Source organism: Gymnogyps californianus, chromosome 1 (genome assembly GCF_018139145.2).
Source record: "Gymnogyps californianus isolate 813 chromosome 1, ASM1813914v2, whole genome shotgun sequence".
Lineage (NCBI taxonomy): Eukaryota > Metazoa > Chordata > Aves > Accipitriformes > Cathartidae > Gymnogyps > Gymnogyps californianus.
The window spans coordinates 46944192-47016280 of NC_059471.1; the positions used below are offsets into that span (position 1 = coordinate 46944192).

The 72089-nt window shown below is 39.8% G+C and overlaps 1 protein-coding gene across 1 annotated transcript; it reads right to left on the reverse strand.

The window, feature by feature from the left end:
• Positions 1-17650: 17650 nt before the first annotated feature.
• EDNRB (endothelin receptor type B) lies at positions 17651-32481 on the reverse strand. The gene is made up of 7 exons (XM_050896760.1): positions 31999-32481; positions 23180-23292; positions 22807-23011; positions 22307-22456; positions 20577-20710; positions 19883-19991; positions 17651-18341 (listed from the first exon to the last, which is right to left on the reverse strand). The coding sequence occupies exons 1-7, from the start codon at positions 32479-32481 to the stop codon at positions 18210-18212; spliced, it is 1326 nt and encodes a 441-aa protein (XP_050752717.1). The 3' UTR covers positions 17651-18209.
• Between the last annotated feature and the right edge of the window lie 39608 nt (positions 32482-72089).

Sequence of the window (72089 nt, forward strand, 5' to 3'; positions counted from 1 at the left end):
CCTTTCCTAATTTTGCTTTAAGTATTGCCAATTTGAGCTTGGGCTGAAGACATACATTCGCTGAGTTTCAGTGATCTGTTTCCCTCCAGCTGTTTTACCAACTTTATGCCATTTACTGCCCTATGTCCAGCCAGTAAAGCGATTTGTGAGTACTCCCTAAATAATTTCAGGAAAAATTACTTAGACTGATTTCTTTAGTTTAAGCAGTTTACCTGGTTTGCTTTGTCTGAAGTGGATTAGGAAACACTTATATAAACTGTTCTTCTAGCAGAATTGTAGAAATGCTAAAATCTTCAGCAGTGCCTTCCGTAGCAAGCCCTCACTCAAAGGCACAGGGCAGAGCAGTGATCTCCTGGGACAACTCCTCAAAGCACAAGAGGACCATCCGGATGTGCAGGAAACAGCAGGTGAGACAGGCAGCCAGCTTGGCTGAACAGGGAACTCCTGACTGAGCTCAAACACAAAATGGAAATACACAAAAAGTGGAAGCGGGGATGGACTAAGGAGGAGTATGGAAAGCATTGCTTGACCTTAAAGGGATGAAGTTAGGAAAGCCAAAGCCTGGCTGGAGTTTAAACTGATGAGTGATAGGAAAGGCAACAAGAACTTCTATAAGTACATTGGGAGTAAAAGGAAGACCAACGAAAACGCAGATCCACTGCTGCATGGGATGGATGACTTGATGATGAAGGGTGTGGAAAAGACAGATTGACTCAGTGTCCATTTTGCCTTGGTTCTTACTGGCAAGGTCTGCTTTCAGGCTTCTTGAATCTCTCTGGCAGAGTCTGGGGGAGAGAAATGTTACCCATGGCAGAGGGAGCTGGAATTAGAGACCACTTAAGCAAATTGGACATACACAAGGCCACGGGACTAGACAGAATGCATTGAAGATTGCTGAGGGAGCTAGTCTAGTTTATGTCATTGCGATGCTCCTCAGCATCATCTTTGAAAGGTGGTAGAGACTGTGGGAGGTTCCTGAAGACGTGAAAAAGACAAATGCCATGTACATCTTCAGAAAGTGCAAGAAAGAGGATCTGGGAGACTACAGGCCAGTCAGTCTCACCTCAGTCTGTGGGAAAGTTATGGAGCAAACCCTCCAGGAAACCATTTCCAGGCACATGGAGGACAAGAATGTGATTTACCAAGGGTAAATCATGCCTGACCAAGTCTGATTGCCTTCGATGATAAAATGACTGGCTGTGTGGACAAAGGGAGAGCAGAGGGTGTCCATGAGTCCTGAAAAAAGAGGAAGGGATTTCAGTAGGTACTGGCATGTAGTCAAGAGGCATATAAAAAGGCAAAAGAAATATATATCATATAACTTTTCCAAAACCTATTAATGCTTTTTTTAAATACATGGAATTATTTTATTAACAGATTTCATGTATCAGAAAAGATGAGGGGTTTTGGTTTGCTAAATTTATTATTTGGAGATGAGTAAGTGCTTATATTTCAGTTTATTCTCCATTTTTCTTATCAGCTAATTGCCAAATCATTCTAGTAGTTAGTAACAGTTATCACTATAGGTATTCTGTTCTAAGGATCTCAGAGTTTCTGTATATGCACATCCTTTTTTCAAAATAAAACATTCCAGGTTTAACAAAAGCTGTGGTTTTAGGACTTTAACTGCTGAAGCTGTAAATTCGAGGCATACCTCACTATAGCTGGAGGTGTGAGAAGGAAAATACAGATATGTTTCAGAAAATATTACAACATTTTAAAATTGTAGTGTAGAGTCTGATTTTAGTTTTGTCATTTCTGTATGATTTTAAACTTACACCCATGTAAAAAAAACCCAAAATATTTTGCCCCTATAAATAAGGCTATTGTATTTTGTGTTCCTCTTCAACGTCAAATTCAAGCTCCACACAAAAGCTTAGGTGCAGGGTTAGGTAAGATGTTGACACACCGGGGGAATGAGAGCTAAGGCTCGTAGCTCTGTTGATATTAAACAAATAATTCATCTACCTATAAAACAACTGTAACACTACATCAGTGATATTCCTTGAACCAAATATGAACATCTACATCTGAGCTGTTCCCCTTAAACTCTCTTCACTGCTAAAGTATAAACTCCATTGTTTGAGAATAGTAGGCCCCCTCTGCTGTTCTAATACAGATCCCCAAAACAGGTAAAATGGACCTCAATCTGAGGGTGCCTCTTTTCCTCCACTGACTGAAAAGCAAACTTAGTATGACTATCCAAAATGTAGGTATCTGTACTGCAGACATCTAAAGTTAGTGGAGACCAATTCCACCTGGTGCGTCTGGCCTCTGTCACCATGCTGGTCTGCCACGAAGCCAGTGCTGAGAAAACAATTTGGCATGAAAGGCTAACTGGAAGAACACCAGTGTCACACATTAAAAGGACAACTGGGATTTGTAACCCTTGAAATTATGTTTGCAGAGGTGGTACAGGAAATGTACGTGCTGGCAGCTTAGATATGTGGAGCCAAGAAAAAGAACGGAATGGTACTGAGCCCTTTCCTGGGATCAGACAGCAAGGTAAGTTGTAGCCTTCAGATATGTGTCCAAACATGCACACTAAAAACATCTTCTTACCACAATCAGCATAAAAACAAAACCAATACTGTATGAGAGATTTTTCTTTCTTTTTTGTTGCTTCCTCTCATTGCCTCAAAGCAGGCAATAAATCTAAATATCAAAGTTGCCATTTTTTCTTACAGAGGTGAAAACATGTTTTAAGCATGTACAAATAGTAAATTTTACTAAAAAGACTACCAAGGACTGCAACTACCTTTTAATGGAAATAAAAATCTTTTTCATGTCTGACACTGGTCTTATGTATGCTGTTATGAAGATGTAGCTTCATATGCCATGGATTTGTGAGTTTAATTCCTCAGTCTTAGCACAACATTCCTGTATGTCTTTGTCTGCTTACATGATGGTGGTACTACTGTGTGGTGATGGGGATGCTTTCACTGCTTTCCGTACAAAGCAATGGTAAGTAGATCCTTTTGAGTTTCTTTGCTCCCATTAAACCTGTGCTGGTCCATTGCCAGATGGTTGAAGTGGCAGGATGCCTGATTCATGAGAGTGACAGCCTTTGCCATTCAGTCTGCATCTCTTTTAGTTGTATGCACAGTACTGTATCTTATCATTCAATATGATACGGATATACAGTTAGAAGAAATAATACGAAAACAAATATGAATGATAACTAGGACCTGCTTAGAAATATTTTACTAGATGTTGAAAAAGCTACAGTTCTCCAAAGAAGACAGAGGGTTGTATCTAAGAAAAGAAGCAGTCTGGATGTAAGAGAAATCAGGGCAGAACAAATAGTATAAAAGTAGACATATTTATGAGTGATATCAGTGAACAGCATAGAAGCCAGCGCATAAAGAAAATTAATGAAAGAAGATTAAGGAATGGAAGAGGAAGCGTGTAACCATCTGGTTTAAAGATAAAGTATTTTCTGAGTAGATACAAACAAAACCAGTACTAACAATAATAAAGGCTAGATGACCCTAACAGAACTGCAATGGCTGACACAGAAAAGGCAGAAGCATTCCATAAGTGTGTCAGTTCTGTATTATGGACTGGGGAGAAAAATGAATGATGTCTTCCTGTTGGGTGATGATGATTTAGTATCCTTCAGTGGTACTAAGGATAGCTAGCAGGGGCAAGATGTCGCATGATTTTAAGTTAGCAGTTCCAATAATCTTGCAACCAAAACCTTGTCAAGATTGGTGTTGAGATTAGTATAAATAGCCTTTGGTGTTGATTTTCAAGAAGCCTTGGAATTTCCAGAGGACTGGAGAGAAGCTAACATTGTGCCATTATTTTAAAACAGAAAATGGGTAGAAAACCAGACCTGAATAATGCAGGCCTGGCAGCCAGACCACAGTATTAGGCCAAATAATGGATGAGTTTGCATACACTGGTTAATAAATATTAAGAAAGGTTAATATCATTAATTTAAATCAATGAAATCAAGAGAAATAGATCTTTGCAAAGTTACTGAATATTTTGAAGGAAGATCCAACATTGGTTGGAGAACTGAGAAACTTCTGGTAGAGCTTTGACTTGGCACTGCATGACATCTTAATTAAAACACTAAAGAAAAACAGGTCAACGTAGCACACATTACATATTGATGAAAGACTGTTTATCTCCATATGTAATTGTAAATAAGAGTGTATCTGTGTCTTGTTTGATTAACTATCTTTTCCATGAGATGCCAGAGGGACTATTTTTGGCTCTATGTCATTGAGCATTTTTACCAATGACTAGGGAAAGGGACATAACATTTTGTCTGACAAAATTTGGTGATGACACACAGGTAACAGGAGTGAAAAATTAAGAAAAGACGGATCAGCAATAAAGAGTGTCCAGGGACGCTGGGTAAGCAAGAATAGACAAATGACATTTCTCTACAGCCAAATAGAGGGTCTAACATGTAGGAACAAAAAGGTAAGCCATAAAAACAGGAGAGAGGACTTTCCTGTGAAGTAATGATTCTGAAGAGGGCATGTTATAACCCTTTATTGAAACCACATGGACAAAAAAAGGCAAATGCTATCCTTAGGTGTATCCACTGGACAGGAGTGGAAGGTTAAGTCATTGCTGCATTTGGCAGAGAAGCAATTGCTACTGGAATAGTGTGTCCAGTTCTAGTGCTCAGAATTCATGATGGATGTGAATAATTTGGAGAAGGGTCAAAGAAAAGCCATGGGAATATTAAAGACCTGGAAAGTCTCCAGGAGTTCAATCTACTTAGCTTATCAACGTGATTACTCAAGGATAACCGGTCACGGTACACAAAAGCAGGACAAATAGCAAAGAGCTGTTCAGTCCAGCAGTCAGAGGTCTGACAAGGTCCTCTGTCAAAAAGGTGAAGCTAAAAATTCAAACAAAAAATAAAGCACTTTTTTTTTCTTAACAATCCATGAAATGAGTGGCTAAATTCACTCACCGAAGAAGTGTGGCATCACTGGCAGTTTTTAAATCAAGACTGGACATTTCTCTAAAGACTTGAGAGACTTTTCAAGGGGACTACTTATCCTGAAGCAGAAATAACCCTGTGAAATTCTGTGGACTCTGTCACTGATGGGATCAGACTGGATAACGATATTTGAGCCCTTCTGCCCTTTATCTATGACTGTATGGATATGTCCATTCTTCACTGCGGTCTGAGAGAGCTGGTATCTGTATCTATATGGCATGACATAGGAATGATGCTACCTTAGATCTGATAAGCAGTACAGTAGTGTTGTTCTGGTCATGAGCTCAGGCTGATTAACCATGTCATGCACAAGGGCCAGTCAATCATCTGTGGTAACGTGACTATGCTGCTTCCCTTTGTGGAGCTGGCTCTATACAAACCAGGGTTGTGCAGCTGTTTGATGTATGTACAGTTCAATATAGACCCTAAGCATGTACGTTTTCATGTAGTAAAAAAATGGTTGCAATAAAGTGCTTCTCTCTTTAATGAAGGTAAAGTCATTACTGTAAGTTGCATTGTGGTATTAAACTGTTTTATGTATCCGGACACCAGTGATAGCTGAGACATTACAGGGTGTCTGGTTCTCTTAACATATTAGCCACACTATGACACACTATTCCTGGTTTCCTTAGCTGTTTTTTGGCTCTGATACGTGTGATGTTCCTACTTGTATCATTTAATGAGAAACGTCGAACAGAGGATTTATTGTGAAGTTATTTATACTGAGAAGAGGAAACTGATGACAAGAAAATGGATAACTCTTCTGTGAAAAACTGCGAAATAACAAAAATCTGATGGAGACCTTTTCACAGTTGTTTGTAATTATCATCTCAGTCAGTAGGTGAGTCATTGCACCCAAACCTCTCTCACTCTTTATTTACTCCCAATAAATATTTGCAACATGCAAGTAATTATTTGCGTTACTGGATCTTATCCCTGGAATTTTCCAGACACATTCTCTGATTCCATGATACCTCTGTGGGCTAGGGGTGTATATATGCTGCCTTCAACAAGGGTTTCCTAGATATTATAGTCACTTGGAACCTTACAACGTCTTTCTAAAAAGCTTTCCCCAAATAAACAACCCCAATACATAAATATGCAATGAAATTAAAATTACATCTCTCTCACTAAATGCAAGTGTAGAAACACCTTAATAATCTGAAAAATAAAAAGGAATTACACAAAAAGTAGAGAGGAGAGAAGTCTGAGGGTGGGTATAAAAACAGTGAAAGCATACGTGGGTTAAATCAAGGTAGGTTAAGGGAATAATCTGTATCTAAATTTTAGGTGCCTCATGAATCAGTCTTCCTAAAGTAAGTGCTTCTGCCTCTGTCTACAGCAATTTGGTTCAGAGCAGTAGCATGGGTTTTGAAATAAACCCCTCGATTTTCTTCACTTGCTGGGATTTGGTTTGGTTCTTAGAGCAATTTCAGTGGTTTCAAAGTAGATTAGTTTTGGAAGAAACTAAATCCATCTCCATTTGAAGTGTCCTCCAATGTCTGATGGGGATATTAGTGTGTGAACCTATGGAGTCCACACCATCACATAGTGCCCAATGCATATCTAACAGACATGTGGCAGTAGAATGCCACTGAGAAAGCCTGTGGCACCCCGAAGTGGGTTTTGTGCTATATTAAGGGCCATGTGCCATGACTGCAAGGGCTGCTGTGCCTTTTAAAACCTGAGGACCATGAGCTACAGAATATAATCTACATAGCAACTAGCTGCATCAGAAACTGTTCCCTCTGTCTTTTTTGTTCAAGAAAGTCTTTCTGTTGTAGTTTCAGCAACTGAGTGAGCTGCCCATGTGGCAGCCCTGAGAATAGATTTCCAAGATCTCTTCCCTTCCCTGAACACAGTTCCTCTGAATGCTGCTCAGCTCAGCACTGTGGATCCTGTCCCTCGCACACAAACAAGAAGCTATTTCTTCAGGCCCAGAACCTCCAGTCGACTGTGCTCAAAGCAGTAGCCATGACAAGGACACCAATTCTGCTTGTCTTCTGCTTCAGAGAAAGGGAGATCCCAGAGGACAGCTCTTTTAAAGAGGTGTCTTGCTGGGATAGCCACTGCAGCCATAGGATTAAGTTTCCATCCCTCTCCTATTGTGTCTCACAATCCACGTTGTCCAAACTCAGAGTGGGAAGATAGTTTTGGCAGAAGGCACCACAGTATCACTTGGAAACAGCATGAACAGGAACAGAAAGAAGGGTCTGTGCAAGAGACCTTGTATATGCAATAGTGGTTGGGGCAATGATGTATTTGATTTAAATGAGACAGAAATAAGGACTGACTAGCTTAGAGGTTAGAATTCGACTTTTCCAAGATTTTCGACCTTGTCTCACGCGATGTCCTCATGAACACCCTGAAGAAGATTTATCTAAAAAGTAATCACTATAAGGTTGTTCTAAACTCACATAGTTTTAAAACCATCCTTAAATAGGAGCTACCATCTCTGCCAGGTTGGTAGATCATTTCAAGTAAGACCTCGCAAGGATCATTTGCAGACATGGTTCTGTTCAGTACTTTTACAATTGACTTGGACTGATTATACATAGTGTACACTTAATGAATTGCATATGAAACAGAATATGGAAGCACACTGGAAGATGGTATTAGAATTCAAAACTGTCTTGATGAATTAGAGACCAGTAAGGTGGTCTGCAGTCAACAGTGTGAAACTTTGTAAAGGCTAGCATACACTGCTACAAGCAGGAAAGATCAGAGGGTGGTAATGGATCAATATGTAAAGATTATTGAATGTTTTTACCATTGTAAAAAGCAAAAAATCTCATTCTGGGACATATTGAAAGGATTGTCATATGTATGATAAATATTTTGTAGAGTTCCAGTGTGAGATAACTTTGATTTTAATATCTTTCAGATATTGTGTAGTAGGTTGTCAGTGTCTACTGTGTACCTGTAACAGCAAAATAAGTCACAATCTGAAGTACTTACCTTGCAGTTGCAGCTGCAGATCTATAATCCTGTATCACACAGAAGTCTGGTGTTGTTTTTAATGTGGTATATATTTTAAGGAATAATTTAAAAAGCATATTGGTATAAATGAGGTGAAGGAACTGGCATGCCTTGTCAGGTAGGGAGCCTTGAAGAGAAAATTCTTAATCCAAGTGGACAATGTGTTCCCTCCTCTTGTTTAATTACTATTAAGGAATGCATCTGCTTATCTTCATTAACTGTACTGACATCTGTATATATACGATGTGTGTTTCACAACTTCCTTCCTGCTTTTCAAGAAGCCCAGCAAAATCAAAGGTTTCTGAACAACAGAATTACTACTTCAAGGTCACTCTAAATGCATAAATTGTTAATGGGACAAAATGGAGGAAAGCGTATACATCATCACTAGTGTCACCTTACAAATAAGATATTCTTCTGCTTCTCACCCTCCAAAAGATGCACTAGGTTCATCTTATTTAATCAGGTTATAGAAAAAAATTATTCAGAAAAATAAGATCTTGAGAGAACATGACTTCATATTTTCATATTTACTACACAATGAGTTAATGCAATGAGAGACACAATCATAACTTAATCCCTGTTGAAAGATATAAAAGGGTAGACAAACCCCAGATATGCTAGAGTCTACAGAAAGAAAACATGCAGACTTTGAATATTTATTTTAAACTAAAAAGTAAACATACCTACCTAGTATTATTAGCACTATACCTGACACGCATTTGTCCACAATAAAATAAACTAAAATAAGTTAAACTAAACTAAACTAAACTAAAATAAATCACTCAGTGGAACTCAACTTGTTCGTCTCTCATAAAATCAACATGTCAACTACAGCATAGCTCTCCCATGGTACCCTTAAAAAAATTACAGCCCTGAAGGGCCTTTTCTAAGAAAGTCCTGTCAGTTCTCTTACACATCGACACATCTTTGCCTGGCAAACTTCCATTGACTTCAGCTGTCCAGCTATTCCACAAGGAAGTCAATTTTGGTGCATTGTAAGACAAGCTTTCCAAAATGTCCACTGACTCTTGTTGTCACAAGTACACCTATGCTTACTCAATGCTACATATCAAAACATCAGTTCTTCATCTATAATCTCCCAGTACCTTTTTAGTCAAAGAGAAGTGACTAACGAAAAGACTTGACCAGCACTGAAATAGGAACAGGTAAGGGCAAAAATGGGATCTTCACTTTTTTCTAATGCAGTAACCTGTCTGTCTGATCATATGCCTGTTCTCTGACAGTGGCAGCTTTTCTAGGTTCACATAGGAATTACATACTTGATAGAATAGATTATATTTGAATCACAGAATTGTTGAAGTTGGCAGAGACCTTTAGAGATCATCTACTCCAATGCCCCACTCCAAGCAGGGTCACCTACAGAGTAGGGTGCTCAGGGCTGTGCCCCATCAGGTTTTAGGTATCTCCAAGGATGGAGGCTCCACAGCCTCTCTGGGCAACCTGCTCCAGTTTTCCACTAAAGAATGTTTTTCTTATAAATGTCATTTCCCATGTTTCAATTTGTGCCCACTGCCTCTTGTCTGTTCATCAGGCACCACTGAGAGGCGTCTGGCTCTGTTTTCTTTACTCCTCCCCATCAGGTATTTGTACACGTAGATGAAATCCTCCCTGAGCCTTCTCTTCTGCAGGCTAAGCTGTCCCAGCTCTCTCAACCTCTCCTTATCTGTCAGATGCTCCAAAAGTGCATTTAAGTAATGAAATACCTTAAAACCAATATTGCCAGTTCTTTGCTGATTCTTTCAAACAAATACAATCAAATCCAGTTCATTTCCAAGCCATCTTTTACTTCACAAACATCACTGGTTGGAAAATGCTGTTTTCCATTGGGAATTCTGAAATTCCTGAATATAAGCAAACAACAAGCCTTTTTTTTTTTTTAATAAAGCAAATAAATGGTGATAATCTTGTCGTACAGTCTAATGGTTCAAACACTTAGTCTTGCCTTAGTAAGTAGTTACACATCACTTAGGATCCACCTGCATGGATGGAAACAGACTGACACTAGCTTACTCTACCCAAGATTTGAGTTGAACAGAAGTCAGCCTGGTCTGCTCTGGAAGCAATGCAACCACCTTAGCCTGAGCTTGGTGCACATTGAGCTCTGCAGCTCCTGGCTTTCTACACTCAACCTTGTAGACATGCCTAATGCCTATTCAAAGTACTTGAGTACTATTTAATGGATTCCAGATCATAATAAATCTTTCTAACTATACAAATAAAAGATACACAAAGATTTAAAAGCCTTTTAAAACATTTGTTTATAAAACTCCTTTACAGAGTCAGTAAAAAAAGGAGTGATTGAGATCCACTTAACATTGAGTTGACATATACTGAAAGAAACTCTGAGTGTTAAGATACGGATTTTACATTTAAATTCTGCTTTTCATTCTGAAACACTCCCAAATACTCTACAAACTGACAAAGGATTTGGAAGGCTCCCATTTTCTAGCATTGAAATGCAGTCACCTCCAGCATGAGACAGAGCAGATGTCTCCACGCAAAGAGTGAAACTGCAGAACAGGGCAGTATGCTCTTCTAAGCCATGCTGCAGTTGATGGGGAGAGGAACAGAGGAAGCAGATTGTAATTATTTAAATTGGAATTTGGCCAAGAGCCCATGGTTGGCAATCCTGCTCTTTTGTAAGAGTGCCATGAAACGTGATTGTACTCCGGGTTTTACAACTCATTGGAAAGACTGGAGTAATCATGGTCAGACCTTGAATAGTTGGAAAACTTGGTTATTTCTATGAAAGCTGTAAGCTCTTGAGTAGGCAAAAGCACAGTGGAAGTCTCAGCAAATCATATATGCTAGAAATTTCTGGTATTTTTACTCCTAACTGTACCTTCTCTAGTTTTTTCTGCTTCTTTTACTATGAACAACATTTTGGCTTATGTAATATATGTATATTTGTGTATGTATGTACACACACAGGTAAAAACACATATATGTATAGATGTTTATAAATAGAGTATTTAAAATGCATTTGACTTGTATATTAAATATTACAATATCAATTTATTCTTTTTCAGTCAACTAAAAAATAATTTATGTTGAATTCTCTTGCATAAATTACATACATATGTAAACAAATATCAAATGACCTCACCTATTTGTGACACATTGTTTTTCCTATGAAGACATTTGTAAGTGAAATACCTCAGCTTAAGTATGAACACTTTTATAACGATCAAATGCTTCCAAGATACTAAATAATGAGTTGCAAATATTAAGGAGTTTGCCACATTCTTTGTCTGTTTGTTCTTTAACATGAAATTTGGGTAAACAAATTTAACGAGAGAATTTTAGTAGTTAGTCCTACAGGAAGTATCTTCATAACCTATAGAGGTGGTTGAAACAGAGTATCAATTTCATGGTTCATTTCACATTTCACTGTCTGTTTCCATCTCCTATCAAAATATAAAGTTCTAAAATTTTTTGGGGAAAAAAAGCTTTTCTATTATCATAAAATGGTCATAAAAGTTACAAAATTCAAAGTTATGAAATATTTAAATTACCAATTATTAAACTTATGAAGTTATAAAATTATTTCATAACCATTTCTCTTTGGAACTTCAGGTTTATGAATACCACATAATAAATGCTTACACATATTTTCATTGCATTTCATAATTTTGTCATTCTGTGTGAGTAGTGCATGATTTGTCAGTATTTCAAACTTTTATTATTACGAACTCATATCCAAGTCAGAAAACAACAAAAATGTTTCTGTCAGTGCTCAGTGGCTTTTATTGTTACTGCTTATTACAAAATTTAAAAATGCAATAGACTAATCCAATAGTTAAGCAGGCATTCATAGTTTACATGTGTGACATACATAGTTTACACTACTCATATTATGACATGAACTAATGTAAAATTGTTTCAAAATTTATTAAAAAACCCTTAAAATTCAAAATGTGAGACCAAAGTGATAGAACACATTAAAAGTGCGGTTTTTTAAAAGACAACAGTGGGCTAGGTTTTGTTCAGATCAATATGGTTTTGTAAAAATGTTTGATTTTATTGAAACAACTTTTTCAGACAAAACTAATGAAAAATATTCTGTATATCACACAATATTACATAACGTAATATATTTTATTTGTATATCTAGAGGTATAAATATATAAATACATATGTATACATATCTATGTATACATATAAATATGCATTGAAAGTGTACGTGTCTGGCTACTGCAGGTGTCAGGTATTCAAATACAGCAGAAGTGAACCTTTCACACTACACCTATGCTAGCAAGTTAAGAAGACCAATGGGGCCAAATCTGTAGGATGTGCTACCTGCTGTAGGTGCATTTCAGGGAAAAGCTTCCTATACCTTCGGCAAGCTCCAGTCTGGTCCTGTGAACACCCATTAGCAATTATGATGCTTTTTCCAGTTTAGTTTCATCAAAAAAAAAAAAAAAAAAAAATCCAGTTTGCATAAATTCCACCACCTCCCTTGCAGCTCCAACTAAAACTTACCAAATTCATCAGTTTTGTTTTTATTAGCTCAGCATGTTTCTCTCCCGCCCCTGCAAAGGCAGGGCATGTGTTGAACCCGTCCTTCTTGTGAAAATGGGAGCATCCTGGGGATTTGTCATTATTCTTTTTCCTGGTACCTTCAAATGAGAGCCATTGTCTGACTCCCTCAGTTTCACCATTGATCTGTTTCTTCAGGGTAACCAGACCTGTGAGCCACTAATGCAAACTTTGGGAAATGAAGGTCATGAAAAGGTAAAAGGGCAACAAACGCTTCCCTCCTCCCCCAAGAGCGAAAGAAGTAGAAGCGAGTTTTGGAGAATGTGGTTTGTGAAGAAGGTATGGTTACTCTAATTCCTTACCAGTGTTTCCTTTCAGGTTTTACTGGGTTTCAGGTTTTGACTCCCACTTTTTTCCAGGGAACTCTTCTAAGGTGGCTGCAGAGGATGGGAAGTTTCATGGCAACACTGAAGTTATAATTGTAGATATCCACTGATGGGCATCATCTAGATATTAATGTGGTATTTTCCACATTACTGTTCTGAAAATTTTGATGCGGCCTCACATCCCATAACATACATAGTCCCCTGCTGAGCTGTATGATCTAACTAGTTGCCACATCACTACAGTAAAATTCCTTCCAGATACTACCTCCCACAATCAGGACATCTTTGGCTTGTCATGGAGATTTCATGGAGGTTTAGGATACTGATTACTAAGGTAAAATAACAATTTCTGAAGGTTTTACTTTTAATTATAATAGAATTTTCTTTCTAAGTGATAGTTTTCTTTTTCAAGAGAAGAGGACTGAGGGGGGTGTGCCTTTTCACTGGTGAGGGTGAGCTTTGGGACGTCCTTCACAGCTAAATGAGAGTACTTAGAAAGACTGACAAGACCAAACAGATGCCAGGGTTTTATTTAATGATAGCACTTTTAAGTTAGCAATTGCAAGCCAATAAACCATGTGACTACTGTTGCTAAGTAATACAGTAATCCTACCACTGCTAACTGAAAAGAAAGATGACCAGCAGAACATAGAAGACTAATTTTAAGTCCTTTTGTCTCCCTTGATCTGCTGATGTGGACACTCGTTCAGCAACTTGGATTAGAAATTTGAACAGAAGTGCACAGCATGTACATGGAGAACTCTTGGGCCTTCTTGAGCAGACTACAAGAACACAATGGTCTGAGCAGCAGGCTGCAGGAAGGTGCAGTAAAAAGTGAACCACTCTACGGGCCAGATCCAGCCACAGGTTGCCAGTTGGACCATCCTCCTCCACCAACACCGGAGTGCCAAATCGACCCTTCTCAAGAGTGGTTAGAGTGAGTCAGTGTTTGAAGAACGTAAGCTACATGTATATTCACGTTGCTATGTAAGTTCTAGTGTGTTTAGAAAACTGACAACAAACTGCAGTTAATCCCCTAAATGAAAGAGCCAAGACTGCAGCAGATAAAACTGTGGATGAGACCAATAATTAGAAAAGTGAATTGTGGCAAGGGAGTAAGTTAGCTGGGCTGTGAAGACTATGGCCTACCTGTAGAAAGCTGTAGATCTCAATCTCAAAAGAAATAAGCAAAAAATGCTTCTTTGTAATGAGTGGTTGGTGAAAACTTCAGACCATAGCATTACTGAGGACCAAAAATGAAGGGGAAGGAAGTGAAGAGGCCATGAGAGATACTGAGTAGCATATTTACTTAAAAGGGATCTCATCTCTACAGGTGCTTCTGTTCCAGGCATAGGAAACTTGAAACTATGTGCTAAAGGTCCTGGGACCATGAAAAAAGACAAATCTATATGGATGCAGCAGGCCACCAACTAAGCAGAGGAAACCTAACTACTTGGAATAAAACAGCAGCAGCAGCAAACACATTTTGGGATGTGCAGATACTGCAAGCATATAAAGTTATATATTTGACCAGCTACAGCACATTTAGCCTGATACTGTTTTCCACTGCTTTAAAAAAAGATAAATTGAAATATATACACTGTCAGCATACAAACGGATGATGGTTTTCCTGAGGCATATTCCAGCATCCAGTGCATGCACTTCTAAATTAATGAACTAAAAGTTTCATGCCTTTTATTTGTGATGTCCCTAACACAGGAGGATTTGTGACTATATATGGGTATGTAGAGAAGAGATTGCAACTGACATTTTGAGCAAAAACAAACAGAGCAAAGATAGGCATGACTGATTGTTCCAACAAACATCGGACAATTTTGCAACGCGTATGCAAGTCTGAACTCTCTCCAGTATTAAGCTATATAAAACTATCCCACTCAAAAGTTTTGATTTTTAGTTCTGAATTGCTTATTTCTTTTTTACATCACTGTCACTGTTTAACAACTAAATGGGACCCCCCAAAAGAAAAAAGGTCAGACATCTTTTTGTAATGAATCAAAATTACAGATTTTTTATTGGTAATTTAGTATGTTTACACTGTCTGAACCACAGAAGTTGCTATTTTAAGTGACCACAGAAAATGAAATATAGAATTATTTTACACAGCTATACAGAACAATTAAAAAAATCCTTTTAACATTATTTCAGTACATACAACATTCTCTTGCTAAGCCAACCGTGTGTTGATTAAGAGCTGTTTTGGACAGTGAAATGCCACAGCTCACAGCAAATGCTCCATAACCATCAAATTTTGCATTTGATATTATCTGAGGTGTAGTACCAGTGTATCAGTTCAGTCCACCCAGTCTGAAATGCCCTCTCTTAACTCCAGGAGAGCTGTGTGCAGGCAGAATTCAGAGCAGCTAGGGAAGTAAAATCTAGCTACTACCTGAACGTCAAAACACAGAGATGTGATGTAGTTTCTTACAAGTTTATTTTTTTCATCTCAAGCCATTCTGTGTCAACTCTTCAGGCCCCTGGGACAGATGACTCTTACTCTGTCACACCACTCTGGGCAAGCACATTGAACTCCAATAAAGATGCATGTGCCTCTCTGCAGTTGTTCTGCTGCCTGTGACCTCCTGTTTGAGGCTTAGAGAGCCTTAGACTGGCTGTTTTACCCCACAAGCAGATTTCACCTTCTTTTCCTAACTTTTCTAAACAACTCCTTTGTCAAAAAAAAAAAAAAAAAAAAAAGAGCTTTTAGCTTTTTTTATTCAAGGCATCAAATGTCAGCTAGGTTTTTTAAAGAGCTATTGCTGTGCCCTAATTCTGCTCCAACTGAATTGAATGGTTAAACAGTCATTGAGTTCAGTGGATGGAGGAATAGACCTGTACTGAGGACTTCAGAAAATGCCTGTCTTCAGTATTAAGAGATTTAGTCTTAGCTAGAACACAGATGCACTGGAGCTCTCCTGTGTATTCTTTTAACTGTAAGTAAGTGAGCAGAAGTTTTGAAAATTTTTAATACAGGAAATGAGAGCTTCAGTAAAAATACTGCTTTGAAAAATACTGCAAAAAAGACAAGTGTACTAATATGTATATATTAAGTCCAAAAAGTGGGCAGTGTATATGGTCTTTATTTGCAAAACCTAAACGCCTGACTTAGCAGGACTCGTCTTAACAAAGAATTAGTCCAGGAAAAAAATGAAAAATATGTTACACATTTGCCAATACAACAGCTATATTTTAAATAAAAATAACAATAATATACATGTACAATATTGTAACGATATAACTTGATGAAAGTAACACTGATCAGTATCAAACTTAGGATTTAACTGATCATCCATCCTTAACAGATGAAACGCATTTCACAGAAATAGATGCAGGCAGGGTGAAGTGATATTCACGGCTTACTGTGAGAAAGTTACCATGAAAGTTAAGGTAAAAATGTAAAGAACAAAACTTTAAATAGATCTATATTTATACAAGTTCAGCGTTATAGCAGTTGGGTGCATGTGCTGCAGAAAGATGGTGACAGTAACCTAACGGCAGACAACATACACACTTGCACACATACTCACACACACAAACACACACGTGCCCATGCTCAAATGCATGTGCATAGGTCCTCAGCTTGATTATACAAGCATACACTTATTAGCTTTTGATGGGGCAACACCAGGAACGGGGTTCACCTCTCCTGTTTTTAGCTGTCTGCAAGGTAGCTGTAGCTACCTAAAGTCAGATGAGATGAAACCCATCTAAGGTAACATCAGCTGAACATTTTAATGAAAACTGTTTTCATCCTGAGCATATTTAAGGCACTTTGTTAAAAAATATGAAGTTAATCAAGACTGGAAAAAAAGGTAAAAATCCTTACATGTGAAATTTGGAAATTAAAAAAAAAAAAAAATTCCTGAGTTTTGATAAATATTTTTATTACAATAAAATACCATGCCTATTGAAAACACATCTTTTATAAAAGCATGTTATATGACATTTTTTCTTGAAAAACTCATGCCTTAGTGCATGAAATATGTTAATAAGTCTCTGGGGATATCTGTAACAAATTAATAGGAAATGAAAAGCCAAAGAATGACCTGTCATGTATGTACAAAACATGCATTGCTCCCGGCAACACACATCATGTTTACTACAGGCATCTTTATCTTTCTGTTTTCTCACAGGGTCCTGCCCATATTTTAATACTTTATAATTAATTATGCTTCACTAAACTATTTACAGAAGCAGAAACTAATCACACCTCTTCTTAAGCCCATAAATATGGAACTACAGAAGTAGAACATATTTTAAAACAGTATGAAGACGAGTGTGCTACATAGTACTGTTCTCTAGAAGTACAGTTCGTGAATTATTTTCTTTATGAAGATTTAAATCTAAATGAAAATAAAAGTTCAAATTCTCCCTCTGTTTTCCTTGGTTACATTTTTTCCACCTGCTATTTCTAAAGGACTTTGCCCCAAGACAGTATTTGGATTGCAAAAACAGTTGTAAATTATCGCAAAAGTATCTCATAAAGAACCGCCAGGCTCTTGAATGCCCACTGTTTACATGGGGTAGAATCAAATTTTTTTCAGTTAAAAATAGCTGGTTTCCAATACTAGCCATCATTTGTATGGTTCTAGTAGTATTAATTTTTGCTTTTGGTGTGTTTTTCTCTCCTCCGCTGTCATTAAACACGAATAATGTGGAAACAGTGAAATGGACCATACCCAAATGCACTGAACACAAAGTGGTTACAAAATGGTATTTATAGAGGCCTTGGGAGGTTCCTTCTAACAATAATAGGTAAAAACAATCATCAGAGTGAAATGCACTTTTGACTTGACTGCATCCTTTAATATTTTCATTAGCTACCTCTATAATACCCCTGATAAAGATGCTACTTTTTTACATTTAAACTTCTAGTACAAAATATTTCATGTTTTATTTAAAAAAAAACACAATAGTGATGGTGGTTAATCTGCTTTATAAAAGATAATATATTGAGTTATATATAATAATGGCTTTGATCCAATTAACGTTATATTATACTGCTTAGTAATTACTGTGACTTCAGTTCCTACAACTGTTACAGAGAATACAAATGATCGTTTAATGTACAGGAAGTGGGGATCATTTGGAAGTGCTGATTCAGAAGTATTCAAGTGCTAACAATGACTTGTTCTTTCTATGCTTTTCTTCATGTTCCATAAATGACGATTTTATAAACGTCCATGATTTTCAATGTGACACAGTTTTGGGGCAATTATTTTTTTTTATGTTCTTTTTTTGTGCAAACACAAAACTAGATTTTTCTAAACATTACCATCTCGTTAAAAGTAATTGCCGCTTTTACTTAAAAAGGCACCAGTATTAATGTAAGAGAATATACCTCTTATGCTTTTTTATGAAGAGCTGTACTTGTTACTGGAGCGGAAATTATCATATCCGTGATCATTAGCTTTGAACTTTAAACAGGACTGCCTTTCCTCCAGGGACAACAGATCTTTGGATTGGCACCAGCAACACAGGCATGACTGTTAAAATAAAAGGAATAAACATTTTACTGATGTGGCAAAACGCACTGAACACTGCCCTTATTCAGTGGTACAGTAAGAAATGCCAAGTGTGCAAGCCGCCATTTTGGCATTACAGCGTAAGCAAAGGAAAAAGGTTAAACTCTGCATTGCTCAAATGGCCACTAACTTCTGGGATGCTCCATTAGCAACCAACCTGAGCGCTCGAGGGCAGGAAGAGTTATACTGAGTTACATATAATAATGAGTTACATATAATAACGGCCACACACATACCGCTTCAAGTCTGGTCTGCAATTCTAAATGCATCTGAAAATAAAATTGGTGTCCTTGTTGTCCTTTGTCTGGTAATCTTTCTTGGCAAAAAATGTATGGACAGTGATCTATATTTTCTAAGCAAGATGCTGCTATTTAGTTGGGTTTTTTGAGGGGAAAAAAGAGAACCAAGTAGGAGAATGGTGAAAACCTACATACAGTTCAAACATTTACAAGATGTACTGCAGACCTTTTGCTGATGCTACTGACTGGCCTTTGGGTGCTGGAAGTCCAACTGGGATCCTGCACACCTACTTGTTACCACACTCAGGATGCTACAGATCTCTTAGGTGCTCTCAGCTCCAGCGACTCTTTCAGGGAGCCGGTAATGAAAACAGGGAAGGCGAGACCAACACTAAAGCATCTGCAACATGTGCTGTCGCATTATGAGGGAAATACCCCAACAATACTAGATGTAGAGCTGACTGGCTTCTGATAGAAAGACATATCTAGTAAGGAATTTACACAGCCAGGGAATAAGCCTAGCAGTGGCCAATGGTTAAATGCTTGGCAACCAAAAAAAAATCTAAGAATTTGCGGTAGGCAATGTAAGAACCCTGATACAGTGTCTGAAGACAATAAGGGACCACAAAAAAAGCTCTAAGGACCAAATCCGGGCATTTCTCCGAGCAGACATGAAGGTTGAAGGACTGATGGGCTGCAATCCACATGCGATCCAGAGCCTCAAATCCTGCATGGAGAATTAGTGCCCAGGACTATTCACTCAAACCAAGGCAAAACTACGAACAGCTCTGTCTCATAAAAATGTTGGCATTGGAAAGGGACGAGTGGATACTTGCACCCTCGGCCTTACATAACTGCCTACTGATTTAAGGGCTCGGTCAGGATGGGGGGAACGCGCGGTCAGCGCCCTCCCCGTTGGGTTGCAGAGGATATGGCTACGTGAATCTCTGCAGCGCGGTCTGAGTCTGCTTTGTCAGTGCTCTCGAAGTGGCCGGGTGCCAGCTCCAGCCGGGAAGTGATGCAGCACTGATTAGCATGGTGCCGACAGGGTTTATTGTACGCTTCTCTCTTTTGCTTTCTCTTTTTGTCCCTGTGAATCCCTAATTCCTTTCTATGTAGCTTCAGCAGGAGAGGGAGAGAACACCTACCATAACCCAGTTAAAATTTAAAATAAAATGTAATGACGATTTAAAACGTTATGGAATGAATTTTACTGCTGACATCATCTTTTAACCAGAGGAGCAGCTCCCAGCAGCCTCTTACCTTAAAGCAGTTTTGGAATCTTTTGCTCACCAAATACAGAGCTATCGGATTGATGCAGGAATTCAGTGAAGCCATGTTAATACCAATGTAGTCCATCACAAGAAAAAAGCTGTGTGGAAATTAAAGTAAGTGAGACACTTCCCATTTTCGTTGTAAAGGCTTAGTAGAGGTGTACAACTAGGAAAATTGGACTCAGCTTCACTCTACCAAGACTTAACTATTAAACGTAATAATAAGGGGGCTTATATCAACAGGATTAACTCATGGAGGTAACAATTGTGCTCAGTAATAAAGTTTGAATCAGTAGACCATTCTCACAGAAGTAATATCAGAAGATCCAACCACCTTAACTTGTGGGAGGAAACATTCACGAGGTTTTCCTCACAGATTTAATCCTAGCTGTTCTGTTGAAAGGGAAAACAGGGACAGAAATCTCCCCTCCACCCACATAATGCCACAAGACAGCAGGACAGTCCCAAAAGGGATCAGGAGAAGACAGGCAAACAGGACAGAAGCCCTGTGTTCATGGGATTCCTCATTATTTCCTGACTGCTACTGGAGTGAAACCAGAGTGTCCTGGATGAAGGAGCAGGGAGAACTTCAGACACACAAAATAAGCTAGTTCATTAGGAAATCCAGCTACGCTCATGGAGAATGTCAGCAGCACACAGGTATTTTATTTTTACAGTCTCACCTTAAAAGTTCACATCTGTTGGGGTCCTTCTGATCATAAATAGTGAGCTTCAATATTCTGCTTAAGTGAAGTGGGAGCCAACACAAGGCAAAAACAAGTACCAGACAGAACACAGTTTTGGCCACCTCACGTCTCTGAAAAAAAAATTGGACAGAACAGTGTTATAGTTTCTGTCTCTCTCTTGATTGTTGTTGTCTTCTAATATCCAAATGTTTAATAAACAAAATAAAACCGCTACCAAAATAGGAGTTAGGAGAACATCAGAATACCTTATTTGCTTGGAATATTTACTTAATCTTTTCTATTGTTTTAGATGTCTTGCACTGATTCTCTGTATCTCTAATTTTATAAAGTATGAGTAATAATATGAAAAATCAAGGACATGAAAACAGTCATTTAAATTAAAATGAAGAACATATTTGTGGATGAAAAGCTGGACATGAGCCAGCAATGTGTGCTCGCAGCCCAGAAGGCCAAATCGTATCCTGGGCTGCATCAAAAGAAGCGTGGCCAGCAGGTCAAGGGAGGTGATTCTGCCCCTCTACTCTGCTCTGGTGAGACCCCACCTGGAGTACTGCGTCCCGCTCTGGAACCCCCAGCACAGGAAAGACATGGACCTGTTGGAGTGGGTCCAGAGGAGGGCCACAAAAATGATCAGAGGGATGGAACACCTCTCCCATGAAGAAAGGCTGAGAAAGTTGGGGTTGTTCAGTCTGGAGAAGAGAAGGCTCTGGGGAGACTTTATCGCAGCCTTTCAGTACTTAAAGGGGGGCCTATAAGAAAGATGGGGACAAACTTTTTAGCAGGGCCTCTAGCAACAGGACAAGGGGTAATGATTTTAAACTGAAAGAGGGTAGATTTGGACTAGATATAAGGAAGAAATTTTTTACAATGAGGGTGGTGAGACACTGGAACAGGTTGCCCACAGAGGCAGTAGATGCCCCATCCCTGGAAACATTCAAGGTCAGGTTGGATGGGGCTCTGAGCCACCTGATCTACTTGAAGATGTCCCTGCTCATTGCAGGGGGGTTGGACTAGATGACCTTTAAAGGTCCCTTCCAACCCAAACTATTCTATGTTTCTATGATATTCGTCTGTCCAATCACTTTCAAATACCAGCTTGTTTTCAATTGCATTTTCTTGTGCTTTGATCTCAGGTCTGATTTTAAACGCCCCGAGATTTCAATTACAGCTTTATCGAGGTAAGAGGAAAGGAGCACAAATATACTTTATAGTGCAAATGTAGTTTAATTCTAATGACGTATGATGTTTGTGGCTGGTGCACTACTAACTTGGAATGTATTTTGGAATGTGTTTTGTTCTGCTAACATATACTGCTAACCTCACTACAGTTCTGCATGAAATTGATTCAAAATAATTAATAATTTTACAGCACCAGCTTTTAGATTACAGCACGACCTCAGTTTTCATTACAAAATATCCATCTCTCATGATTGTAAAGAAGAAATAAAAACTATAAAACTTGAAGGATTAACACCAAACAAGAAAAAAACAGTTTTGTGATTGTCAGTTAAAATCTTGGGTTTCTGAGGGCTCTGATATATACACATATATATGAGTTCAGTAGCACCACTGTTAGGAAACTTCTCCTTAGTAGTAATCTTGAAGTTGTCATACAAGAATGGAATAATGATGTATCAGTAAAGTCAGTAAAGGTATTATTGTCACCCTCTCTACAGTGAGCAGAGTTGTCAGGGATAGATTTTTACCTGTTTTAAGTGGTCATTTAAAGCAATCTGCATCCCACTTTTCTTTCGTAACATCTCACAGGTCATGAGAGTATAGAAAAATGCTGTGATAGCCAGTGGCAAACAGAAGTAAAAGCTAAACAGCCACCAGTCTTTAGCTTGCTTGTAAAACTAGAAGGAAAACAAAAGCAAAAACATTGTTAGGAGTTGAACGTTGAACATTTTGGAAAGTATGCTATGACTAATTGGTCAGTCTGTCCTGAAAAGCACCTCTATAAGGTGTACATTACAGATGAGAAAACAGGACAAGACAGTAATATGCCCAAAGCCCACAAAAAGACAAAAGTTTCATGATGCTCTTCTTTTAACCAATATACTTCAGAAATTTGCCAGCATTTCATTTGAACATTATATTCACCTACATTTCACATACACTTGTGCACATTACAATCCACACAACACTGAGAAGATACAATGAACTGTTCCGGAGAGCTGTGATTTTATAAATGTCAGTGTCTTACCATCATAAAGGATGTTTTCTGTGTGGGGTGAAGCAGGCAGATTCTGAGATCCTTTCCTCTGTACTCCATCGTAATCATGTCAAATGCAATAGCTTCTGGAACAGCCAATACCACTGATATAACCCAGATCAGTACAATTTCAACAGCAGTCCACTTCGGCACTCCAATTCCTTTAATGCGACTCCAAGAAGCAACTGCCCGGTACCTGAAGCAACAGCACACATTTGCAAACTAAAAATATAAGAAAACCCACCTAGTTTAACTGGCTTAAACTCAGCTTATTAGTATTATATCAGCTGAGTGGAAAGGCAAATTTGAGCCAGAGCCCATATTGAAAAGAAATTGTAGAGTTTGATGAAAAAATGGGTCTCACCTATCTATACTGAGGGCACACAAACTCAACACTGTGATGCCCACTGACGCCTTTTGAATGAAGGGTACTAATTTGCACATTTCAACACCGAAGGGCCAGTCCTCTGCAAGCAGCTGTGAAAAGAAAACAACAATTAGAAATGAACCATTTTTAAAACATAATTCCCAAACCTGCAACATGGACTTTTGTCTTGATTGTTTTTCTCTTCCACCATGTAAAACTTAGTCAAGAAGAACCTTTCCACAAGGGAGTCTGCAAGGTGTGTGTCCTAAAAACTAGGCAGGAGCTTCACAGTCACTCCCTGGCTGGGCAAGGATATGCACAAAGGCTTAGTCCTGACTTCTCAAGCCCTGCAAACTCCACTTATTTTGCTTCTAACTTCACCTCCCCAGTGTTTATGGTGAAAAATGACTGAGCAGGTGAGGATTTCCCTTGTCTTTGTATTGGCTTTATGTCTTGAGTGTTCATTGCTTTTCTTATATGTTTCAAGTAACTCGCTATTTACTAGAAACACAGAAAATTACTTGAGGCTGATCAGAACAGGGACAAAGCCAACAACTGCACATCTAGGGTGGGGGTTATTTGAAGCTTGATGTCTAGGCTCCCTCAGCTGAGAAGTCAGGCAACACTGGAGAGCAATTTATCCCACAGTTTTTAGCTGACCATCTGATAACGAAAGGAGAGATCCACTGGACACTCAGGAAGCCTAAACAGCTAGTTTGAACTAAATGGTTCGCAGCAGGTAAAGACAGATCAGATAAATCCCACACTGAAGATCTTTATTGACCAGTTTTCCAATGATTCTATATTACAATACCGAAAGGACTATCTGCACGTTCGGCATACCTCCAAGTGCTACGGAATAAAGAAAACAGCACAATGAATTTTAGGTTGGTTCAATTGCACTTGGGTCATACACTTTACTGGAAATCTTCTGTCACATCCCCAGCTGTACATTTTAGCTGATTTAGGGGACAAGACTTACTGGACACAGAGAGCACCTTCCTCACAGCTGACACTATGAACTGTTCGCCTGTAGCTTCAGTTTAGAAACATTTAATCTTTGTACTCTGACGTGAGTTACTCTAATGGCTTAGATACACCACAGCAGCAGCGAAATCTTCCAGTTCCTCATAAAAACCAGAGTCTCCAGAACCGAGGTTATGCCAAGAAACACTCACAATCATTATATGCAAAAGTAAACTTTCTGAGTTTCTGTAATTAGTTACATTATGTAAGTCCATCTCTTTCATAACTTTCTTCAAATAAGGCCTTTTGATTCTGTTGCAGATAGAGGGCTACAAAATGGAAAAGGAGAGGAAAGAAGAACAATAACTGCCCAAAAGAGATTGCAAAATCTTTCACTGAGCTCAGGTCTCCTCAGACATCTTATTTAACAGGGATGTAGGAAAAGAAGAAATAGATCATCATATTGTATAGGTTCTGCTGGGGACCAAAATGATTGCAGATAGCCCCAGAGTTGCCTGCTCACATTGGTTTGGTTCAGCAGAGGCCTTTAAGCACACATACATGTGCAGCTACCAATAAACAGTACATGGTCCAAGACAGTTTCTGAAAAGCCCTGATATAATTTAAGCATCACTTTATTTTAACGCAAAGGAAGTTAAGTACATTTCATGGCGACGTGCTTTTGGAAATCCCTATGCAGGGCCCACCAGTATTTTCAGGTACCAGAATACCTTCAGAAATCTGCTTTACTCCTATGCTGAAATGGGATCTTTGAAAGAAAAGCAGTAGGAAAACTGTAACATAGCCCAGCTTTGATCTATTTCTTAAATGATCTACTTAAGTAAGACAAAGAGTATCGTGCTTCTGCAGAAATGAAGCAGAAAAAGAAATTATAAGGATTTATGTTTCCTGATAATTTTATGCAAAGTAATAAAGCAGAGGAAGTAGGGATGAGGCTGTAATAACCATACAGTATATTTTACTTACATGATGTGGGAAAGTATCTCAGTCTGTAATTAAAATATTTTCAGTAAAGCCTCTCCCTGAGACTTCTTTTGAATTGCTGTAAGGGGTTGATAGTAACAAACTCCTATTAAAATTGCAATGTGAATAATTACAGGTGTTCTAAATGTACACTCTACAGAATCAAGTGACACCTGGACTAATTTAATTTATATCAATCAGGCAGTGAACCTCCAGCCTACCACACTAGTTCCTATAGAAATCAAGGACTGGGTAGCAAGTACATTGTATACATGTTTATAGTATCTATTGTATGTTGTACACGTGTATATATTAAACCAGAGATGACTCATTAAAAAAGCACTTCAAAACTAAAATATTTTGTTCTTCATTGAACTTAAATTCAGAACTTTGATCAAATTTCTGTTGGAAGATTCTGTTGAAGACTTTTAGCTACAACTAACTGGTGTATGTGCAAGACACTCCCTGTCTCTCTTCCCTAAAATCACAACTGCTCAGCCACACATCAGAGATTTCCCTGAACTAATGCTTATCTCTCAGGTGCAGACAGTCACACCTGTGCTCCAAGCTGACTGGATTTGAGCCAGCTCCAGTTTGGGAGCCATATGGCTGGATTATAATGGGGCTGCACACAAGTGAATGCGGTCTACGGAGAGAACGGGTGCATTAGCTTGGATTTAGCACAGTATCAAAATATTACTTGCATTCAGCCAGCTTAAATCAGGGCAGAATGGACACACAGCTGTCTGCACTGCACTGGAAAAACATGTCCTTTACCTCTTGCAGCTGATGTACTGTGAAATTTGAGCATTTTAATGCATGAGTCATAAGTTTCTCTATCATGGTATTGCAAGTGGTTAACGATATGCTCTGCAGCAAAAGCTTGAAAAGATTACAAAAATAAAAAGGAAAAAAGTAGAATGTTTTAATTGCTGAACTATGCTGCCTTGTTGTTTCTGTTTGTCCTCTGTATTGCCATCTCCTCAAAACACTGCCTTAAAGTATAGTGAAAATCCACTGTAAAGCATTCAGGAGCATCATATTTGTGGACAAGAGCAATGATTATTTTTTGTAAAGTATAGATGTAGTCTAATGCAATTTTGTAATGGTAAAACTATTTTCTTATGATTCATAATAGGGTATATGTACAAAGAGTGCCATTTTACAAATGATAAATGACTTAAGACTCATGAGATACTGCCAAGTGGCGGCAAAGAGAAAAATAATGTTGTGTTTTCAGCAGTAAAATGCCAAAAGAAGTCTACCACCGGCTGTATTCCGAGGGACTTTTTCAAATGTTTTATAGTCACTTATTTTACATGGGCAAAGTTTTAACTGCTAAGCCACAGAAATGTGTTGAAGATGAAATGAAATAGAACGAAAGTAAAGGGATCACAGTACAGAATGAAGCTAAATAAATCATACTTAAAAGAACCAATACATCTGATGCACTCTTAGCCAACTCTTTCTGAGTTCAGACCAGGCACAGATCTGAGCCTAAACTGATGTGAAAGCTGCATGGTTATGAAAGTAGCCCCAAGAGATGTTGTGACTCAGAGACACATCTGTGAATTCCAATTCCTGCCCTGCTTCCTCTTGGTTGTGTAGGAACAGAAAGATGTTCATAATCTGCTGCTGGAATATGCCAGCATGCGAGTCTGATACGCTGCTCTCGATGGCTCGGCTGCTGTGGCCGCCAGCCAGAAGTCTGATGCCACATCTCCAACTCACTACTGTTGACTTTCTGCAATTGGGCATGAAGAAGTAGCAAGGCGCGCACTTATTTACGTCAGTGTCCTAGTCCCGAGCAATGAATGCACACGGAAACGCAGAGCAGGAATTCGCACTTCCTCCTAGCTGTGCATTCACAGCAAGTCTAGTTCACAGGACAACAGGACTCGATTTGCATCCTTATGAATTGCAGAGTTACACGGGAAATCAGACATGCAACTGTACACCTAATTCACAAGCAACATTTTTTCAATACGTCTGTGAAATGACTGGCAGATTTTCACCTGATACTTTTGAGACAGGGAGGTCATGCAGGTAAAGTATTTTTTCAGTATTTCATAGGAGCAAGCATTTTTCAAAACAGGAAATTTGCCCAGGAAATTAAGCTTATGGTCAGGGATAAGTCAGACAACATTACAAAACTCATTAATATTTAACAATAATTATGATGTCAGGGTGGGGACCTTCCCTCTAGACAAGAAAATGTATTTCCCACTTCCTAGTTAAGCTAAGAATGTTTTACTGATCTATCCAATAAACAGTGTAAATCTTAATATGAGCCATGCAATTAGTTTCTTTTCCTGTGTCTTTACTGGTAACTTCTGCTTAGAAACTTCATTTTTAAAAAAAATACTTAATTAAGATTAAGTAATATCATACAGACATCTCGAAAATGACAGAAACCTCATAATGTGTTGTCAAAGTAAAAAATTTCTGCAATTTCACAATCCCAGTGAAAGGACTGTGTCAAAAGTAACCATTAAGAAAGCCACGCTGCTGTCGGATCGGGAAGCATAAACACAGGGTAGAAGCAGAAAACCAAATAAGATCAAAAGTTGTTTTGAAATTTGTCATATGCATCTTTTAAGTGAATGTATGTATAACAAATGTATACATAATGAAAAAACTACTCTAAATTTACAAATCTATACTGACATCATCTAACGTATTTCAGTTTGGAGATCCATCATGAAAACTATGTATGTGTACTTTTAATGACATACAGACATTTCCACTACCCCAAATATTGGACTTCAGAGTAGATTGTTCCCATCTAACTACAGAACAAAGTTACCTCCCATTGCCTGTAGAGTCTAGACAGGTTGCTCCACTGGACAATTCAGAGCTTTCTTAAGTGCCTATAAGCTGCATTTGTTGACCATAAAGGGTTCCTAAGCAAAATAGACTTCTAGCTTAATATGGTCAGAGATCAATAAATTTTGTGTAAGAAGTTCTGAGATGAACTTTGCAAGACCTCAGGTAAGTGGTTCGGATGTTGAAAGAAAGGAAATAATGCATTTCTCCCAATAAAATGGCTGTTATCTTTATCATCAGAAGGACCAGTGGCCAGGAGTTGTAATATGGAATAGTAATAATATTTTCTAAAGACAAGCACCTTGACTTTTTTGGAAAGTTAGGAAAAGATTGGCTTTATCATGATGCATGTCCTATAGGTACTTGCATTACAAGGTCATCAGCAAGACATCTGCATGGAAATCCTGCCTTTTTTAACAGCACAACTGGATTAACAAAGGGGCCAGTTTGCGTCTGCATGGGATATGCAGTCCCTAATCTGGTCTTTCTTATACTTCCAGCGCTTGATAATGCTATATAATGTTAACTATATTTTTACATAATCCCTACAATATACTACTGAAAAACAATCATTGCCAACAAAGCTGACTTTGGCCTTTGATCATTGGCTTGGATAAAGACCAGTTTTTGTTCCTTCCCTGGAAATTTTTTTCTCTGCTCTTCCATTGTGCTCTGAGATAAAGGAACTTGTGACAGTATTTCCAGGTAGATATTCTTCCTCAGTCATTTGTGTCATAGCAAACCGATAGTCAGAGTTAAGAAAGCCACACAAGAGTGTGTAGAGGATAGGTTGTTCCCCTTGTTAAAAATCCATTGGAACATGACAATAAATTGGATTTAATTTAAGAGAATAAATATTACAAAATGAGAAAGAGAGATGTTGTCTATATATAAGAAGAGAAAGCATGTTATTATATTATTTGATTACAGCTTTTTTAAGTCTATGTTCCTATCTCATTACACATATATGCATGAGAGGCAGAGCTAATGTAAGTTTGGAATTTCCAATCCTGATGTTGTTTTGGTGTCTTACACGTGGGAGTTACTAACTTGATTGATTTGCGGAACTGAGCATAAGCCTTTCAGAACTGCAGACCTGTATTGCCAGGTGTACAAGCTGCCACTGTCTTGTCTTCCAAAGATTAAGTGCAGAGAAGGACATAAAAAGCTCACTGACCACCTACTCTATCCTGCTCCTTATGTTCACACCTTTAATTGCTGTTTGCAGCCTCAAATTAACAAACACATGCTTACTTAGTCTGTTTAGTGAAGCAGTTGACCAGGCATAGGACCACCCTCACATCCAATTAGTAGCAATTTTGCAACGTATCTACACTGCCACATTACGTCCTGCAGAATGATGTCTCAGACTTTTCTCTACTTCCCATTCTGCAGTTCTCGGGGTACGGTCAAAGCCAGATTGTTTACCAGGACCCTGAACACCAAAAAGGTCTTCCAGGTTCTGCTTGCTGGAACTGAATGCCCCTCAAGCCCTCATTTCATACTCAGTTTCCTGACTGTGTGACAGATTCCAATACTTCGCATTTCCTACTGAACATATTGATCGATATTCAAATTTATCAAGTGCAATGGACTAATTAGCATCTTACACACTGGACTGCATTTGCTTCACAATCTAGATAACACCTGCTTTTCTTTAGATACCCTCAATTTAAGAGATTTAAGTTTTCATTTGCGTATTTTTTCAGCTACTTACATATTCACTTCACTTAAATAGTCACAGGGGACATCTTTTGCAGTTATTACTTTTAATACCTAATAAAATGCTGATCTTAGTGCGAATTCTGAGGACTCTTTTATGGGTCTGTCTGGAAAGCATTCACAGACACTTTCACACTTTCTACTGCAAGTGTTGTTGAGTAAACTGCTGGCATTTTATTAACAAGAGAAATTCTTTCACATTCTTTTTCACACAGCTGTCTAACTGAGGATCTGGTAGCAATTCTGAAGATCTGTTTCATCCAGTTTAAAATTGTTTCAAATTGCAAGTTACAACTGTTAAGTATACTTGATTTACAAACCAAGCCTTTGTTAGCCTTTGTTTTTCCCGTACTGCTGGGGGATTATAGCCGGCTTTTGATTGCATGACCGTATTCTCCCTCATAACGTTGCTCTGCGGGTGGAATTAAATGGGATGTAGAGTTGATGAAAAGTTATCATCAACTCAAACCTCACTCAAACTCTTAATTTTGATTAAATAAACACAATGTCTAAGGTTTGTTTGTTTGGGTTTTTTTAACTCACATTTATTCAAAAATCCTGTTTTAAAACAGCAAATATTTCACTCACTATTGCAAGGGATAATATAAATTTATTATGGGCTCTTCATTAAGATGAGTAGCAGCATGGGAGATTTAGCACCTGAGAGCTATTGCTTAGCTCCTAGCATTATCAATAGCACAATAAAAATCCTGGACTTGCAGCTGGTATAATATTTATCGGTTTGCAATCTGACCTTTTATTCCTCCCGCTCCAACCTACTCGTAATGATATATTTGATGACACTCAGTCAAGATAAGGACTGAGGTATATTATTGCGTGTTATCATTAATTTAATTTTGAAACAGTGTCACTGAGATTGCAGGGTCTTCTACTGAGCAGCTGTTATTGATTTAATCATAATTTTTTCTGAGAACAGATAAAAAAACTTTTTGTTCAATATCTGTTTTTACAAAAACACAGTTTTTTCAAAACAGCTTAAACTATTTTGTTTCACAAATTCCACTCTCATGCAGAAGAGTACACGCCTCTCACAAGAACTATGATAAATGTATAGTATGGAAAATACTGAAACTCCAAATCGAAGAACTCTCATGTAATCCAAATTATCCAGCTCATTAATTTAACACAGTTATGATGTTCCCTGCTTTGTAATACTTCAATACTTTAAAAGGATAAAGATACAGGATTCTCCCATTTCAGCAGCTTCTGGGAGTAATCACTATGGATACGGAAGACTAAATTCAAAACCTGGCCCTTCAATGTGGTTTTCCAAAGCTAGAAGTAACAAACCCCAGAGTTTATAAACATGCATATGAAGTGAGGAGAAGGAACAGATGAAGGCTCTCATGTTCACTTTATGCAGTAACTGATGGGTGCTCAGGGACCCAGACTGTAAACTCTCAAGGCAGAAGATGCCTTGTTATTTCCAGCATCCGTCCCAAGAGTGCCGATCGTAACTAGAGGCTGGGTTCAACTGCCCAATGAATTCCTAAGGACAAACGGACTGCGCAAGCTGAGCAGACAAGGCAGAGGTTGTACTCCTTCCATGGCAAGTCTTATCACGTCAAAGGGCAGAGTAAAGAAGGTGCAAGAGCAGCAGGTGTGGCTCACTCCCTCTCGGCTGCCCATGCTGCAACACTGGCCAACGGGGGAAAGGGTTCACAGCTCAGGAGAGCATCATGCCTCACAACTGCTGCATGTATAAAATTAACGCAAATCGCTCAGTTTGAATGAGCTTGGTTCCTCCTGAAAAAGTCCCCATGCCACCAGCGACTGTACAGACCCATGGGAAGTATATGACTAAGCCTGCCCCAGCCGTGCAGGAGGGACCGAGTGGTACCCACCCCACAGGAGAGGGTCTTCTGTGCCTCCCCCTCCATTCCTCGTGGGAAAGAAGGGAAGCCATGAACCCATTGCGTGTTGATCTATTGCATTTATTTCCTTTACCCCTCGGACAGCACCTGTTTCCAGGTGACTTTCAGAACCTGGTCACCTCCAGCCGCACACTTCCGCCCCATTCCCAGCCCGGACCGCTGATAGCGTTGGGACTGGGGTACAGAGGGGGTGCCATGTGGGACAACACGGACATCATCTGCCCAGAATACCACCTTCCGGCAGGTTTTTGGCATGACGTCTAGCATGACACCCGGGGGGTGTCTCCCAGCCAGAAGCGGGGCGCGTTTCCCCCCAGCAGCCACGGAGGTGCCGGGTATCTGCCGGGGGCCGGCGGGGAGCCCCGAGGAGAGCCCGCCGCATCTCCGCACCCGCTCCCGGACCCATCCCCGGCTCCCCCTCACCTTGTAGACGTTGATGGGGATGTCGATGATGATGTGAAGCAGGTCGCCCAGGGCCAGGCTGGCGATGAGGATGTTGGGCCCGTTCCGCATGCACTTGTTCTTGTAGATGATCTGCAGGAGCGTGGAGTTGCCGATGATGCCCAGGACGAAGACGAGGCAGGACACCACCGTGTTGATGTACTTGAAAGTCTCCTTGATCTCCGTTTGCCCCGTGCACATGGGGGGCGAGGCCGGGCGCGGCCGCCCGCCAGCCGCGCCCTCGCCCTTGGGCAGCGCGGCCGGGCGGGAGGCGTTGGGCTCGGCGCCCCGCAGCGCCGGGGTCCCGGCCGTCGGGGGGACGGCGTCGGCCGCCGCCGGCGGGCTCTGCCTGCCCGGGCCCGGCGAGCGCAGGGAGCCGTCGCCCTCGGCGGCGGCGCGGCAGCTGAGGAGCAGGAGGAGGAGGAGGAGGAGGGCGGGCAGCCGCCACGGTCGGGCGACGGGCATGGCGCTGCGGCACGGCCGATCCCCCGCCGGGCGCCCGCCGCCGTCAGCGCCGACCTGCGCGGAGAGAGGGGACAGGGCGTCAGCTGCGGGGACACCGCGCCCCGCCGGTCGTCGCCATCGCTCCCGCCGCCCGAGGACGGAGCCGGGGCGCTGCCTGCCACCGGACGGGGCCGAGCGGCGATGCCGGCGGTGCAGCCGGCAGAGCAGCGCCGGGGCCAAAACCTGCGCGGCGGCTGGGGCGAGAAGTCCCCTCCGGCCGGACCTGCTCGGCCTCGCCCCGCTCTGACCCCCGCTCCTCTCCCCCTCACCTCACCTCGCCGAGCGGAGCCGAGCCGATCCTCCCCGCCCGCCGCCTGCGGGGCTCTGCCTGCCGAGCGAGGGAAACGCGCTCCGCCGGTTGCCGCGGTCCGCGCCCCGGCTGGCTGCCCCCTCCCGGTGCCGGCTGCCGCCGCTCGCCGGCGATGGGCGCCCGGGGCCGCGGAGGCGTGAGGAACGGGCGCTTGCGGCAGGACCCGGCGGCCGTCAGCCGCGCCCCAAACCCCGTGGCTAAAGCCGCGCCAGCGGGGCAGGGCCCCCCGCTTTTCTAAAACATTCAACCGCATCTGGCCCATCAGTCACGGCCAGACCCCACCCGCGCCCTCCTCCCCACCCACCCACCCGCCCGCCCGCCCGCCCCGCCGGGCCGCCGCGGAGCCCAGCCCAGCCCCTCCGCCCGCCGGCCCTGCGGTGCTTCCCTTCAGCCGCTGTCGGGAGTGCCCCCCGGCCGAAGCGCTCCGTACCTCGGTACCTACCAGGCGGTCTTGCCCTGCGACCTGCCCCTTTTGCAGTCCGCCCCCCTCGTCTTGTGCCAGGTTGACGGTGGCAGCCTGAAGAAGTAATTTTGCGGGTTTTGAGACAATTTTTTCCAGATCAGAAGGGTCGTTACGAGAGGTTTTGGCATTGTCAGAGGACGCGTGCGGGGAGGAAGACGGCTTTTCCCCCCAGTCCTCTCCGAGACTCATTCCCAGTAGCTGGGTACGGGGTTCTCCCTCCGCATTTTATTCCCCTCTGCAGACAGCTCCCCGACACATCCAGAGTGGCACACATGCTGGAGAAGCTGCTTGTGCAACGCCTACGAGATGAGTGCCACGTTTTAAAGCGCTTCACAACCCGGGGTACTTTGTGCACTCTTCTTCTATCAGAAATAGTATTTTGACTGTTCTGAAGTTGCAGTGATCCAGCTTGGTTACCTGGTTGCCGCTTTGGGCAGCCTTAGCAATGCATCTGATCTCAGCGAGCTAGTTCCAGTCGTTGCGCCCTTCAGTGAAGCGTGAGGAAAGGAGCAAAGAGATTTGTCCAGGATTTTGTGGAGACTAAGAACAACCTCTGAAGGCTGGAAACAATTGCATGTCTAACTAAAAAGAGTTGAATTTAAAGCTGTTTTCCAGCATCTCTATGTACATCTCCCTGATCTTTTTTTTTTAAATCATGCTGGAAGCTAAATCGTATGCAGAACATGAATGTATAAATGCTTCATTACAGAAGTGACCCACTCACCTACATTATTGACATATCTGTAGGGGAAAGCACTGAAAACCAAATGTTTCTTTCAAACTTCTCCCCAAAATTGCTGGTCTGATCTATCTCATCTTTCCAGCATCTCTTGCTAACATCTTCTTGAGCTACTGTAACAGACAGCCTTTTCTCGTCCTCATTTAGCTTCCTTTTCACATCTCCATCTTTGTTTAAAAGTCTGCTGTATCAAGCACCTTTCTCATTTAATCATTCTCGATCCATTTCCTAATTTAGCTGGCACACTCATTTTTCTTCCCATTTTGTATTGCAGTATTTGTGAAATAAAGGCACCAGCGTCACTTCTAAACTGTATGAGGCTAGCTGGAGGTTGATTGCACTCCAGCTGGAAGACTGATCTTTTCAGGTTCAGGCTTTTTCAGATTGTGTTTTGCAGCAGGATTCGTTTTGCAGCACCGGGGCCGATTCCTCTCCCAATGACAAAAGTGTGAACATTGAATTAACCCTATAGTATTCCGAGCCCTGAGGACTTAAACAGTCTTTTCAGCTTTCACTTCTGCATTTTCTCAATTTCCAATTCAGCGATCCGTAAGTGAACAATGTTTTGCTAAATGCAGTATTGATTTTTATTAGAAACTCTTGCCAATTAACATAGCATTAACTTTTATCTTGAAATGCTTTTTACTTGCAAGGTTCTTGCTAAGTCTCAAAGGCTTCTGTGCTGATCCTGACCATCAAGAAATAGATTGCGACTACATTGAGATGTATTTGCTAACATTTTTGTTAGCACAGCTCCACAAGATACGTTTGCTACTGTTTGGTAGCAACACCATTGCTGCCACTTACTTCAGCTTCAGAAGTTTTAGTAATAGCAATTTAGTTTCAGAAATTTTTAGTAATAACATTAGTATATACAGAACTCCAGGCAGCTGCTGATACCTGAAGCACATTACTCTGTAGTATCGCACAAAATAGGTCTATGTGACAAAGCACCTAAGCTGTTTCTGGCTGCCAGCAGTTTGCCTGGACCAGCTCTTTTCAGTTACTGTTGGTTATGATGAACAATCAGTAATGAAAAAATTGACTATTTATCAGAAATGATGGCATAGTCAGGGAAATACAACTGGCTAAGTTTACCACCCTTTTTGTTTCTACTCTGGTTTTTCAGAGATTAGAATATTTGAGAAATTAAAAAGCGTATGCAGTGGTACAAGTCTGCTTTAATTAATGAAAAAGTAAAGGAAAACACAGTTTCATAGAAATTTATGTGAAGATTAAGATAATACTATATTAAACACTGAGAGCATAGCGGATATCGTGGCAAATTAACTGTAGCTTAAATGAAGAAGCAACTAACAAGGTTAATCTAGACTGCAAAAAGAGAAAACCATCTGTAAATATAATAGACTGGTGCCCCTTCAGTGGCCTCTGCTAATTAACCATGAAATAAATTCCTTACTGAACTGTATGGAATTCATGATATAAGATTATGCAAACTGCTGCTAGTGTATCCGGCTTTTTTTTTTCCTAGAAAGCAGAAATACTCCTTGTCCTATGGAAAGTTCACTTTTGTACGAAACAGGGAAAGCTGGACCACCATCTAAAAGATCCTCCAGACTGTTTGACACTCATTTGATTATATTGTGCACTTCCACTGCATTCCATCCCACTGGCTATTAACAATTATAAGAATTATAGCCAGTCACTATTTTAATTATGTTAGATGCAACATTTCCATCAATGACTGATGGACTCTGACTTTTTTCTTTTTTTAATTTGCAGTGTCATACAGAAAGTAAATAGACTGGATAACTTGTAGTCACCACCTGAATGATTTTTAACAACAGAAAGACTTTAAAGATTATTCTGTTATATGTAGTATATATCATGAGAAGTGGCCACGGTTATGGTATCAGAAAACCTTTTCATTAACAAGCTCACAAGGCACACCGCAGGATTGTATATTTTGATTCATGTTATACTCATTGAATCAATGGGAATTTTGTCATGAGCTTGCAGGTACTTTTGCAAATCTCATTAATTTTCTGTTTACGTTGTTCAGTAACTAAGTAGCCTCGGAAATCTGCCCCATCGGGCCTGCTTTTCTTTTTATTGAGTCTGGTGGAAATTTGCCTACTAACTGGGGCAAGTCTGGGATGAATAGAAAGAATAGCCGTTTCAGTGTGAGCCGTGCGTTAGATGCATGAGGTGAATTAAAGTCAGAAAATAGCTTTCTGTGTTTTAGAAGTTACCACAGAAACATTACCAATGGCAATTTTAAAGGAATAAATGTGCTTTGAGAAACTGAGAAATTAGGATATTGCAGCTTTATAACTGCACGTGTTTATACACTGGAGAGATGATACAGAAGAAAGACATTATCTGTCTCAATTTTTCCCTTAGTCTAAATTTATGCAAAAATATGAAATTCTTTTTAGTGTGATGTGTAACTATGCTTTGTCTCTTCTTCCACAAAGCTAAGCAACTTCTATAAATTATAGTGTTGGCTGTTAACTGCAGTGTATTGACGTTATACCTAATTCTTGAAAGAGTGGAACAATATTTATTTTATCATAAAAGGTTATAATAAAACAATAACAGGAGATATCACAAATGAAACATGAAGTTTGCATGCAGATACATGTTGTAATGTAGATTACATTGTAAATGATTCCATAGTTTATCTTAGAACAGTAAGATGCCAAACAATGAAAGACAATCGAATTTGTACTAAGAAGACGACATTTGTCTGTCTCTTATAGTCCTTATTTATATGAGTTCAAGGATTTTTATATGGAATAAAGTTCAAGCCTTTAAGTCAGACTGGTTGCTAACTGAATTTTTTTTTCCCATCTAACTCTAAGATTAAAAATAATATGCCACTTAGGACAACTTATTCCCCTCATCCTTCCTATTCAGCATCAGCAAAGGAAATCTCAAGGTAAATTAAAGTTCTGAAATTAATATAGCAGCAAGTAGTTAACTTGAGGTATAAAATGCACTGAATCGCTATCTATTAAGGGAAAAGCTACTGAAATGGGTTTGGGAATGTAGCTGCAGGTTTGAAAGAGCAGCATTTCTGAATTTTACGGAAATAATTAAAGACACTTTTTTCCATGCTACTTCAAAAGAATAAAGGTGACCAAGTTTACTTTTAAATTCCAGTTGTAATAGGAGTTTGGATCAGAATCTCCCAGGAAGCCTAGATAAGATCAGTTGTTAAAAAACAAAAGTATGTTTTTCAGCTGCTGGGAAATGTACGCATTTGTACAAAGGAGGTGATAACTGACCATACATTGTTTATGTTGTTGCACAGAAATCACTCCAGGCGAGCCTTTCAAGTCTGGATTAAATTCATTTCCAGACAAAATGTCTGACCTCAACAAGAGGTGCAGTGATTCACTCATCCATGCTTTTCTGCAAGTGTAGCCATGTAATACAAACACAGCGTTCATCTGGATAGAATGAACCCACTGCCATGTACTGACTTCTTTAAATTGTACTGATAAGCTGTACACCAATAAAACCATTCAGTTAAAAATGACTAGAATAAAGAAATCCATGCTGTGAAATAAAAGAGGACCGGGGAGAGATCTCAGGTGCTAGACAGCTGGCTGTCCACAGGCTCCTTGTTTGCCTCATGCTTGGCTCTGTTCAGGGTGGTTCCAATTAGCTCCAAATCAAATCTATTACTGTGGGGTCAGCCCTAAGTAGTGGTGATGAAAGCTGGTTTTTGCCATCAGGCACCGGGGCTCCTTCTGGGCAGTAACGTGGCTGCACTTCCTAACAACTAAAATAATCCCTGGAATCCTCTGCTCAGGTTGGAGAGGGAGACACTTCCATTTCTAAGGTGAGAGTTTTTCCCTTGAGGGGACTCGATGATCTTAAGGGTCTTTCCCAGCCTAAATGAGTCTGTGATTCTATGACTTTCACCAAACTGCACTGACAGAATTATTTATCCAGGGAAATAAGCAAGAGATAGTGTTTAGATGCCATATACCCCAAGAGGTAGTAGTACTGTTTATGTGGATGACTGGAAGCTATTCAAATGCTCATAGAGACCTAGAAAAGGCTTCCTACGGATTTACATCATGTCCTTGGGCTCTAAGTTTTTATCTTATAAGACATAAGAAGATCTTATATGTGCAAATAGGTCCTCACAGATCAGACTTTTGAAGAAGCTCTTCACTTTTATTTCAAACAAACATTGGATTGTGGATGAAAAACAGCGCTTGGCCATTTTCTCAGTTTTGGATATTGACCATGGAAATAGATGGGTAGCTCGTCAGCTTTCAATGCAGAGAAGGTCAGAGCACTCTCTTCTGCAGGTCAGCAAAGACTGAAGCTGGTTGATACCTTTTAGGAAGCTCCTAACACTACTAGTCCTACTGGACACCACATTTTTGGTAGGAGGTTTTGGGAGGCCCAGATCTAAGGAACTGGAACCACACTTTTTCAAATCAGTGCAGCTGCTTGCTGAGATGGCTACTTTAACTACATTTTTCAAGGTACTGCTGAAGGATTTGTATTCTACATAGACATTCTGTAGTTGCTATAGATGCATGTCTTCTCAGGACCTCATCAAATACAGTCCTTAATATGTTGAAAATAGGCATGTGTTATTGTTATCTTGTACATTTTGCAGCAAAATCTAGCCTCCACCAATTAAAAAAACGTGGTCATGGAGTAACATGACTTCTCCCTTTATATGGTAAAGGCTCAAACTGTGAATGTCAGTTTTACATACATCTATATTTAGTGCTAGAGGATCATATGCTGTTAGCCAAGGGGAAACAGGAATTCTGTCTTCCGACGCTGTTTTTTTCATAGAAGGTGGCCTCTGGAAGAAGCCTCAAAATCTGACTCTGTTATTGACATTACCAAGATGATTCTGGCTTCAAAATCTTTCCTTCCATTCCAGACATGTTTTACATTACTTTGACACACTGGGGAATCTGAGCTTAAAGGCCAAAGTGGGTACTTTTGCTCAGGTGCACGGCCACTGTTAAAATAATCCTTTAACATAACCCATACAGGTATTGACTTGCAAGCTCCAAGTCCTCCATAAAAGACAGACAACTCTGTTGCTACACAATGGACTTTTCTTTGGTTCGCTGTCCTTTCTTCTCCCAAGTGCATTGGAGTTGTTTAGTTTTGCTTTGTTTTGTTTTTCTGGAATCCATTTTGGTTTCTAAATGCTGTGATTTTGTATGACATCTTCTCCTGCTGTCTCTGGTCCTTCAGTTGAGTAGGCTTGGTAGCCACAGGTACTATCATCACTACTCTTTACAGAACCACATAATGGTTGAGATTGGAAGGGACTTCCGGAGGTCATCTAGTTCAACCCCCTGCTCAAGCAAGGCCACCTACAGCTGGTTGCCCAGAACTGTGTCCAGACAGCTTTTGAATATGTCCAAGGATGGGGACTCCACAACCTCTGTGGGCAAACTGTGCCAGTGCTTAGTCATCCTCACAGTAAAAAAGTATTTCCTGATGTTCAGACAGCACCTCCTGTGTTTCACTTTGTGCCCATTGCCTCTGGTCCTGTCACTGGACACCACTGAAGAGACTGGCTCCATCTTCTTTGCACCCTCCCTTCAGGTATTTATATACATTAATAAGATCCCCCCTGAGCCTTCTCTTTGCTGAAATAAACAGTCCCAGCTCTCGCAACCTGTTCTCACAGGAGAGGTGCTCCTAACCCTTAATCATCTTTGTGGCCCTTTGCTGGAATCTCTCCAGTAGCTCTATATCTCTTTTGTACTAAGGAGCCCAGAACTCTTGTACCCAGCTTGCACAGACCTGTGCTCCGTGACACTCACTCCACATGCAGCCATTAACAGAACATCACCTTGCTTGTGTCTGAGTCTACAGATCTACAACAAGCCTCTGTAGATGCTCTAGTAGCCTGGTCACGTCTTTGTTCTCAGATCAAGCCACCATTCTCTGAAGTGGACCTCTTTGCTCCTAACAGCAATCTATTTTTTATCTCCAGGAAATGGAGTATTTTTGTTTCAAGAGGAACTCTCCAAAGCTACTTCCTACTCAAAAATACATTTTGATTTCTCCAGGGAAAAGTTCTCCCTAACTTGTTTTTAGCTCTCTCCCCATCCTTGACCTTTAGGTATCATTTTTCTCTGACCTCCCCTTCACGACCCTTCCTTCTTTCTCTGCTTTGCTATAGAAGAGTACTTATATCTCTTTCTCTTAAGCTTCCAGGCTAGCAAAAACATATTCTCCCCAACATCAGTCAGAAATGAACTCCTTACAACTCCTCCCACCATTTTTTTAAGCTGGAGACTTTCTGCTATTGGCATTCATTTTTACCAAGTAAGCTTCCCTATTATGGCACTATCTCAGTGCAAACTTCATTTTTCCCTAGTTTGCATGGGGTACAAATGTAGTCTTCTAGGTTCTGCTCTGTCTCCTTTCCTTTGTTAACTGTTCTCTAAAGCTACTTCCTTCACTTTTCCCTGATCTTTGTGGCTTTTTCATGCAGGCATTGAAATCCTGCTTCTGGCATATCTCTTCCTGTAATATCTCATGTACTTTCTGTAGCCTTGACCTCATCTATTGAAATCTTTCCATAGAACTTGAGCTTTACTGGAAGCCACAGCCATAGAAAACTGTTTCTTCTCAGAGCAACCCTCTGGTTTCTTCTCCAACTCTTCTGCTTCAAAGCTTCTGAATATGACATGAATGTATTACAAGGCCCAGAGAGACCTCCATATTCACAGATTCGCAGACTAACAGCATGACCCAGATATCTGTTCTGACAAAACTGATATTCAAACATTGCTGCTATCCTCTCACCTACCCTTCATAGATTAAATTTGCTGACCTTTCTTCTACTGTTTCATTTTTTACCTCTGGAAACTCGATCTTGCTCCTTTTCTGTTTGCAGAGGCTTATACCTCCTCTGAGTCCTTCCTAAAGCCAGTATCTTCTTATGGACATATTTATAATCTTTTCATCATAATTGAGTAAGGGCTGTGATTCTGTAGTAAGTGGGCAGAATATAGTGTCTTTAATTCTGTGCTGAAATTTCAGGTTTACGTTCCAGAAAGACTATACAAACAGGTGAGAAAGACTTAGAAAGCAAGGAATAATTTACTCTTTGTAAGCAGGTAATAAATTCTCCAGGGTTTTTCACCTGCAGATACTGAGAATGTCCTTAAAATTCATAAATATTCAGCATCTTGAAAAACGACAAATAGATGTTGTGGTTTTCCAGTTTCTTCCGCCTTGCATCATTCTCACCATTCCTGGTTTGTGTTGCTCATCTCTGATTCTCCACCATGCCAGTCTCCTGGTGGCCTACAAACCCAACTGTAGCACACCTTTGTCTTCCTGGATTCATTAATCTGCACAGCAGATCAAATGGTTCATGAATTTACTCCTGTGCCCCATGTCCCTCTTCTCTGGTGTGTTTGACATTCATATGCAGTTACCTTTTAGAATGGGACCATGTAAAATGTGCAAAGTAACTGAACAGAAATTCACAGCATTGTATTACCTCCTGTTAGCTGGAGTGTGCATTCAGTTTGGGTTAGCAAATGCAGCTCTGGGTACTTTTTGGAAGCAGCTTTAACCCGCTGAAAACTCAGTCTATGGCCATTTCTACATTTTTTTGTTTCTAGTCAGGACTGAAATTGTGCAATAACTATCTTTCACTTGGTTCCTCATCACTTGCGTTTCTGGTTAGCATTAGAGGAAGACAATTAAATGACAATGAAGAAAAGCAAGTGCAAATATTGCAGCTTCCAAAAGGGTCATTCTAATTTGGGTGAAATGTCAAAGAGGGTTTCAGTATATCTGAGCCATTTCCCCTATTTCTGTTCATTGTCAGCAGAATGAACTTGCTCCTATTATGTTAAAAATAAAGTAGCAAAGTTGTATTTTTAGATTAAATATAAGAGAATGATAACCCATTAGCCCATGTCCTCGCTACAGATTCCTTGCCTGCCTACTCTAATGACGTGAATGAGGATCACTCCTTCCTCTATTTTAGACACAGAATGCCCTTGCAAACAAGACACTTTATTTTAGTGGGAATTTCCTGGTTAAATACAAGTTACATCCCTCAGACATGATTCCTGTGCATTTAGATTGATGCAATCCTTCCTTTGAATCACTTGACTGAAATGCACATTTCTTTCATAGTTGTGTTATGCTAGAAGTCCAGATGCAAAGAGCAAAAAGCCATGAGAATTAGGGCAAAGAAGATAAGATGTCATAACATTTAAGAATGCAATTGTAATTTTTTCGGCTGTATGAAAGTTTTTGTAGTAACATCCAATTTGCCAAAAGTATCTTGTCAGTACAAATGTAACAATGTTAAAATTAATTTCTACTAAATTTAAACCCCTTTTATGGACTGATAAGTGCAGAGGGGCAGATTTACTGCTGCTTATTGATGGTATAAGGCAGTTGGGGTTAGTTAACACTGTTATACTTCAGACCAGCAATAAGCCTGCCAAAGTATCTCTGTGCTTGCCCTCACTGTTAAAAAAAGATACAGTCTACTCCCTTTCTCATCATTCCTTTTGCAGTTGCTATTTTAAGCAGCCCCTTTGCCCCTTTTAACATTTTAAATCCGAACAGGCTCAATAGGTGAAACTTGAAACTGGTATGTATATTTCTTGCATCTGGAATAAAAAGGAAGGGAACAGCTAGAGAAACAGATTCCTTCCCTAACATTTTCATGTTAACTGCAAATGTGTAATCAGTGGTTCCTACTACATATCAGCGGCTGAGTGATGAATATGTTCTTAAGAATGTAAGTCAGCCATCATTTCTGAGGGCTTCATGTCCCGCTTATTGCCTCACCCTTGGCAGGTGATTTGCTTCGAGAGCATGCCAGTCTGTTAAGCACCATGAACAGTTATGGATCTAAACATTATTGTGCAAGAGGAAGATGTAGCAAACAGTAAAGAGTAATTCCATGTATTTCTTATTAACTGACGGATGGGTTAAATTCACCATTCTTCAGAGAACCCACACACAGCAGTGTGGTTATGTCTGTGTCAGCTAGCGCTGGCCTAGATAATGCCTGGGTGTGTTATGGGGATAATGTAAGATAGAGACTGTTCCAGTAAGAACTCTGGACACAGCGACCTTGTTTTGGTGTGTATGGGGTTGAGGAAGAGAGTTTAGATATGTGCAAGTAAGTTGTGCCATGCCACTAATCCTCGGGTCCCTGGCTAATCCTATTTACTGATACAGACATATCCTGCAAGTTCCAGGGAAGCCTTGAAGACAGGGTTACAGTGGACCTTGGAGCTGCCTTCTGCACAGAGAGGAATGATATGCAGTTAGTAAGCCACTCACCTCAAACATAAGCAGACAGAGCTCTCACAGAGTCAGAGCTGGATCCACTTGTAATGCAGATAGTGGAGAAGATGAGCAGCTGGTGGAAAAGAGTCATCTGGCAAAACAATGGAGGGTTTCAGCCTGAACTGTAAGGGAATTGGCAGCTGTGGAACTGGAACAGGGAAGAAAAAAAGCCCATCCCTTTTTAAACCTAGGTGGAGAGCTATCTAAATAGCTTAATGAGTCTCTGCAGGTTGGCTATAGGATGACTGTGGAGCGCTGTGTTGTGTCTCAAAGAGTATGATGCCAATGAGACCTTCAGCAATGACTAGGCAATGGTGGATGGATTCTGGCTAAATGGAGCTCGGTTTTTCCTGATCTCCTTGTTTACCCACAAAAAGCGTGCTGGAGGCTGTACTCTGCATGAGAGTAATTTCTGAGCTAGGCATCTGCATGATAGATGCTAAACCTGAAGTAGCTTTTATAAGATTTCTTTGCATGAATGAAATCAGTTGTTTCTGAAGGTGATTAATTGCATCTGGACATTAGGGCATAAGATTACTCAGAGGATTTGTGTTCTGGGTAATCTACTATTCTCTCTCCTTTGAGTCTGGTGAGAGTATAGTGACTAGCTCAGATTTAATTTTCAAGCTTCTAGATGTTTGAAACTAGATGAGATGAAGCCCAGTGTCTGAGTTGTAGCTGGAAGAATGTTTGGGATAGGATAAATAAGTTAAAAAGAGAAGCTTTTTCCTATGTCTGTTTGTTGTGTTTCTTGAGATTCCTCATCTTTCTCTGTGTCTTGTCACATAAATTTTACACCCAGTCAAGGACAGATGATGTCATATTGCCTCTTTTATCATTTATACCTCTTCTTAACATCTGTTTCCTAGCCAACTAATTCTCCATGTGTAACTTTAGTCACCATTTAAGCCATCAGTAAATTCGGATGACTTTTTCTAGACCAAGGCTCATTGCATGTTCCGTACAGTTTCCATTTCTAAAATCACAGTCAGAGTGTAACACATACTTTGATTCAAATGGGTTAATATTCATGATCAAGAGGAAACATTTCCTTTATCTCTATTTTTGGCGTAAGGAACTAGCCAAAAGCTCAGACCAAAACAAACTTTTTCTTGGCATTGATTCAGATTATTTGGGCCCAATCCTACTCTTCTGGAAATCACTAATAGCACTCCCATTGGGTTTCTGGAGGGACAGAACAGGGTCCTTCATAATAAATATCTTCGATTAATTCAATTATCTTAAAGTTAAAAACAATGATACCAAAAGAAATAAATTAGTGCCAGTGGTATATTTTTCTGGACAAAATCCAGGTTTAATAAATATGTCATGAGTAAAGGACACAGGATACTCTACATTATTGAAAAGGCTTTGACAATCTCACATTTTTTGTACTTAAAAACAAGAGGCAATATTCTCTGATAAACAGAGTTTTCCTATATGGAGTATTAAAATGATTAAAACTGTTCAGAATATCTGAAAATCTAAAAATCATTACTGTACAAAAAGTAAGTTGAATGGATTTGATGGTCTAGGCTGTCTTTGTTGGGTATGCCCAAATAACACTGAAGACAGGTTTTGACCTGAGAACTTTAAATTATCATGCAAGTAGTTTGATAAATATGAGTGGCAAAATTTGGACTGGTTTAGTTCCAACTAATGTACAAATTTAACTGAGTCATTTGTATGTAGAGTTTAGTTTTCCCAGAACTGCTACATTCAATGGGAAAAGATCAACATACGCAGAGTGAGATTTGGGCCATATGAAATCTGAAGGACCTATCTCTCCTATTGGCAAGAAAGGAAACTTAGAGCAATAAAGGTCTTAATTTAGATGTCTTTTTCATCATATGTTATTAGAAAACTAAGCAGTATGAAAGCATAAGCTCATGCATTATTCTGTAGCTGTCAGTATTTTTAAGTTGTTAGAGTAGTCCCTGGCATGATATGACTAGCAATAGCTACCTATACGATGTCAGAGCATTTGAGAGCACGCTTGAGGGTCTGTTCCCAAGAGGTACTATGAATGATGCCACTCTTCTTTGGAAGGTGAAAACATTTATCTGTAGAGACTCTAACTAGGCCACTTGGCCTCAAAGCTGAAGAGCAGGCCCAAGCCTTTCTATTAGGACATGTAGGCCCCACCAGTGAAGTTAAATGGGCAGAATTTGTCTGAGGCAAATGATTTATCTCCTTTCCTTTCCTTTCCTTTCCTTTCCTTTCCTTTCCTTTCCTTTCCTTTCCTTTCCTTTCCTTTCCTTTCCTTTCCTTTCCTTTCCTTTCCTTTCCTTTCCTTTCCTTTCCTTTCCTTTCCTTTCCTTTCCTTTCCTTTCCTTTCCTTTCCTTTCCTTTCCTTCCCTTCCCTTCCCTTCCCTTCCCTTCCCTTCCCTTCCCTTCCCTTCCCTTCCCTTCCCTTCCCTTCCCTTCCCTTCCCTTCCCTTTCCTTGATACACATGAAAGCATTTCAGATAGGATTACTTAGGACTGAGTTATCCAAATTCTGTAGGGGGACTATATGCTAGGAGTTTGCAATGTTTATTGTTTCAACCCTTTTTTGTCCTTTGTGCCTAGCATCGACTTAGGTGCCTAGTTTGAAAAATAGAGACAATTGATGACAGCAGAATCAGTGCTTGAAGTGCTTGCTGTTAAAATGGGTTCAGCCTCCAGAAAACTGGCCTGAAACCTGGACTTGGTTCCAAGTGAAATACGTTGTTGGTTCAGAGTCAGTGTCCACTGGAGCTTTGTCAAGATAATAAATTCACATTACTATTTGTCTGCATTTGACACAATGGGCAATGGGTTTGGAAGTACAGCGTAAAACAACAGGGCATCAAAGGCAAGCGTTGAAAAAGCTTTTCTTATAATAATGGACAAACACAGTAAATTCCAAAGGTTTGGTTTGGGTGATCGCTCAGCCTCTCCTGAGTTCACAATGGATGCTGCAGGTTTCGGGAGATGAAATTATGTTGCAAGATTTCCAAAATGTCCCGATCTTGGGTGGCTTGAAAAATACAGGGCCACAATAGGGCTTCACAATGCTTAGTACAAGATGGCACATTTGGGCCTAGGTTTGGTTTTTTTCACAAACCAGCTCTTTTCTGATGTCTTCATAAACCTTACTTCTCATTCTAAGAGGTTCCTACCCTTGCTGCTCCACCTAATATTTTTATTCTCTCTTTGAAACAGGATAACCTCATTCACTCTCACTCATCTGTAGTCATACATGTGCACTTTTTATAGTCATTGACTCCTATATTTTTTCCAGAATGAATCCATAGTTCTGGACTTATCAACATGCTCTGACCACTGGCTTACTCATCTGCACAGGTATGCACATGTAATCCTTGTTTTGCATCTGAGTCTGAAATATCTAGGTAAGATGGGTGTCTGGCCAGATCTGAGAAACAATGGCCCCAAGTCATAACAAGAGCCTCTCTTCTGGGCCATGCATAAAGAAGACACAAACAGAAGTCTGTTCTCCTGTTGGGCAAAGGAAAATACTGAAACCCCAAATAGATGCTCCTTACAATGTTGAAAAAGCAACACCTAGAGAAACTACAAAGTGGGATCTGTTCACAGATCCTTGTGTCCTCCAGGTTGCTCAGCACCTTCCTGAAGCAGCAACTCAGACAGACTAAGGAAAACTGAGAAAACAGAAGGCTTACACGTCCTTCTCAGGCCTAGACCAAGGAAGATGAGGGGAAACATGCCCAACTGTTCTGTTCTGAGGATAGTTCTGTGAAAAAAAGGTTACTTCTAAAATATGTTATTTCTATATCAGTATGGAGAAAAAAAAGAAGCTGATTGGAATCTACTCTTTTTCTGCAGCGCATGAGGGAGGAAGGGTAGAAGAAAGCAAAATAGAAGTCTTCAGTCTTTTTTGTTTCTACATTCTCACTGCAGAGACTGTTTCAGAAGTAGCAGAAAGTTAGCATTTCTTACTATCCCAAGAACATCTGGCTACGCCTGTATAAGTAAACTAGACATTCCCAGGGAACATCCTAGGCACAGGAATTTGGAGCTCCATGCTGTTAAAGTATGCTATAGTCCATGGCACAGCTCTAGTGGCTAACTATCACCCTCCTAAACAATACCTGGGCGTGCTTCCGGAGTTAGCAGGGGCAAGAACTATTTCCAACAAGCAGTTAGAGTATAGCTATTTTGTCTTGAAAACTGAGAGTTTAACTGTATGGATGTTGGCTGTCCCATGCCATTCAGCCTCGGTGCCAGGGAATAGCTCGAGCCTACTTGTTTCACTGTTATAGATGTGGCCTCAGTCCAGGGACTAAAACTGAAAAGACCCTTCCTTGACTTGTCTTAACTATACAGATTAAGTAACATTGCAACAAGAAACTGCTGCTGCCATTCCACCATCTAACTGACACCGGCATTTGGCCATTCCCCTTTAAATGAACAGCTATAAATTTTTTGACCAAATGGAAATAGCAAAGAATTGGACGTCAAGATATGTAACATCTAAACCCCAAATAAATGACTGCGGATACTGTGCTGCCTTATTTCTCTTAACGATTTCAGAGTTTCTTGAAATAGATTGTATATAATATCCATGAGCACAGATAGGTTATGGAGAAGCACTGCAGAGCACCTTGGGACCATTGCCCTTGTCCTTGGGACAATGGACCTTGCCCTTCTGTCCCTGTGTGACTGCTTCTTCATTTATGTTTCCAAGAATTTCTTTTGAATGACTGTCTTGAGGAGGAACCGGACCGTGTTTGGGATGGCATTGGGATTGCAGGACCTTAGAAGTCTGGCTGAGACTTTATTTTGTCAAACTGATTGGTCCATCCCTTCCTTACCCACACCATGCTTGGCTCCACCAGGGCTTTCAGTCACCCATTTGCATGAGCAACAGGATTGCACACCAACCAAAGAAAGGTCTGTATGTGCATAATGCAATTTAACGTGTAATGACATGAATGCAGTCCTTTCTAAACAAAAATAGATGTTTTTAGAGGGAAAGGAATGCTACAGCTTGATGGAAGAAGTTTAGCAGCAGCTCTGGCTGACCCAGGGTAGATTTTTAGTGAATGCTGAGAGAGAATTAGCACTGGTATTAGCTAGAATAGGGGATAAGCATTTTGCTTAAGGTTTTGCTGTCATCAGTTCACTTTAACTGTGTAGTGGCAGGAGGGAGGGAAAGATACTGGGAAGGAAATGATGAAATGGTGTTTTTGCAAAGTTTGACACATCACCGCTTTGGACTGGCTGAAAACTTTAAAAAAATATTATGATTATCACAGTACAGTGTGGTTATTTTTTAATAAAAAGAAAGCTGTGGGACATTTTTCACTTTTCCACTACAATTTCTGCCATCACATAGTTTGTTGTTTACCTTGATTTATTACAAGTCTCTCTCTCTCCGTGCTTTTCTCAAAAAAAAAAAAAAGAAAAAGATTTTTTTCAACTATACATCAGTGCTTGTGAATGACCCCGAATATGATAACCTTAGGCATACGTTGTAGGTTTTCATCTCAAGCAACTGATTCCCAAAGTACAATGACAGGAATTCAAGTTAGTAAGTAACAGGGCCTTTATTTCCCCAGAGATACAAGTGTGGAAGTCAAGGGAAATACAATGACGTTGTTAATGTTGTATTTATAACTGTTAGTAGTCCCACCCTCGGCTTCATTGTCTGAAGTGCTACTGTTATTTTCATAAAAAGCACAGCAGGCAATTTCTATTTTATACAAATGATTTATTTCTACACGTGAGGAAAAAACATTTTTATTGTCTGTTTGAGATCTATTAAAAGAATCTTGTCATGATGTTTTATGCTTTAAAACCCTTTGGTTAGATAAGCTAGTTAATAACTGGACAGCCTTTTGAAGGTGTAAGATTCCGGGCATTAATTTTCATCTCACAAAAGATAATCTGACTTTAACCATTACTTCTGAGCTGATAAATATTCTTACTAAAGATGGAAAAACTGATACAAAGGTGTTAGTGACTGCAACAAAACCATCATGGCAGTTTGCTGTTAATGCAACTAATCAGCTCCTGATTCCTAACGTAATTCCAGACATTTGAATCATGCCCTTCCAAATTCCTTTTTTTTAATTTATGTGGATCTTTTTTCTCTTGCCATTTTTATTCTTTTCTTGTTCCTTTCTTTTCATTTCTCTCTTCTACCATTCTTTTTATTGTGTTCAACTATAATGCAAAGAGGACATACAGTTACCATAAAATCTTTTATAAACATGTTATAATGTCTTACTTTAGCATAACTGATTGCCAATTGTTCATTATAATTCCCAATACTTTTACAAAATAACTTACTTTGTAAAAAAGAAGTGAGACTATAGGAAACACAGTTAGACCTATCATTCAGAACACCAACTGAATTGAACTAAAACCCTTTCCAAAATCAAACCAATCAAATCTAGTTAACTTTGTTTTTAAATGGTTACAGACATTATTTGCTGCTGGATTAGATACGTGTCTGTCAGTATATTTTAAGAAATTACTATTTTCATGTATTTTTGGTGCAGTCAAAGCTAGGAAGTATTTGAGAGAAACGCAGGCCATGAGGTTGTCATGAAACACAACTTGATTAAGTTCAAATGACCTTTAAATAATCGTTTGGACATCTGTTGCTTTATCCAAGCTTTCCAAAGTTTGCCCATGATTTTCTGTACGAAAACACTTCATTAAGTACTTAGCTAGTTCCCAAGTCTGAAGTGAATGTGACCTGACAGAAACATCACAAATCTTTGTGACATGGTTTTAAATATCCAACCAAAGTAACATTAAGTGAATTCATAGCAAATTGTGTAATTCAGCTCCTAATCAACTGAACTGTTATTTGGGAAAGTAACAGAACGGGGTTTCACTTTTAAGGTGTTTTGCAAATCAAGCAAGGTATTTCCTTTACAAGACTGCTGACAATAAAGGAAATCTTCTGGTTCCATCTCAAAGGACTCCTGTGAACTCTAGTGAGATGAACTCCAGTGAGATGAACTCATGCCAGTATTACAAAATACAGCTGACCCCTGAACTGATGTGTGAATGAAGGCTTGGAAGATTTCTTTGAGTGGTATCAGAAGACAAGTACTTAAGAAATAACTAGGAAGTTGAAAAAAAGTATCTAAGGTATTTTAGATTACGTAGATAGAGACTTCAGACATCCCCACAGATATCCAGGACTGAATACAGGAAGATCCTGTCCGAAAGGCAGTCGAAGAAATACCTTAATAAAAGAGCTTCTTGAGAGCTGTGGACAAAAAGGAGGATTATATGCTATAGCGTGAGGAATTCTTTGGACTTTTCTTTTTCACCTGAAGCACTAGTCAATCCAGAAGGAAGGAGAATTTGACTTTACCAGAGAATGAAGTTATTAAGGAGAAGAGGGAATCTGAAACAGCTGCTGCGTCTGACATGAATAAATAAATCTCACTGCTACAGAGACCTGCAGTGGCCACTCTTCAGATATCTTTGTGTGGATGCTCTTAGTGGCTTTGGTAAGGTTTCCAGGCTGTTTAATAGGGACCATATCACAAAGATAGAAGTGCAACATAAATGTGGGAAGTATTTCATGTTTTATGTGAGCTTTGTTCTGGATTATCATAGAGGAATGCAAGTGGTCTGTGTTCAGCTGTGCCTTCCCTCACTCTCAGTTATCGGAAAGAGCAAATGCAAATGACTGAATTTTAGCAGGCTCATGTAGCAAAATGTATGGTGAATAGGTTAAGCTGAAGACCTACAATAAAATGTAGCTTGAGATATATTTTCATGCTAAATATTTGAATTTACGCTAATTCCCTATTCTGTCCCAGCTTTTTTTTTATACTTACTCAGTTCCTTATCATCCTTCCTTTGAAAGTCTTACCTCATAAAGCTTCTTATTTTTGGCATTAGAGATCACACAATTGCAGGATCACAGAAAGACTGAAGTTGGAAGGGACCTCTGGAGGTCATCTTGTCCACCCACCTGCTCAAGCAGGGCCACCTGCAGCCGGTTGTCCAGGACCATGTCCAGACAGCTTTTGATTATCTCCAAGGATGGAGACTCCACAACCTCTGTGGGCAAACTGTGCCAGTGCTCAGTCACCCTCACAGTAAAGAAGTGTTTCCTGATGTTCAGGTGGAACAGGCGGAGATGCAGAGAATAGCCTGGATTTCATGCTTGCAATGTTTGGAGGCAGTTAAGGAGAAGCCTAAATGACATAATGCAATCTTATCATATATGGTTGTGCAGTTTTCCTGTGCCCTGAGAATAAGGCTTCAACAAAAGACTTCTACCCTACAGAGAGGGTAGAAAATGAAAGGCTATTATTTTAGGCAATTCAGCAGTACAAAATTACTGTCTGAACTAGAATTAGGATTAATGTCTTAATACATGCAGATGTGTGGACAGAGTGGAATAGGTGGAAATTATACTGATCCTGGTAAAATACATTTATGCCATCGCTGGGGAGGTAAGACCTTAATAGGTCCTTTTCAACACATGGTGCAGGGTCTGTGCAGCAGTAATCAGTTTGCTGTCAGAGGAAAAGTCATACAGTGACAAGCGGTAAGTTTGGAAGATTTGATAGATCTTTTCTGTGCTTACTGAGATCGTACTGCTTTTTATGTAATACATTCATTGAAACCTTTTCTACCACCAGCAATAATGCCAGCTTTCCCTTAACTTTTTACTGTTAAAATTGTGCTAAAAGTGAACAATAGCTGCCTAAATAAGTCTAGGGGACTTGATTATCCTCTGTATTACTGATGGTCTTTTAAGTATACAATTTTATAAGTTCATTTAGTATGCAAGACTATGTGTCAGCATGTTTCTTTCTGTTTCCAGTTCAGAACCTGTAAACATATTTGATTCAACTGTGCCTTTTTTTGTATTAAGCTTTTTTTTTTTTTTTTTTTTTTGCCTTGGCTGTGGCTGAAATGCAGAAAGCAGCAAAAGAATTATGAGCCCAAAATAATTAGATATTGATAATTTCTGGGGCAAGAAGGGCATGTTAGAACATGTTCTTAATAAAGTGCTGGTGACACCGTGTGCTCCATTCTTTACCCTTCAAAAGTGACTTGGGTTCTTTGGGATCTCAGACAATTTTTCTTTCCCCATGATTAATCTTTACAAATTCTTCTTTTCTCTCTCCAGTAATACAGGAGAGAAAGTACTGCCTTTATCTTCGCATAACAAATCCTGAATGCTTGCTTGTTCTAAATGTGTAATGTACATGATAACTTCAGAGGTTTCATATAAGTTTTTTCTCTCATCGAAGTACCATACAGGTGGACTTGATCTGCCAATATGCTGATCACTCTTTCCCTGACCCACTAAAACAGTTAAACAAATACTCCAGTGGATTCCTGTCTGAACTTCCCTTGACTAAGGACAGTGTGCAGGGCTAAGTCCTTAGTTATGTTATACTGATGAGCTCATTTCAAGGCATATAAACAAGTGATGCTGTCTTAGCCAAAGAACGAGACAAGCAAAAGAACAAATGAACAGCTCGTAATCTGATCCAAAAGGTCCCTCATCACTGTAAAATACTGAGTACCCTAGTGTTTTTAATTATATAATACTTATTGTTTTGAATAAACAAGCCTCAAACAATAGCAGTAATCTAAAACCAGACCACAGAAGCATGTGGAGCAATTTTTGTGACAAGCTGTAATTTGTTCCAGGAGAGACAATATAATAATAAATAATTCTGAATTTTACTTGTTTTAATTTGTTTCTTTTAATATCTTTCCTTTTAGGATGCTAAAGTATAATGCTCTCTTTTTTCTGCCCATGCTAGTCTCCCTTCCAAGGGACCACTAAGAGAAGACTAGACTTCTGTAAGGGATTGTCTAATGAGAGTCAAGACCATGTCATGACTGGAGAACAAAACAATGACGTTTTTATCCAACTTTTTTTCAAGGCTTTAAAGAAGAGTTGATAGGAATTTGCCAGGACAATCCTGAGGCAAACTGCATAAGGTTTTTATACTTTAGCCTGTCATGCACATTGCTTTTGTTATTGCACTGAAGGAGCAAAGTTTACTGCTATTGACCCCTCATAAAACATTACAAAACAGGCAAATTTGGGGTTTGATGAAACTCATTTTGAATTGCTTTTCTGTCTGCTGTGTTTCCCAAGAAGTTATAGCCAACTGGTATGTCATAATCTAACTCTAAAGAGACTCATGTCCTGCTCATGGGTAGAAGCAGTTAGGCATTTCTCAGGAAAGTGATTTTTATTAGAAAACTGTAGTTGAAACCAAAGTCCTTTGCAGAAATGTGCTGTGTTAGATTAAGATTTCATAAGAAAAGATTTCACAAACCTAAGATAGAACCACTTTTGGCATGGGGTTTGGCATATAGCATGAATGATTCTGTTTAGTCCAAGATATTTAAACAAGGTCAGTTCATCTGCAGTTATCTTGCTCCTTTGAAATCACTATGTGGTAAAGAACAACTGACTTTGGGAGGCCGGATCAGATAGGAGCTGTTTTCCTAGTGCTTTGTGACCATTTGTATCCTTATTTTGTAGGTATCTGCCATAAAGAGAAACGAAGCAAGGAAAGAGAGGAAAAAAAACTGATGTGGTTACAATAAGAGCTAGAATACATCTCAGGAATTACGTAGGTAATGGAGAGTTGAAGCTGAAATGATATGCATACAAATAAGACTACCCTCAGGTATCACATAACTTGAAATACTCAAATGCCTTAGAAAATTTGCTCTGTGACTTCCATGTTTCCAAATATGCCCAGGTTTACTCTGTTTTTAACAGAGCTGAGCATCTGAGCCTGACTGAGTTGCAATCTGGAAAGTGAATATTCCTTTGTCTATCTTCCCTGATAGGCCTGATACAATTAATGTATTCTGGACACGTATAATACATGCTGACAGGTTTTGCTGCCACTTTTTTTAAAAGCCCATGGCTTTATGATGATGCTTTTTACACAACAATTCAATGGACTTCGGCACCAGCTACCAGGACTTTTGCTGTGTTTAATTTTATCCAGGCACTGAGTAAAGTGGGAACAGGAACAAGATATTTCGCCTCTTCTCCTGACACTGTTTCTGACCATTTAGCTAGACCACCACGCTCGTAGAGATGCTTTTCCTTTCTGACCTAAAGATTTGGCTGCACATAGTAGAAGTATTTTTTTATATATCACTTTTCTTGTAGGAGTCCAGATAGCAGAAGGAAAGATTTCAGCTCTGAGGAGCAGTATTCTGAATGCACAGAGACTTAATGGCACAATAAGTGCCTTGATTCATTCTCTGCTTTGTTGACTAGATTAGAGCTCATTTTAATAAAGACCAAAAAAAAAATTGGCATGCCAATTCTAGAATATATTTTCCCTGCCTAAAGCTGAATTAGAACTCCCTATCCAAAGCAGAGGGCAACCAGCTGCCAAATAGCATATACTTTGTAATAACACTGAGTATTTTTAAACAGTACTTTCATAGGAAATATAATATTTCTGGTTTTAACAGGTCTTTGAAATCTTCTGAATTCAATAATGAACTTAAGATATGTCAGAAGTTGTTTTAGACTGTCAGCGTAAGGTAATTATTCTTTTTAAATGTTAACTAACTCCAGGGATAACAATTTGAAAATAGTCACAGAAAAGAAATGTTTTGTACCTGTCAGAAATTACTGTGATTGTTTGGTTTTGGTTTGTTCTGTTTTGTTTTGTATTTTAATTTCAAGTTGTCTCACAGATTGCCAGGCCTTGCTTCAAGATACACTACAGCTATTATTACTATTATTCTTGCAAACAAGCCTAGACCCACCAGAGAAAACAAAGTTGGACCTAAGTGGCTTTTCCTTTTGGGTGTGCTGTAACTTTACAACCTTGTAAGTTTGAAAGTGCTCTCACCAAAACTATTAAAAAAAGTTATTTGGAATTTTTTTCCCATATAAAAGAAGATGGGATGTGGAGAGAAAGAGAAAGAGGGAGAGAGGAGGAGAGAGGTGAAAGTCCCAAGGGAGTGAGGGAATACAATATGGAGTCCCATAGGAGACATGCTCATTTGTGATGTGAAAGTCTAAGGAGAAGCATCTGAAAACTCTTCAGTGTGATGTCAGGTTTAAGTGAGAACTCTTGTAGATACTGGATCATAGAACTGTATTTCAAATACATACTGAATTAAATAACTTTAAAAAGGAGTGTTCCCACCCAAATTCTGTTCTCAGCCACATGTGCAGAAGCTACAATTGTACAGATCTTGAGAATGGTCTGGTGGAGGGCCACCAGGATGCTCAGGGGGGCTGGCACACTTGCACTTTGAGAAAAGGCCGAGGGATGTGGGCTTGTTCAGCCTGGAGAGGAGATGGCTTTGGGGGGACCTAACAGAAGCCCCCTGGTACAGGGTAGTCATCAGGAGACAGAGCCAGGCTTTTTAAGGAGGTGCACGGCAGGAGAACAATTGACCACAGTCGTACATTGAAACAGAAAAGCTACCAAGTGGCACAAAGCAAAAAAAAAAAACCCAAAAAACAATACCTTGAGAGCAGTCAAGCAGTGGAGCAGGTTGCCCAGAGAGGTTGTGCTATCTCTGTCAGGTTTTCAAACCCCACTGTATGGAGCCCTGAGCAATCTGATCTGACCTCAGAGCTACCCCTGTGTTGAGCAGCAGCTTGGACTAGAGACCTGCTAAGGTCCCTTCCCACCTGAATCATCCTGTGATCTTGCTATCCTATGGCTACTTCCCAAATACCAACATCATGGTTACAGGTGAAATATGGTAAGGTACATATTTCAGAAAGTTCTCTGAGAATTTGACTAACTATTGATCTAAGCAGAACCTGAGATACCGGGTCACATATGATTTCTAGGACTTCCTTCCCCCTTTTCTCAGTAAGTGTTTTATTTTCGAACTTGCAAACAGACACATCCAGTGGCTGGATTTTACACATCGCAGATTACACCTTCTTCTACAATAAGCCTTCAGAAGAGCACAGACAAAGGAAATTACTGTGCCTGAGCACCATTCCTGGCTCTTTTATGATCTAGTATAGATATAGCCTCTGGGCATAAGCATTCACTGCATGGTAGCATGCTCAGGGCAAGGGCGCTCATAGGTGGACTCCTGACCCATGTGGTAGCCATATGAACATAGGGTATTCTGAATGTGAGGCACATTCCCATGCTGCTTTTAAGATGTTTGTATCAAAGACAGATAGCCACAGCCATAGCACCAAAGGTTTTCTTACAAGCTGAAATAGTTCACGGCACTTAATTAGCTTTGTAAAAATCAGGGAAAAATACAGGCTTATAGGGAAAAAGATGACCACATCCTTGGACCTTTGTGAAATCAGGTCATTAAATTATACCACCTCCACATCACTAATTTACTATCTCTCTTTCAGACTGCCCTATGAAAGCATACACCACTAAGCACTGTGAAATACCTATGAAATACATCTCCTGTGGAAGAAGAGCAGAATATACACAACAGAAATCTGTAATTCTCAAAATTTTTGACAAGCAGGGCCCCTTTATGGCCTCATTTGTCTCTATGTAACCTTTGGTTGCCTAACTAGCTTTAATTGCTGGCTGTATTTGAAGCCTTGCTGGGCTGGAGAGTTAAGTGACAAATGTGGTAACTGGCTCCCAGTATAAATATTCTCTCTCCTGCCCTAGATTACTTGAGTTGCTGCTGACTATAGGTTGGCATATTGTATTTGTATTGGTTTTCCTGAGAATTTTCTTCTTTATGTATGTAGCTAATTTGATCCACTTATTTATTTAAAGCAACTACAACTCTTATCCATGGTTTGAGAAAAACAGAATTACATTGTTGCTCTTTCCTATCATATCAAGCAAAACAATATAAGTCCCATAGTTTTAAAAGTCATATGTTTATAAGTCATTCCCTGGTGACAGGAGCACTTATATCATCATGATGTCAAATGAACCACTGGTGTACTCTCACAGTTTTCTTGGGAATAGAATGACACACGAAAGAAACAAGGTTTTTTTTAATAACAGCAGCATCCTTGTCAAACGTAATGGATGAGCAATTGCCATTTCATTTAGTCTGACTATGGAACCGGGCATGGTCACTCAGGAATGTGGTGTTAAAGAGACTTCTATGTGCTTCCATGTCTTGCTAAAGAAAGACATTTTGTCTCTCTTGGTTCACCAGCCACTGCCTTTGCATCTTCTATGCTTTTTTTTTTTACCCTGCTGCAGATCTGACTTTTAACTTTGGATTAATAGTGCAGCTTTATCTTCCTGACTGTCGCTTATGTACTTCTGGTTTTCCTCTTGATAAAACAACAGTAAAATGTAGATGTAGCATAGTTCAAAATAAAAGAAAAGTAAGAAGGAGAAGAAACTTATTCCTCCTAGAAAATTTTTGAGAAACTTTTCCTTCACTACAATTATAATTTAATTAATTCCCCAAAATATATTTATAAAACAAAAAAGAAATTGAATTATTGAATCCTGGTGCACTTCTTTCAGGAATAGTATACTTGTACATACTACTCTAGTAAACTCCGTTTAACTAGTCAGCTGAGCTGGGCTTATACTGCTTTTCCCAAACTGTGCCAAGCAGCCAGGACTTCACAGAGAATCAGGCCATCTACACACTAGAAAGTCAGTGAATGTGGTGTAACTCTTTTCCCTGGGTGTCTTGGAATGTTGTTACTTGGCATGGCTTAAAAATACCACTTGAAAAAGAAAAAAAGAAGTGTGATTTAGGGCCAGATTCACTGACACATTCCAGTTGCTTTGTGCTTGTCTGGTGATAGAAAACAGCAGTAAACTAACAAGCTAAAGTGGATTTATGATTGCTTTGCATATCTGACATGGCGCGGGGCTATTAGAGCATACCAGAGGGAGTGCTCTCTTCTTTAGTGATGGGCTGGAGATAAAGGGAAAGGGTGTTTGCTCTTGCTTATAATAGAATTCCTGGTGATACGAAATAAAATCATAAATCCAGTTTAGTCATATATTCATGGTATTTTAGTATTGATTAAATTGTCTTCCTCTTTTAATTATCGACGGATGTTAAGACAGCAGAAATGTCCCTTGGAGGCTAAAATGGCAATGAAGTGGAATACCAACCCACAGATACAAGAAATATTTGAAAGCTTTTTTAAGCAAAGACCGTGTGTGTATCACATGGTAAACTGCACTCAGTACGGGCTTCATATCCTTCCTGCTCACATAACTTGAACTGATCCAGCCTAAATGAAAGTCCATTGCTATCAAGAAGGAATGCCACCAATGTCATGCAGAGCAGATACATTCGAGTATGTCTGTCTGACATGTGACATAAAAGGTTTCACTGAGCCACAGCAGCATGAATTGCGCAGTGGAGGGCCTTTGTCATCTCAGTTGAGGAATTCCTTAGACGTTCAATTGGCCTTGGCATGTCTGACATGATGATAAGTGTGCACAAATATTTCACCAAGCACCAATTATTTAGAAAATGAAGTGCTGTACGTTTTACCAGGCAGTGAGTTTTTCATGGCTAGCTCCAGTGTGTGTGCATCAACAAATGCTGTCAGAATTCCCCCATTAAGGTTTTTCTTCACTGCATTTGGAGTGTTTTCCTTGTGACGGTGTCACTGCTAATGGAGAAGCATAGATTTATGTATTAAGAGTTTCATACTCTGATGTCTTTTGTATGACACTTGCATGGTCCCCTAGGAAACAATCAAGTACTAGGACTCTGTCCAGACATGGAGACCTATTCTTCTGGCAGCTGGATGAAGTGACTCTTCCAGCTGGGTATGTATTAGATTGAAATGTTTCTCAAAGTAGAGGGGACTGGAAACAAGCACAAAGTCATTCTGCGAGGGGCCAAACTGAACTTGTGAGGTATGGAAGCCATACATACCCGGGAAATGTGTAAGTATGAATGATACCTGCTGCGTAAGAACTGTAATCAAAGCAAGAAGGAGAAGGTGGTGTGACTGCATGCTCAGCTGTACTCACTTGGGTCACTCAGCTCCCTCCGCGTTTGCATGCTGGCAGACACAAGGATATATTTCTGACATTGGTACTAGTCAAATCGTTCCTGGCTGGATGGCCTGCCCAGCTCTTCCCCCTGAACATCTTGTTTGAGTAAGGGCTATGTACATGAGCAGATATCTCCAGATGAAAGGCAGAGAAGTTGTATTTTTCTGGTGGCTGTCGCCACTAGTAACTAAAATCAAAACAACTTTAAACCCTGAGACTCTAGTTTGAGCATAGCTGTCCTTAATAAGGCCTCAGTGGTTAGATCACAGTTTTTCTGACATCTTACAAGAAAGTCTAATTCAACATTTAAAAAGCTAATTGTCAGATTGCTTCATGAAAACTGAGCAAACTTAAAGTTTAGTTGACAAGTATTATTTAATCAACAGTTCTTGGAGGCAAAAGTAAATACCTCTTATCTCCGATGAAAATATAAATAGAAATATCTCCAGGCCAATGCATTGTGCAATAGCTGAATGGTATGATGTACATAAACATCCACAGCATTTTTTGGCCTGTTTTCAAGACCTTCTCTGTCTTGTCAGAATGTTCAGGGTGATATATCAGCAGTCTAAATGAGAATAGTTTGCTGTTGCAGATCATAAAATTTAATTATGGTAGAACTTTAATCTGAGATAAACTTGAATGTCTCTGATGGGAAAATAAGTGACCACCAAAGCAGCCTGCCCACCCAAGCCAGGGCTGATGTGGTTTCAGATACTTTGTTGAAAGCCAGATGTAATGAAACAGATTTTTAATTCTCCTTGTGTCAGATAAGCTTGTTGTGAAAAATATTTTCAGACTCAGAAATTCAGCAGATATTCTACACATTTTCCAGATACCCTATCTATTGTGGGCTCTTTCTTCAGCATCCTCCCTCTTTCCTGTTGTAAACACATGCATTTTCATACAGTTTCCATCATTTACACATCAGTCTTGCCTTTCCTGTTCACTGAATTGCCACCATACCAACTTCGACACTTTGTCCACTATATCTAGTGGACAACTGACTACAAAAGAGCTACTTAAGTTTATATTGTTGGCCAATAGTAAAGTTCTGCCTGTAAGTGTAACATGTGTTTGCTTTTATGAGAAACATGTTCCATTACTTGGAAGTTTTGTCATTTGCGCTTACGCTGCATATTAGCAAGCTAAAAACAGAGCAGGGTTGCAGCCCAAAGCTATGGCTATTTCAAATCTGCTCCTGATTCTGAGAAATCATGTATTGCCTTCTTCCCATTAAGCATATGATATTTCATTTGTAATGGAAAAGCAAAGGATAAATTGCTGTATGGATCCTTGCAGGAAGAGTGACTAAGTGGGTCATGGAAGTGGTTGGTCTTTGCATGTGAAAAACTGAGTGGAGCAGATTTGAGATTCAAAAGAAGTGTAAATATAATGTGCAATTCTGACCCAAGTACCTGGAAGAGCTGTTGCCTTAAATTAAGAAGTGTAGATGTTCAATGGTGAATGTGGCCAAGCCATGCATAAATGAGTTTTCAGATGGGTATGGAAGATGAGGGGCCAGTCATACCTATCTCATCTGAAGTGAATAATCCTGATTATTTAACTGGGGCTGTTCATGTGTATGAGTATTACTGGCAAGAATAAAGGCATCTAGGATCATGCCCAACTCTGGTTTCAAGGCAGCAGAGATATTGACCATGCTGTATATTTTGATCGACAAACCAACCACCATTTTGCTGGAGCAAAATGACTTTGACATGATGTGCTTGATATTGAACATTTAAAAACTGTAAATTATGACCTGTGAGACTGACTAGAAATCACAGGAGTAAAGCAAACAGAAAAGTTTTATGTATTGTAATTCTGCATTTCATATGTCTGCTTTATTTTGAGTTTAGAGCATAACCAAATCACCACAGTTTTCTAAGTCTTCTTTTTGCTAGAGAAGGGCTAAGCATTTCCTTGAGAGTATCACCACAAGGCACGCTACAATGCCATGTATATATAAACTAACTCTTTACGAGCAAGATCAGGTTCTGGAAGCAGGATATACGTATAGCATTCTGTCCAGCCATTCTGTTCACCCTCCTCCCAGTAACGTTTTCATGTCAAAATGCAGTCACTGATTTGTAGTGAATGTACTTGTATATTGGAGGGATGGTGTTGCAAATTATGGCCTGAGTAAAGTGGGGGAGAAGCGTAGGGGAGGCACACACACCTTGGAAAGGGAAGGGTAGACTGCAGGACCAGGCTCCCCTCTTCCCACCTCTCAGCGTAAGGCACAGGTGTGGGACTGCCACTTGGTCAGTCCATACGTTCCAGGCCACAGATATAAAGCAATTTACTCAAGCTCTCATTGAGTAAACCACATCATTCTGGGAACCTTTTTGTTCCCCTGAACCTCCCAGTGCTCAGCCTGGGGCAAAGTAACTCACACCAAGCATAGCATAGTGCTGCGCTTAATCGCACAATTGAGACCGTGGAGGAAGAGAACACAGGAAACCTTTATTTTTCTACAGAACTGATACAGTACAGGCAGAGTCTGCACAATAATGCTTCATTTACTGCCTTTCTCCTATTATTTACCTCTTGGTGACCTAGCAGAAGCAGAGGTCACTTAGCTGCATGGTAGCTCTGAGTTCTGAAGCAACTGTAGGAGACTGCCAATTATTCATTGTTTTCCCACAGTTTATCACGGCTCTGCAATATGAATCTCTGTAGTGTTCTGAGAGAGGGAGAGATTGTATAGGGGAATTGCCGTTCCCCTCCCTCATTATCATACAGACCAGCTCTTTTCACATCTGTAGCTATATAACATTCCTGTAGCAACCGCTATGGAAGCATTTGGTGTATTTCTCGCTGTCTTGTAATGCAGTTTAGCAATGAGAAATGAGAAGAAGAGCCAGCAAGCTGTAGCTGGCTAATTTTATATGAAACACCAGAAAGAGGGACTTTCCTTGCACAGTCTTTCTTTTACAGTACATAGAACTACTGTATGTAACAGCCAGAAAGGTTTTTATTTCAGCAAGCTTCTCATTTCATGCAAAAAAAAAAAAAAAAAAGAATCACTCATTCCTGATTCCTGCTGGGGTGCGCTGCAGTAAGGCATATAGGAAAGACACAGAGCTGATAAGAAAAAGTCTTCCAGGACATATTGCCAAGATGCAAAATGGTTGCAGAGTTTCTGCTTACCTCAAAGTCACCTTAAAACTGAATGATTAATGCTGATCAGAGGATTGTCATGATACCTGTGGGATGTACTGGTTCAGAACATTTATATTTCATATTATTCTCTGAAAAGTATACCTCAGGAAATTCTAAAAAGGTTTTTCTCTGTAAAAACTTCTATAAGAAGTGACTGTCTTCTGTGGATTTTCTGAAGGAGTGGATGATTAAGTCAGGCTGACTAAGAAATTATTTTCGTATTTGAGTTTTCTTCCGTTCTAATGTGTGTTCAGACTGAACGTTATCTGTAGATGACATATACTGTGCATTTTCAGCCATCTGTATTTGTTCTGGCTGTTCCTCAAAGGGCATCTGATGAGTCAGACTGTTTTTTTCTGGTGGGCCCTTCACCTGCTAGAGACGAGAATCTTTAATCCTTCCACTGGGGGGGGAAACCACAGAACACCAGGCAAAGTAAACTCTCTACATTTTTACTTTTGTCATGATGTATTTTATTTTACATTTGTAACTTTTCCATTTTGATTCCTGCTTCAGAGCACACCTTCACGCTTTGCAGTCCATATTTTCCAAGCCATAGCTACCATCAGTCTTAAACATGATGTAAGTTAAGTTTACATTGCCAAGAAAGTAACTTCCCAAGCCACCCCTGGATCTTGTCCCCAGGACTGAGTATATGCTTCTGTTTAGCGTGAACTAAGTGAGTCTGTCCACATAAGACCTAGGTGCAGTTTGGGAGATACTTGACCCCAGGGGTTGTTCCCCGTGTGGAGGTGCCATGCTTCGCTCCTTCCACACCACATGTTCCATGTATACCTCAGGAATTCCCCAGCTCAGGAATCCTTGAAAGATTCTCATGCACTCCAGGACATGTAACATGCACTCAGTTCCCTGTTACTGAATGGTCATTGTGGTGGGCTGCAGTTCGGGCCCTTAGAATGAAAGAATGGCAAGAGATAGCAATTGTCAGGATCTTCTGAAAGTGAACTCTGTAAAATACTGTGATTTATTTTTATTTATTGTTTTGCATAGCCACTGTTTTCATACTAAGAGCTGCTGACTGTATACTCTGGTCCCATGCCAGTGAAATGATTAGACTCTAAGTAGCCCCATTCATTATACTCTTATTAACGTAAGTCCTTTTCCAGGTTGACATGAAAACATCTGGTCCTCTGTGTGGCTGAGCACTGGATTTGGCTGGAGCCTTTAACAGAGCTCCATTGATTTAAACTTACACAGGACTTGAAATGACCTTGGAATAATTTTCTTCAGGATCCTTTTATTTGGACTGTCATGTAAGTTCTCATTGTCTAGTCTCAACAACCTCACTTGGAAGGTAATTCTTTTGGGAATGTATGTTTCTTAGATCTGTTCATTTTAAATACACTGAGCTTGATTCACCTCTCAGTGATATAAATATATCATTAATGTAAATACGTTGCCTTCACTAGTCCTTTTTTGGATGCATTCTGGCACAAATGAGTGCAAAATCTGACCCTCTGGTGATTAATTCTATGGTATTTTATTTTTCAGTCTCTAGCTTGTAAAAGTGAAGAAATAATAATAAAAGAAAGACTTATAGTGCCAGCTGTGTTTCAGGTGAAAAATTATTCCATGTTCAAATCCTCTTGGTTAAAGGCCTAAATGTTAATTAAGCCATTTATTTTTATTTGGCAGAAAGACAGAGGTAAGATAGCTCAGTCTTCCAAGATTTAGGCTGTTACGTGAGTATACAACAGTATGAAAAATTGTGTAGACTAGTTATTTCCAACAGACCAAACATTTATTTGTCTCTCATGTAAGCATTTGTCTGGTTTTCAGGGAAGAAATGTAAGACCAAATCTGTGCTCTTGCATTATATTAAGAGAATATAAAGTCCCTACCTAAGAAGATTAAACTTGTCTATTCAGTTTCCAGTTCTTAAATTTGTTTGCTTTAAGCTGCATAGTTTAATGAACATATTCGATGGAATAAATGAGGCGTAAAAACTATTCATGATGTGAAAGAAATCCAAAGAATTTTTACACTTGCACTTTGCAACTTGTACTCAATGCAACAAGGGCTCAAGGCTGTTTCTGTGTCTTTTGCATGTCATTTAAAACTATCTTTTTCAGTACCACTGCCCATGATTATAAAGCCGAGTGGGCTTCAAATAAGTGTCATTGTACAAGGGACATCATTAAAATGTATGGTTTATGTATCACAGTTTGGAGGTAGGATGGAGTTACAGGAATACTAAGGATGTCCTCTAGCATCAGTATTGCCTGGTATCAAGTTTGACTTCCAGGTTACATGGCATTGTAGTGGTGATACTCCTGGCCAGTCTTCCATCAGCAATTCAGATGCACTGGAATCTCTCATACTAGTTAATGAATTGGTTTAATTTCAACTCCAGATTCAGTCACTCAAATATATGTGTCTACAGTATAAAAATCTACATGCAATGCAAGCTCCTACTGTAGTCAATGAAGCCTGTATAGGCAGTATTGAGCTTTTCAGTTCATGTAAGAGACATACAGCTTGTTGCTTGCTGATAGGTGATTAATGTAATTTTAGACTCAGAGAGGTATCCAGCTGCCGTTTTAGAAGAACACAAGTCTCTCATATGAGCTCACGTAGCTTGCCTGACTTGTGAAGGTTTCTCAAATACCTAAAGGAGTCTCAAATGTCATACCTATCTTTAGCCAAACGAATCTCCCCCAAGATGGCTACTCTAGGATGAATCCAGTCGCTCTCCAGACTACATTTGGCATGATGCAGTTGCTTAAACATCTATATTCAGTGCCATTTCAGACTCCCTGCAGTCTCCCATGTGGTCTCCAGCTGCTTTTGTGGAAAATCACAGGTCTCCCATTGGTCTTCAGTCACATTCATCAGATGTGTACAGGTATTTTAGCATCCTTGGAATCTCAAATGGCACTTGATGCTTATATTCATGGAAGCGTATTATGACTGTGTATTGGCCAAGGCCTTGACACAGTTGGCCAGGTTATTCTACTTGTCCTTTTTCTGCTACTTAGAAGGGCCCAGATGCCATGTAGGTCCTGTCTCATATCTGTCAGCCCTGTGTGGAATCTCAGATACCCTTGGATGTTACATCTATGTTTAGGCAATTGAATTGAACACCGTGTCTATGATGTGAGATTAGATTCATAGTTCACAGGTGCACTGTGATACGCACCTGATTTTAAGTGCTTGAATATGAAATTAAATCCTACCCACAGACGTGTTCGTATCAATTGTATGATGCTGAGAACTGCACAAACAGCAGTAAATCTTCTTCCAACCTATAGCACCGATTATGCCTTCTGTGTATATCTTTATTGAGATTTAGTCAGGATGTTCTTGATAAAGAATACTTAAAATTGTGTGGTATATAGGGTTTGTAACAGTATTGCTAAGCACTTCTTAGCTTCTTTCTGGTATTAGCTGGTGAAGCAGAACAGGAGATTAATTATTAGAATCTTTAATGTCTCGTTGCCCTGCTTTTCAATGACTCATCTCAGTATGCGTTATTTCCTGCATTTTGCCTCATGGTTCTTTAGCTCTGCTGTTTGTTCTGTTTTGTCTTGACCATTTGCAAGAAACACTGTCCCTGATAAGACAAGCAGTGTAATAGGACCCATTGCTCACTCTGAAATGTTTTATAAAAGAAAAAGTAATGAGTCCAAATATTTACATAATGTGGTTTGCATGACGTTAACTCATTGAACTTCTGGTTACACCTGAAGAACAAGTTTTTTTAATGTGATATGATTACAAATCTTAAGCCAAACCCTCTTCTCTGGTACATAAGAATAGGTCCTAATGAAAACAGTCGGAGTTATGTACATGTATCCAAGCGTAAAAACTGGCTCCAGAATTTGGCAATTAGCTCCTCGTTTTAATGACACGTCTGGCAATTTGGTTCCACCATGGCAGCGGCGACAGCTTTGGTTCCTCATTTTACTTTTATTTTGCATTCTCTTTATGCAGTTTCTTTCATTTGTATTGCTGTAGAAAATATACTGAAAATTGGTGAGTGATTGCTAAGGAAACTGAGTCTATGGGTTTGAGTTGAGCAAGGAGAGTTTGGAGAACACAGATTATATCAATCAGGGAGCATGTGTAGGCAAAATGAAAATTGTTCTATGAATATAAATGATTTCACTGGGCACCAGACATAAGTAAGACTTTATCTCATTGTTGCTGGATTAAAATCTCATGTTTTCTCTTACTCTTATGTGATATTATTCCTATTTCATACTCTAACTGGTCTCAAGATTAAGTGCCTGAATTATTAAATACTCTTAAGTACACGTGTAACTTACTTTACGCAACTGAAACAGATCAGGAAGGTAATATTCTTTGGTACACCAGTGAACCCTTGCCTAAAAGCTTTACATTATTCATTGTATAAGATGATTTGTTTATTTTTTAAAAGAGCATGCTTCTACTGAAGCATCCAGGAATGTATTTTTGTGTGCTCCAGTATACCCATATTAGTTTAAGTTTGTAGAGCAGTTAGGATGTACAGATTCTGTAATTTGAGTTTATATGCATACACACACACATCCACCCATAATGCCCCATATGGTTACATATATAGACATGTACAAAGATTATATATACACATAATTATATAATATGTGTATTATGTATATTGTGTATTGGAATTATAAACATATTATATATGCGATTTGACTGACCTTGACTGCTTTGAGCTGTACTGAAATTAAGCATCTAATCTAAGAAGGGCATCTCGGCTTCCTTTATAATCAGTGAGAAAGTTATTTTCAGAGGATTTGTCCAAGATTGTTTGCAAAAATTGTCCTGTGGATGTTCTCTACTGATGATAGAGGGAGCTTGCTTCATATCTAACATCTGTCTTGTACCTAGTTAAAGTAAGCTGAGAAGGATCCTGTTCAAATGTACTTAATCAAAAAAATCGAGACCACTCTACCAATGTAGTTAAAAAAATGGTAAACATTCAATTTCTATGCAATAATATTTCTTGTGACGAAGATCATTCTGGTCTTATACAGATTACTGCACTTGTTTGGTGCTCAGCCTGACTGTGCTTCTTATTTCTTCGTAAGAAGGATTAGTGGACATACTGGTGGGAACAGCAGAAGCTGCCAGAGCTTGTCTCAATTAGATCAGTTGCTGTTGCAGCTGAGTTAGTATTGGCTCCAGTATGATTTTTTTTAGAATTCTTTAGTTCAGACACAGGCCAGAACTAGATGCACACCAATGCTAGAGTTAAAAATAAGAATAAAAATTATCTTCATTGCACTGCGTGGTTTTTAAGAGATTGACACTAACATGGATAATTTGACCTTTTCATATAAATGTCTCTTAGAAACCAGAGTTGGCATAGGTGTCCCTAGACTCTTCTATGCTTGTGAAATAATATAAGCAAATTAATGTAAAGGAGAAGCCAGATAATTCCCTCACCTTCCCAGACTACAAGCAGAGACACAACAACCCCTGCTTTGTTATGAAATCTCCTTGTCAAAGTGTATTTAAGAGTTCCATTAGCATTCTGCACAGAGACTACTGAAGGAGTAAACTATTAAAATAGTGTTTTTACGTGACGTCAAAAATCAGTAATTTAGGAGCTGCAGCATGGTACTTTTCCCTTCTGAGTCACCAACTTTCCCTAAAGCATAGTGAATTTATTCAGCTGTGATTAGTAATTGTTTCAAAAGAGGAATAATATGCGTTGGGAATGTGCTATTTTCCTAATATCCAGTGAACTCACTCTTTTCCATTGTGGTCCCTTTAAAACATTTGTCTGAGCAGACTGACTGAGTTATTATTCTTCATAAAGCAGGAACAGAAGAAATTAAAAAGAAAGTTTTCTAGTCTGTTTTGATTTCACACTCAGATTAACAGAACAACAAATCACAGTTCATTTATTTTTTCCTGTTTCTGCCAGAACGATTGCTTAGTTATTTTAAATCATCTGTATTCTAATCCACAGTTCAAAGTATGGGGATAATTTCTTATAGTTATGAATGCATAAACTTAAAAAAGCTGCTAACTTCTTTTGAGATTTCTATCTATCTTTACATTTCCCTTCATCAAATAAATATTGAGCCTCCAACTAATGGCTTCATTGTCTAAATTGTGTGTTAAAGAAAAATTATTCTGGTGCACATCGTTCCTGCTAAAAAAAATGATGTGTGGATTTTTTTTTGGTCTTCACTAACATTTGAACTTTCAAATAGTTTCTCATTTTGATTTGTGATGTGTAAGGTTCAGTGCTAAAGTTTTTGCTAACCAGCATGCTTATATTTTTCAGATTCCAAGGGGAACATTTTATCATATATGACTTGTCAGAGCAGAGGTTAGAGATATCTTGAAATCCTTCCAATATTCTCTGCTAGGTTTCTAAATATGAAAGAAAAATTATCAATGTTTTAAGAGTATAAGTACAATGAGATCAAAATGATAATGTATGAAGGCAGCATATGGCACAGCTGGTCAGAGTGAACCTTTCCCACCATCCTCTTCTTTCATCGTCTTGTTAGGTCCATTTTCAGGGAAAGCATTGATAGTCAACCTGAAGGAAGCAATCATTAATGCTATATATACGTTATTCATCTAAACACACACATACAATCTTCAAATATGTTTGTCTATATGTGTATGTGTGTTTATACATACATATACATAGATCAGGTTTGAGACCATCCAAGGAACCAGAAGGTGCACAAGTCCATGGGACCTGATGAGATGTGGGTCCTGAGGGAACCGGCAGATGAAACGACTAAGCCACTGTCGATCATATTTAATAAGTCGTGGCAGTCCGGGGAAGTTCCCACTGACTGGAAAAGGGGAAACATAACCCCCATTTTTAAAAAGGGAAAAGAGGAAGACCCGGGGAACTACAGGCCAGTCAGTCTCACCTTTGTGCCTGGCAAGATCATGGAGCAGATCCTCCTGGAAACTATGCTAAAGCACATGGAAAATAAGGAGGTGATTGGTGACAGCCAACATGGCTTCACTAAGGGCAAATCGTGCCTGACAAATTTGATGGCATTCTACGACGGGGTTACAGCATTGGTGGATAAGGGAAGAGCAAAGGACTTCATCTACCTGGACTTGTGCATTTGACACCATCCCACATCTCTAAATTGGAGAGACATGGATTTGATGGATGGATCACTCGGTGGATAAGGAATTGGCTGGATGGTTGCACTCAAAGAGCTGCGGTCAACGGCTCGATGTCTGGGTGGAGAGCAGCGATGAGTGGCTTTCCTCAGGGGTCAGTATTGGGACCGGCACTGTTTAACATCTTTGTCGGCGACATGGACAGTGGGATTGAGTGCACCCTCAGCAAGTTTGCTGACGACACCAAGCTGTGCGATGCAGCTGACACACTGGAGGGAAGGGATGCCATCCAGAGGGACCTTGACAGGCTTGAGAGGTTGGCCCATGTGAACCTCATGAAGTTCAACAAGGCCAAGGGCAAGGTCCTGCACATGGGTCAGGGCAATCCCAAGCATAAATACAGGCTGGGCAGAGAATGGATTGAGAGCAGCCCTGAGGAGAAGGACTTGGGGGTGTTGGTTGACGAGAACCTCAACATAACCTGGCAATGTGTGTTTGCAGCCCAGAAAGCCAACCATATCATGGGCTGCATCAAAAGAAACATGACCAGTAGGTTGAGGGAGGTCATTCTGCCCCTCTACTCTGCTCTCGTGAGACCCCACTTGGAGTACTGCGTTCAGCTCTGGGGCCCCCAACATAAGAAGGACATGGACCTGCTGCAGCGAGTCCAGAGGAGGGCCACGAAGATGGTCAGAGGGCTGGAGCACCTCTGCTGTGAAGACAAACAGAGAGAGTTGGGGTTGTTCAGCCTGGAGAAGAGAAGGGTCTCTCCAGGGAGACCTTATGGCAGCCTTCCAGTACCTACAGGGGGCCTACAGGAAAGCCGGAGAGGTACTTTTTACAAGGGCTTGTAGTGATAGGACAAGGGGCAATGGCTTTAAACTGAAAGAGGGTTAGATTTAGATTAGATGTAAGGAAGAAGTTCTTTACTGTGAGGGTGCTGAGGCACTGGAACAAGTTGCCCAGAGAGGCTGTGGATGCCCCATGCCTGGAAGTGTTCAAGGCTAGGTTGGATGGGGCTTTGAGCAGCCCAATCTAGTGGAAGGTGTCCTTGCCCATGGCAGGGGGGTTGGAACTAGATGATCTTTAAGGTGCCTTCCAACCTAAACTGTTCTATGATTCTGTGATTCTATGAATGGTTCAGACAAAGAGTCTCTCTAGCACAGTACCCTGTCCTAGCAGTGTCTGTATGTGGACGTGGAGGGAAGGGAAAAAACAGGGCGAGTCGTTGCCAGTTCCTAATATCCTTTCTATGATGAAGGCATCAAAGGTGTACACAGTATTTATTCCAGGTGTGGGTGACCAAGAGCAAACGTTCTTCAGCAAGGAAAACTCTTGGTCACTGCCATCCGGAAGGACACAACCGGAGCTGTGGGGGTTGGACCAGATGACCTCCAGAGGTCCTTTCCAACCACAGCCATTCTGTGATTCGGTGATTCTGTGAAGCAATAGCTTACATTCTGTGTTGAATGCTACTGGTTAAATTGTCTTTTTACCTAGGAAATAGAGGATATCGATTAGTTACCAACATAATATCTTCAAACTGATAGCAGCATTTACAAGCAAAAGCTATGTTATGTTATTTTGTTATGTTATGTTGTTTTATTATGTTATGTTGTATAATTTTATTTTAATTATGTTACATTACATTATAATGCTATGATAATACAATATGATATGATACAGAAGTGCTGCATTTTGTACAAAGTATTTCAGATATAGTTTTTAGTAAATCTAATAAAACATCTAGATTGTATCTAGAATCTAGTAAAGGAGATTCCTGAAGGCTGTTGGGAGAAGGGGGTTGGGAGACTCATCGAAGCACTCATAAAGGGAAGAGCAAGTTTACCAAATGCTGATTCTTTATTTAGCCTAGGATACCTTTCTGTTCCTAAACTCAGTTTAAGATCTCAGTGTGAAAAGGGTAATTGCCATAGTGCATTACTTCTAATACCCTTAGATTTAGATACCTATGTTTGAAACTGGTCAGTATTTAGCTGCAGTTCAGCAGAAAAATGGTAGGAATATCACTAGAAAACCTATGAATCACTTAGTAGGAAAAGGAGGGAGGAAATATGAAATGTAAATATAACAGGCATCTTAGCAGAAAAGAGAAACACACTTGTGTAGAAGTCTGGGGTTTAGTCTTCTACAAAATATGTGGGTATTTTAATGGCAAGCTATGAAATACATGTCTAATTTGAAATCACATCTTGAAATTGATACCTCTCTTTATGGAATAGATGGGAATATCAGTCGCTAGGAAATAGTGGAAAAAACTTGCTGTGAAATGCATGTCTAGTTTATGAGGAAGGTGTTGGCAACCAAATATCTTAAGAGATGTGCTGCTACTTTGTTATGAAATATATGAAAAACTTAAAACAATACATGCCTGGAGTTAAAAAAAAGCCAGGTGGAAATTTCAGTGCTCCTGTCCATTTGGGGTATGTCTGGCGCACATAACGATCACACCGGGATATCTGCGTTGGTTCTGAATGTGTTGGTAGGTCTCCCTGACACCCCAGTTCAAAAGAAAGCTGGTAGCTCAGGTCCTGGAAACAGTTTGCATGACATTGC

Excerpts from the sequence above, each read along its gene's own strand:
- EDNRB (XM_050896760.1), bottom strand. The coding sequence starts at position 32,481 with ATGCCCGTCGCCCGACCGTGGCGGCTGCCCGCCCTCCTCCTCCTCCTC. Across the intron at positions 23,012-23,179 it reads TGTGCCCTCAGTATAGATAG|GTACCGGGCAGTTGCTTCTT; the intron begins GTGAGACCCATT and ends CTGTTGCTTCAG. Across the intron at positions 22,457-22,806 it reads AGAAAACATCCTTTATGATG|TTTTACAAGCAAGCTAAAGA; the intron begins GTAAGACACTGA and ends TTTTCCTTCTAG.